General features: G+C 41.8%; 1 protein-coding gene across 3 annotated transcripts; it reads left to right on the forward strand.

Annotated features, from left to right (window-relative positions):
* The first annotated feature begins 19,907 nt into the window (after positions 1-19,907).
* optc (opticin) lies at positions 19,908-47,066 on the forward strand. Of its 3 annotated transcripts, none has more exons than XM_035779431.2 (8): positions 19,908-20,045; positions 25,843-26,025; positions 27,273-27,485; positions 27,717-27,888; positions 28,580-28,738; positions 42,768-42,970; positions 43,237-43,332; positions 46,335-47,066. In XM_035779431.2, the coding sequence occupies exons 3-8, from the start codon at positions 27,288-27,290 to the stop codon at positions 46,500-46,502; spliced, it is 996 nt and encodes a 331-aa protein (XP_035635324.2). In that variant the 5' UTR covers positions 19,908-20,045; positions 25,843-26,025; positions 27,273-27,287; the 3' UTR covers positions 46,503-47,066. The 3 variants fall into 3 exon arrangements, with proteins under 3 accessions (XP_035635324.2, XP_035635321.2, XP_035635323.2); XM_035779428.2 differs by lacking the exon at positions 19,908-20,045 and adding an exon at positions 21,828-22,548; XM_035779430.2 differs by lacking the exon at positions 19,908-20,045 and adding an exon at positions 22,668-22,780.
* The last annotated feature ends 25,023 nt before the right edge of the window (positions 47,067-72,089 follow it).

Raw genomic sequence — 72,089 nt, forward strand, 5'->3', positions numbered from 1 at the left:
ACTGGTCACCATAGCAGCACCCACCCATAGAACGCGCTCCAGCAGGTATATCTCACTGGTCACCCCCAAAGCCAATTATTCATTAGGCTGCCTCTCCTTCCAGTTCTCTGCTGCCAATGACTGGAATGAACTACAAAGATCTCTGAAGCTGGAGACTCTTACCTCCCTCACTAGCTTTAAGCACTAGCTGTCAGAGCAGCTGACAGATCACTGCACCTGTGCATAGTTCATCTGTAAATAGCCCATCCAATCTACCTCATCACCATATTGTATTGATTTATCTTGTACCTTTGCACCCCAGTATCTCAACTTGCACATTCATCTTCTGTACATCCTACCTTTCCAGTGTTTAATTGCTATATTATAATTACTTTGCCACCATGGGCTAATTATTGCCTTACCTCTCTTATCCTACGTCTTTTGCACATGCTGTATATAGATTTTCTATCTATAGATATATGTATATAGATTTTTCTGTATTATTGATTGTATGTTTGTTAATTCCATGTGTAACTCTGTGTTGTTGTATGTGTCAAACTGCTATGCTTTATCTTGGCCAGGTCGCAGTTGCAAATGAGAACTTGTTCTCAACTAGCCTACTTGGTTGACATAAAAAATAAAAAAGAGAGTGAGGTTAAATGATACAATTACAAGCCAGGAATGATTTGCTGGCCATGGTAGCCCGACTCGATCACTTACTGTACACTTCAGGATGCAAATTACTAACAAATTGTCCCTGTGAGTGCCAGTGGAGCAATGGACAATGGGCTGGGCAGTGAATAATCTCAGTCTGGTGTGTGTGGAAGCAGATCTCCAAACAGAGGCCTGGTGACTGGGAAGGCAGCCGCCAGGTCAGGAAAAGAGCATGGTCCAATAGAAAAGAGAATGCACTTGTAGAAACGTTTTTTTTAAAGACAAATTTACAAAGGTTCTTAGTTGAAGTACTCTGTTGCTATTGCAAAACAGAAACACTAACTTGTAATGTCCCTTTGTTCTTGTGTAAAATTTTATAAGAAGCCCATTTTTTTTCTTGACTAAATAGTTTATCAGCTGAGAAAAACCTTGGTATTTCATTGTATTATTGGTGCTGGACTAGATTACTTTTACTAGAGTGAAATAAAAATTTGATGCAAAAGTAACATTGAGATTTAATAGCTACACTTAAAACTTATTCGGGATCGGTGTCCCGTGAGTTATTGCAGAATCCTTATAATGTATAAATCAAAGAGCAACAACACCCTCATTATGACCACCAAACACCAACTGGAAGGCATTGCTACATCTTGTAAATAAAAGAGGTACAAGCATATACCTGCCTCCTCAAATCAAAGGCATTTTTGTCGAGGTATGAACGACTGATATTTTGTAAGCTCTGAAACTCTGCAGGGTGTATATGCATGAATGCAAACAAAATGTGTTAAGTATTCAGAGTTGCCTTTAAAACCACTGGGAAATATTCCATTAATTTGAATTGCCGTGGAAAAATACATGCAGTCAGTATATACATGCCAATAAATCGATTTCTTTCTATTATTTGGATTACCTTGAATTCAACATAATGATTTGTGAATGACTATCTTTGTGTTGTATAACTATGGTAACAATGTTACGTCAAGAAATGTGCTTAACAATTTGTAAACATGTGTATAAAACACTATATAAAATACACTGCTCAAAAAAATAAAGGGAACACTAAAATAACACATCCTAGATCTGAATGAATGAAATATTCTTATTAAATACTTTTTTCTTTACATAGTTGAATGTGCTGACAACAAAATCACACAAAAATTATGAATGGAAATCAAATGTATCAACCCATGGAGGTCTGGATTTGGAGTCACACTCAAAATGAAAGTGGAAAACCACACTACAGGCTGATCCAACTTTGATGTAATGTCCTTAAAACAAGTCAAAATGAGGCTCAGTAGTGTGTGTGGCCTCCATGTGCCTGTATGACCTCCCTACAACGCCTGGGCATGCTCCTGATGAGGTGGCGGATGGTCTCCTGAGGGATCTCCTCCCAGACCTGGACTAAAGCATCCACCAACTCCTGGACAGTCTGTGGTGCAACGTGGCGTTGTTGGATGGAGCGAGACGTGATGTCCCAGATGTGCTCAATTGGATTCAGGTCTGGGGAACGGGCGGGCCAGTCCATAGCATCAACGCCTTCCTCTTGCAGGAACTGCTGACACACTCCAGCCACATGAGGTCTAGCATTGTCTTGCATTAGGAGGAACCCAGGGCCAACCGCACCAGCATATGGTCTCACAAGGGGTCTGAGGATCTCATCTCGGTACCTAATGGCAGTCAGGCTACCTCTGGCGAGCACATGGCTTCAGCAGACACATGCACATTTGTGGCCTGCTGGAGGTCATTTTGCAGGGCTCTGGCAGTGCTCCTCCTGCTCCTCCTTGCACAAAGGCGGAGGTAGCGGTCCTGCTGCTGGGTTGTTGCCTCCTCCACGTCTCCTGATGTACTGGCATGTCTCCTGGTAGCGCCTCCATGCCCTGGACACTACGCTGACAGACACAGCAAACCTTCTTGCCACATCTCGCATTGATGTGCCATCCTGGATGAGCTGCACTACCTGAGCCACTTGTGTGGTTTGTAGACTCCGTCTCATGCTACCACTAGAATGAAAGCACCGCCAGCATTCAAAAGTGACCAAAACATCAGCCAGGAAGCATAGGAACTGAGAAGTGGTCTGTGGTCCCCACCTGCAGAACCACTCCTTTATTGGGGGTGTCTTGCTAAATGCCTATAATTTTCACCTGTTGTCTCTTCCATTTGCACAACAGCATGTGAAATGTATTGTCAATCAGTGTTGCTTCCTAAGTGGACAGTTTGATTTCACAGAAATGTGATTGACTTGGAGATACATTGTGTTGTTTAAGTGTTCCCTTGTTTTTTTGAGCAGTGTGTATGAATATATTGCAAAGGAAATCTGTAAACTCTTTGCCAGTGGCACTGGAACTAATTAGAAATTGTGGCTATGTATTATATATAATAATAATATATGCCATTTAGCAGACGCTTTTATCCAAAGCGACTTACAGTCATGTGTGCATACATTCTACGTATGGGTGGTCCCGGGAATCGAACCCACTACCCTGGCGTTACAAGCGCCATGCTCTACCAACTGAGCTACAGGGACCACCACGAGTAAGATGAGTGAGCCTGTCTAAGCTATGTGAAAACAAACTCTCTCACACCATAACACATTAAATCTGCTCTGACCTTGACTGCTCTGGCAAACGTATAAGAAGGCAGTAGTCAAAATGTTGACAATGCTGTAAACATACTACAAATACTTTCGTTTATTCAGGATCTGCTCCTTTTTTCCAATTTTTTGCCTAATATGACATATCTAACTGCCTAACTCAGGTCCTGAAGCAAGGATATACATATTATTGGTACCATTGGAAAGGAAATACTATGAAAATTGTGTAAATGTGAAAGGAATGTAGGAGAATACAACACAATAGATCGTAAAAGATAATACAGAGAAAAAACTAACTAGATGGCAGCAGTGTATGTGCAACGTTTTAGACTGATCCAAAGAACCATTGAATTTCTGTTCAAATTGTTCTATCAAGACTGCCCAAATGTGCCTGATTTGTTTATTATTAACTATCATGTTCAAAACTGTGCACTCTCCTCAAATAATAGCATGGTATGTTTTCACTGTAAATTGGACAGTGCAGTTAGATGAGAGTAAATGTAATTCCGGCTCATGTTAAGTTTACCTACTGAAAACTCTAACTTTCATTGTGTGTTATTGCATTTCAACATTCTTCTATAATATTAAGATTATTTATTACATATTGTTATGGTATACCAATGTCAATATTTGACCTAAACAACAGAACATTCACAGGAATAACATTTACTCGTATGGGTAGCTAAAAATAACTATCTGAAATCCACTACTAGACTATGCATCCAGTCTTCTGATCTGACCCGGTGGGTCATATCTCAATAACCCAGCACCAATGACCCAGTACCCAGCAGCAATAATCCAGCAACCCAACTAAGTGACCCAGCACCTGCAACCCAGCATGTTTTTGTTTACTCTCCTTACTTCAGCCTAATTACCACCCCTCCTCCTCCTCATCCACACCAGCCCAAGACCTCCACATCTGGCTTCTTCACCTGTGGGATTGTCTGAGACCAGCCTCCAGACAGCTTATGAAACTGAGGAGTATTTCTGTCTCTAATAAAGCCATTTTGTTGGGAAAAACTCATTCTGATTGGCTGGGGCAGGCTCCCCAGTGGGTTGGCCTGGCTCCCAAGTGGGTGGGCCTATGCCCTCCCAGGCCCATCAATTCCTGCCCCCTGCCCAGTCATGTGAAAAAGTTAGTTGAATTAGTCTAAATATATTATCATAATCACAAGGAGTGCTATTAGATATTCATGTTATAGCCGATAGCAAAGAATCAAATACATGAGGGACATGGAATCACCCCAACATTAAAGTAGAACACTTTTGCAGTTTCAAAATGACAAAAAAAAAAAATGTTTCCATGAGTGGAGGCTTGTGACTTGAAAAATTGAGGAGGATGGGACACTACCTGCAGCTACCTTATATAGGCACGTAGCACACAGAAACGACAAAGTGTGTTTCAAAAATCGTCAAAGACGAATTATTTTAACCTAAAGCATTTAATAAAGACATTTATAGTATCATATTATGGAGAATTGGAATGAGAGGGATACTTACACCGTGTTGGAAAGGGATCACAGCAGTGATTGAATGATGGTATGAGGCATGAGTTGAGGTGTTCAGAGGCTTGACCAGTACAGGACAGGATTTGACTGGGGAGACACAAAACAATAACACAACACAGTTAGACAAAAGACCTAAGAATGAGTTAGTCCAAGCAAGGAGTAAAGGCATTGATGTGTAATAACGCGATTGACTTTACATACAGGAATGAGAGAAAATACGTATATAGGGGAACTCACAGTGCTTGGAGGGGAAAATTCAATGTGCCAGTGAATGAGCGGGCACATGAGACATGGCTTCAGTTCATCTCAGGAGAGAGTTGACAAAGGTAGTGGAGTGGAGTGGTCATCACCTCTTAATTAGGGAACAGGAGGGGACTTAGCTGTAAATACAAATAGCAGATACATTCTTTTACAGCTTCGCCATCGTAGGTTTGGACAAAGAGTTTCTCTATGAACTTAAACTCAGACATCTCAAAATTCAGAAAGTTAAACACAGACTGTACATCTCGCCCACTTGACACATCAAAGTAAAAGTTCCTGAATAAAGCCCTGATCTGTCAAATACCTGACGATAACTGACCACCGTAGGTCCCAGAGCGGTGGGGCAATTTTTACCCCCTGGGGCCTGGAGTTTTTCCTTATATGTTAACCTAACTAGGACAACTCTGGACCCTATAAGGTATGACAGTGATTATTCAGTTGTAGAAAGGTTTTATATGTGCAAAAAACTCCTGTTCCTGGGGAGGATTAAAACCCTGTCAAACTGCAGCTACCTTATATTTGTTCATATAAACTAGATTAGGAGGGGGATTTCCTCTACCCAGACACATAGACAACAACTGATAGACAATAGAACTCACAGGGCTGAGTTTGCTTTATGCATGTTTGCATCATGCAGGCCTATGCAACTGTAGGCCTTACAAAACATTTACTCACATCGTCATCACTATTATGTTGATTAATTCATTAGACTTAATCATAATGGATTAAAAACATATATGCAGTTTAGCAAGCCCACGTTTTTAATTAAACTAAATTTGATCACATTCACATTTTCTCCGGACACACAAATGGACTTTAAATACCTAACGTTACCTATTAGTTTACCCTGACCAGGTGGACAGGGTGCATAGGCTGTATGTAATTGCTCTTATTAGTAGCGTACAATTGATCAGACTGAAAAATAGTATACAGCATGTCAGATTTATAATGTTTATGTGTAGCCTAGGCTGCTGCAACATTTATATAATGAGTTTTTGTTTGTCCAGAGTGATTAAGTGTTATCATCTTTGCTAAGTAAATACTGGAGGAAAGTGGAAAAAAATGTGCTGCGTCAAACTCTCTTTAATCTTGTAATGGACGATGGGATGGAAGTTATCAAATCATTCGGAATTGTTTTCGACATCCCAGAAAAGACAGTCGAAAGTTCGATGCAAGTTTGTTGTAGTTGCCCTTGTCTGCGGAACTTTCCATCTCGCTGTGTCCTCTAAAAGCAAATTCTTGCACGCACAAAAACACAGACAAGCCAGCAATACAGGCGGGTTGATGAAAGGCTCCCTGTTAATAACCAGCTATATATTTGATACCAGGTGATATTGAATGCCCTCACATTTTCATCCTACTTCATGAAACTGATCTCAGGCAGAGGTCAACCCTCGCTTTTAATTCACACCTTTCCGTGGACCCCAGAGAATGAAAGGGGTTTTTCAACAAGAACCCCCATTAATGCTCTGTGGTACAATCCCAAAACAACTCAATAGGATCGTTCTCTTATCCTAATTGAATGATTGGATGGACAACATGTCAGTTCATACTGCAAAAGCTTTGATTGGTTGGAGGACGTCCTCTGGAAGTGGTCATAATTACCATGTATGTCTATGGAAGGGGGTGAGGCCTACGAGCCTCCTAGGTTTTGTATTGAAGTCAATGTAGCCAGAATAGGACGGAAGCAAGCTGTCCTCCGGCTGCACCATGGTGGTCCCCCAGACAATTCTGTTGAAGTTACTGTATTTGGTGACATATGAACATATTTAATTTAGTTTTATCTAAAAATGATACATTTTTTAATGTTTCACTATTTTTATTTTTTATTAAATTTCACTGAGAAGGATGATCCTCCTCTTCCTCCTCTGAGGAGCCTCCACTGATTTCCATAATGAGTGAAACATAAGGTAATAGGGTAAAACTTGGCATTAGGTTTTTATACATGTTTAGTAACTTTGTGATTGTCACAATAGTAACATTGTTGCTACATAAGACTTTGGGTATTGCTTTCTTTGTGGGCTATACTCAGCCTTGGCTCAGGATGTTAAGTTGGTGGTTGAAGATATCCCTCTAGTCCTGTGCTTTGGGGGCTGTGCTTTGGCAAAGTGGGTGGGGTTATATCCTGCCTGTTTGGCACTTTCCGGGGGTATCGTCGGACGGGGCCACGGTGTCTCCTGACCCCTCCTGTCTCAGCCTCCAGTATTTATGCTGCAGTAGTTTGTGTCGGGGGGCTATGGTCAGTCTGTTATATCTGGACTATTTCTCCTATCTTGTCCGGTGTCTTGTGTGAATTTATGTATGCTCTCTCTAATTCTTTCTTTCTCTCTCTCGGAGGACTTGAGCCCTAGGACCATGCCTCAGGACTACCTGGCCTGATGACTCCTTGCTGTCCCCAGTCCACCTGGCCATGCTGCTGCTCCAGTTTCAATTGTTCCACCTGCGGCTATGGAACCCTGACCTGTTCACCGGACGTGCTACCTGTCTCAGACCTTCTGTTTTCAACTCTCTAGAGACAGCAGGAGCGGTGGAGATACATTGAATGATTGGCTATGAAAAGCCAACTGACATTTACTCCTGAGGTGCTGACCTGTTATTTGACCCTGCTGGTCATCTATGAACAATTGAACATGGTGGCCATGTTCTGTTATAATCAACACCCGGCACAGCCAGAAGAGGACTGGCCACCCCTCGTAGCCTGGTTCCTCTCTAGGTTTCTTCCTATGTTCTGGCCTTTCTAGGGAGTTTTCCCTAGCCACCGTACTTCTACACCTGTATTGCTTGCTGTTTGGGGTTTTAGGCTGGGTTTCTGTACAGCACTTTGAGATATCAGCTGATGTAAGAAGTGCTTTGTAAATAAATTTGACTTGATTTATAATTCCATAACAATTAAGTTATTACATAAGTGAAATAAGGATCACTACCTATTTAGTTGAAACTCTATATAAACCTCAAGTATTTGAAAAGATGGTATTTTCAAATAAACTGCAAAATGCAACTATTTTCTGCCCAGGTCTGTACAGTAGTGAGAGGACAATTTTAAGTCCTTAGTGATTTCGACCTTTTCAAGGGCATGTTGACAGAGTCATACAATAGTTGAGCGTCACAACATATTTATACTTATCTGTACAAAATATCATTGGTTAACTGGTTTCACTTGATCATGTACAATCGGGTTCAAGGGACATTCAGGAGAAAGGCCACTTATAGAATGTTCAGATAGAAATGCATTATGTAGATCAAATATGACTGCCAGCTGGAATGGACTCCTGAGTGGCGCAGCGGTCCAAGGCACTGCATCTCAGTGCAAGAGGCGTCAATACAGACCCTGGATCGTTTCCAGGCTGTATCACATCTGGCCATGATTGGAATTCCCATTGGGCTGTGCACAATTGGGCCAGCGTTGGGTTCGGCCGGGGTTGGCCGTCATTGATCCAATTAGAAGCCGGGAATGATTTGCTGGCCATGGTAGCCCGACTAGAAACAATAACTTACACTTCAGCATGCAAATCACTGACAAATTGTCCCTGTGAATGCCAGTGGAGCAACAGACAAGCGGTTGGGTAGGGAATAACTGTCGGTCTGATATGTGTTAAAGCAAATCTCCAAACAGAGGCCTGGTGATTGAGAAAGCGAGGTCAGGTAAAGAGCATGGTCCAATAGAAAAGAGAATGCATTTGTGGAAACATTTTTTTCATATATATATATATATACAGCATGGAATACTTCACAGTAAATTATTTGTTTGTTCATCTTTATTGTATGCTATCTTTGACAGGTTTTTATAAAGGATTTCTCCGGAAATGTAACCTTCATGAATTTCCATTCTGTATCAAATGGCAGTTTATATATATATTATTATTTTTACAGATGTTCTCAGTTGAAGTACTCTGTTGCTACCGCAAAATAGAAACACTTTCTTGTAATGTCCCTTCGTTCTTTAGAAACATATATAGTTTATCTAAATAGTTTATCACCTGAGAAAAACCTTGGTATTTCAATGTATTATTGGTGCTGGACTGGATGACTTTTACAAGAGTGAAATAAAAATGTGATACAAAGTAACATTGTGATTTAATAGCTTTACTTACTAAACAATCATGCTTGTAGTATGTTTACTTCATGTTCATTGTCAACATTTTGACTAATGCCTTCTTACACATGTTTGCCAGAGCAGCCAAAGTCAGAGTAGCTTTAATGTGTTATGGTGTGAGAGAGTTAGTTTTCACATAGCTTAGACACACTCACTCAATTTACTCATAAATACAGTGGGGCAAAAAAAGTATTTAGTCAGCCACCAATTGTGCAAGTTCATCCACTTAAAAAGATGAGAGAGGCCTGTAATTTTCATCATAGGTACACTTCAACTATGACAGACAAAATGAGGGAAAAATATCCTGAAAATCACATTGTAGGGATCTTTAATGAATTTATTTGCAAATTATGGTGGAAAATTACAGGCCTCTCTCATTTTTTTAAGTGTGAGAACTTGCACAATTGGTGGCTGACTAAATATATTTTTTTGCCCCACTGTACATAGCCACAAATTGCATTATAATGCCACTGGCAAAGATTTCATACATTTACATTGCAATATATTTATATATTTAGTGTTGTGTTTTATACACATATTTACAACATTTTTTTGCACAGTAAGTAAATACATTGTTGCCATGATTATTCTAGACAAATAGAGGCATCCATGAACCATATTGTTGTATTCAAGTGCATCCAATTAATAGGAAAAGATAGATTTATTGGCATTTATATACTGACTGCATGCATTTTTTCATGGCAATTAAAAGTAATGGTATATTTCCCAGTGGTTTTAAAGGCAAGTGGGGATATTTAACATCTGTTGATTGCACTCATGCATACAGACCCTGCAGCGCTTCAGAGCTTATATAATATAAACAAAAATGCCTTTGATTTTAAGGAACACATTCACACTATTATGGGTGGCTAAAAAGTACTATCTGGAAACCACAACCCTACTAAACTACTCCTCCAGTCTTCTGATCTGACCCGGTGGGTCATATCTCAATAACCCAGCACCAATAACCCAGTACCCAGCAGCAAACCCCAACTGTTTTTAAAGAAAGTAACCCAACTAAGGGATCCAACACCTGCAACCCAGCTGTTGGGTCAACCAAACAACCCAGCATATTATTGTGTTTACTCTCCTTTCTTCAGTCTAATTAATGTCCTCCTACTCCTCCTCCTCCGCCTCCTCCTCCATGACTTTAGTCCCTCGCTCCTTTTCTTGACCTCTCTCTACTTTCCCTTAACTCCTCTCTTTCTTTATCTTGGCCTGTGCCCGCCTGTAAAAAAAACACTTAGCAGGGGAATGTGTGAAGGAAGATAACAGAGCTTAATTGGTACATGGAGTGAAAAGAGAGAGCAAGAAAGAGAGAGCTTGCGTGTGTGTGTGTGTGTGTGTGTGTGTGTGTGTGTGTGTGTGTGTGTGTGTGTGTGTGTGTGTGTGTGTGTGTGTGTGTGTGTGTGTGTGTGTGTGTGTGTGTGTGTGTGTGTGTGTGTGTGTGTGTGTGTGTGTGTGTGTGTGTGTGTGTGTATTTATGACACCTCATGAGCTGTCCTAACCAGTTAAGAGTTACCAGCAGGTGTCTTGATAATAAGACGAGTCAGTTGTTCCTGCTCCAATAATTATGTTTTCATCCAATTGGTGACAGAATTTCATGTGAATATTCTAAAATCCTCATTAAGAAAATGTGCACATTTTTCCACCAGTGGTGTTTCCACCACACAGACTTGTTGTGGATAAAATTCAGTGCGCGATGACATAGTGGACACAACATTTAGTTTTCATGTACAGAATAAAAATCTTAAATTCATTGTGTTTCATTTTCAACTCCACAAGTAGTTTTGTGACAAACTGTTGCGTTAGATAGCAAATGTTCCTACTCTGGTATTGGCACCTGCTCTCTAGCCAACAGCTAGCAAATACAGAATGGGTAGGCTGTAAAGGGTAGGCTGCTCTACATGATGAGATTATTATTTGTCAAAATGGCAGTCAAGCATTAATCATCAAATCAGCAGAATAATACCCTCAATATTTATTGGACAGGAGCATCAGATCACTGTGCAGAACACCCCCCTGTGAAGTTCATCAAAAAATGTATTTAATCTATAGCCTAATAAACTACAGGGTTTTCTGAGTTGTAGTGTGAGGAGCACACCTTATAATCGCGTGACCATTTTACTCCGATATGATGGTTATTATATCGATATTTGAGCTTAAAGGACTTTCCACCACTGTTTCGGACACAAAAAGATTCCACCATGTCGAACAAACACAGTTTCTGTTTCCTTCACGGCTGATTTGATATGGTATACGGTTTGTACGGTACGACTTTACTCACAGAAAATCTGTGAAATGGAAACATTTCTATATGATCAACTCATAGATAATGTAGACCTACCTGTAACAGTAGACTATATCTTGTGTTTTTGGCAAGGATTTCATGAGGCCAAATTCATATTTTATGCCTAAATATTACTAAATAATGAAAAACATTTTATTTTATTATTTTATTAAACTCAGATCGGCTGATCCATTTTGAGCATAGTGGGCCTGTCTAACTTGAGTCAAACTTTAAAAAAAGGGTCGTTGTGCGGATCTCAATAAAACTTAATCAAACTTTAAATTGAAAAAAAAACATGGTCTGGTGTGTTAGAAATGGCAGGGACTATTTTTGGTCCCAGTCCGCTCCTGATTAACCAACATCATGTTATTTCAAGTTATCCCTTTGGAGCACAATATCACATTGTTAAAAATGATGCCTAAATTGGTTTGAGTTTGAGTTTATTTTTATTTTTACAGGGACAGTGCACATGAATCAACATTTCAGTAAAAGTGCCGGGTTAAGCCAATTTTCAATCGCAGTCCCTGGGCAGGTGATTAAAAACAATTACAATACAGACAATCATTGAGCAGTGAGCACACACAGAGCAACATAGGACAAGCAAGACATAGCATGCAGACAGAGAAACATAGCACAAAAAGTAATGGTTATAGGTTATGCCTATACTGAAGAAAAAAATAATTTAATAGTCAAGGTAAATTACTGTTCAAGAAACCGTGACATACTGTATAAACGGAATACAGTAGAGTACCGTAAATTACATTGCACTGTTGGGGGAACAAATCTAAGTCCAGGAAATCTTTGACGTATTATGGACATTACTGTAAAAATGACCGTAAAAAAATATGGAAAACACAGTAGCAGTTCACTCACTTTATTTGTGAATATTCACAATAGAATGCCATAACAAACAAAAAAGCACACGGGCAACAAAATCAAAGCACATCTTTTGAAACAAGAGAGAAAACCCTATTAGCTTATTATTTTTATGTTATATTTTATTCTTAGTTAATTGGTACCTGTTTTGTTATTTGATATGCATTACTTTGTTTGTGGCAGTACTGTTTTATGTTTTAGAAAAAAGACACAATCAGAAAGTCACCTCATACAAATAAATCATTTTCCACTATAAACCAAGCACACAAAATACTTGTAGAAATTACTCAAATTGCAACATCACATCCTGAATTCAAACAAGGGTCCCTCATCCCTTACAATAAATTACAGTACCAGTAAGGGTACTGTCAATGGATTACAGTAACAGCATTGGTACTGTAAAACGGTTTTATTTGCGGTAACTTACTGGCAGCAAGTTACCTGTAAGTTACTGTAAAACAATAGTAATAAATATAATATTTCCCAGCATGCTGTTTGCAGGTAGATTTTTTTAAATGTTTTGTAATATCTGTGTTTTGCATGTACATTGATAGACGGATTAATCTTATGATACACAAAGATATTTAACATGCATATTTCTAAACTAATCAAATCAAAAAATGTTCAATCATTACTGATATAGTTGTTACAGTTTAAATGGTTAGGTAGTCACCTCACAATGTTCCTAACCCTGACAGTCTTTCTGAATGCAGCTTGTGGTTTATAAATTGGTGCCAACAGATATGGCAGCTCTGCTTCTAGCTCTTGATGCATATTTGCAGTATTTTGTTTTTTTGTGTGTTATTTCTTACATAATTAGCCCATATTTTTTTTGTGTCATTATCTACAGCCGGAAACAACTTTATGTTATCAGAGTAGTGGTAACGAGCATTACTACCAGGAATACGACTTTCCCCAATTGTTCGTAGCCCCCAGGGCAATTGAATTTATTCCTTATTCTGTAATGTCGTTTTAGAGAATTTGGTAGTACATCCAACTGGCATCACAACCTTAGACCATGTGTGTGGCGTCATGTGGGCGAGCAATTTACTGATGTCAACGTTTTGAACAGAGTGCCCCATGGTGGCGGTGGGGTTATGGCATAGGCAGAAATAAGCTACAGACAACAAACACAATTACATTTCATCGATGGAAATTTGAATGCACAGAAATACCATGAGATCCTGAGGCCCAATGTTGTGCTATTCATCCCCTTACCATGTTTCAGCATGATAATGCACTGCCCTATGTCGCAAGAATCTGTACACAATTCCTGGAAGCTGAAAATGCCCCAGTTCTTCCATGGCCTGCATACTCATCAGACATGTCAGCCGTTGAGCATGTTTGGGATGCTTTGGATCGACGTATACGACAGAGTATATTGCCGGTGACACTGTCTGTGATCTATTTAGAATTCAAGGCACACTTAACCATTATAGCTTCTGCAGCGATTCAACATCCAATCTGGTTTGCTCATAGTAGGATTATCATTGGTTTTTCAACAGGACAATGACCCAACCCACCTCCAGGCTGTGTAAATGTCTATTTGACCAAGAAGGGGATTGATGGAGTGATGCATCAGATGACCTGGCCTCAACAATACCCAACCTCAACCCAATTGAGATTATTTGGAATGAGTTGGACAGCAGAGTGATGGAAAAGTAGCCAACAAGTGCTCAGCATATGTGGGAACTCCTTCAAGAACGTTGGAAAACCATTCCAGGTGAAGCTGGTTGAGAGAATGACAAGAGTGTGCAAAGCTGTCATCAAGGCTACTTTGAAGAATCTGAAATATAAAATATATTTTGATCTGTTTAACAATTTTTTGGTTACATGATTCCATATGTGTTATTTCATACTGTTGAAATAACACATACATTATTCTTCAATGTAGAAAATAGTACAAATAAAGAAAACTCCTTGAATGAGTAGTTGTGTCCAAACTTTTGACTGGTACTGTATATATTTAGAAAAAATATATCTTGGGGATGGTAAATGATTCAGACAATTGGAAGCTACAATCTATCTGCAATATTAAAGCTGATTTACCCCCTAAATAAATACAAATACACTGACATCATGGATAGTCAGTCTTTGCATCCATAGCTCATAATGTGAATTTGAGTGGTTACATTTTCCAGGCCCATCCCTCTGCTTGTAACCGAAACAGGGGTGGGAAAATCCTGTAGAGGTTAAAGAAGTTGGCAATATCTGTTGGTTTTGTGATGAGCCATCTGATTCAATGAATGATAGAGCTGAGTTTGCCTTTTTTGCCAAAATTTTATTGAATGTGATCAAAAGCTTTTTTACTATCATTATTTACGTAATTTATCTTTGTTTCATATTTTAGTTTCTTCTTTTAATTCAGTTTAGTCACATGATTTCTCAATTTGCAATATGTTTGCCAATCGGTTGTGCAGCCAGACTGTTTTGCCATTTCTTTTGCCTCATCCCTCTCAACCATACAATTGTTCAATTCCTCATTTATCCACGGGGATGTAACAGTTTTTACAGTCATTTTCTTAATGGGTGCATTCTTATTAGTAACTGGAATGAGCCATTTCATAAATGTTTCAAGTGCAGTGTCTGTTTGATCCTCATTACACACTACGGGCCAACAAATATTAAACAAAATAGAAATTACTACAAAATGCATTGTATGACCTCTTATGCACTATATTAGGCCCAGCCACTGGAACTTTGGTTTTCCTAGATGTGGCTACTATATTGTGATCACTACATCCGATGGATCTGGATACTGCTTTCAAGCTAATTTCTGCAGCATTAGTAAAGATGTGATCAATAAATGTTGATGATTTCATTCCTGTGCTGTTTATAACTACCATGGTAGGTTCACTGATAACCTGAACCAGGTTGCAGGCACTGGTTACAGTTTGAAGCTTTTTCTTGAGTGGGCAGCTTGATGAAAGCCAGTCAATATTTAAATCCCCCAGAAAATATACCACTGTTGGTATCACATACATTATCAAGCATTTCACACGTTATCCAGATACTGACTGTTAGCACTTGATGGTCTATAGCAGCTTCCCACAAGAATGGGCTTTAGGTGAGGAAGATGAACCTTTGACCATGTTACTTCAAGACTATTTAACATGAGATCCTCTCTAATCTTTACAGGAATGTGGTTTAAGCATCAACACCTCCACCTTTGGCATTTCTATATTTTCTGTAAATGCTGTAACCTTGTATTTCTACCACTGTATCATCAAAGGTTTTATCTAAGTGAGTTTCAGAGATGGTCGGAATATGAATGTCATCTGTTACTAGCAAATTATTGATTTCATTAACCTTGTTTCTTAAGCTACATATGTTAACGTAGGCTATCTTAAGCACTTTTCTTCCAGGACGGTAACTTGTTTTCAATCCTTTACTTGGAAGCTTAGCAGAAGTAGATATGCTCATGTTATTTATGAAAGTGCAGGGTGAGCTGCACATGGTGGACTTCCTCCGGGGGCACACCGCCTCAGTGATAACAGTATAAATCTGGTTCATAGGCACATGATTACTACTGTAGGATCAGCAGAGGCTTTCAGGGCAGTTCGGGGGAAATAAATGAGGTTACTTACATTGTGTCTACCAAGGCCCCTTGTGTAATTTGTTGAAGCATTATGACAACTCTGCATCACAATGGTAGGGATTAGCTGAGCTGGGCTGATAAATCATTGTCTCAACACAGCCTTATAATGCTGTGAAAGGATCCAGGAACCCAAATGATTTGGGTGGATCCCATCCTCCTTATAAAACGTGTTTTGTTTCCAAAAGAGATTGGCACTCAGCGCTGGAAGGCCCTCAACAACAATAGCTCAATTGGAACAACTTCTCTCAAAGAAGCCATAATCCCCAGTAGGCATAGGCACTGGCGAAAAAATACTGTGACGCAGACGAAATTTGGCTAAGCAGAGCCGGAACCCAGACACCCTCCGTGGGGACAGAAAAATCGCAATACGCGTCACAATCTAGCTTGAGACCCAGAAATGGAATGCCCTGAGATGGAGTCAGACAGCTCTTTTTCTGGTTTCCTATGAAGCCTCGAAACATAATACGGGACACTAGCATGGATGTGTGAAACACTATCACCAGTCAATCACTGTAATAGCCCGGCAGTTTGTGAGCATTCAGAGTTTGTAAACTCTGAGGTGCTTGTTGGGGGTACGTAGGTCTAATCACTTTTCATAACCAGGAATACCGGCTATATCAGCCGTCCTGGATCTTCGACATAGGAATAACTTTGCGAACTGTCAACACGATGATGCTGCAGAAGCATGGGGCGCAGACAACAAATTGTATCCTGTTCCCTGACATCACTGTTCACATGATCCAGGGTGACACTGCGCATGCAAGACATTGGTCGGAATAGGCATCGCAACTCCTGTGAGGTGCGAGCTGAAGGGTCGGGATGCCACGTTGCGGACTGGGTGAGATTGCTTCTTCTTCCATTTCCACCACAACCGTGTGTCCGAAAATGGAAGAGGGACACTTTTAATCGAACTCTCATGCGGGAGACAACACTTTTAACGCTTGTGAACACTGTGGAACCCGGGGTTCCAAGGTTTGCCTAAAGCCAGACCAACTCTGTGTACACAGGCTCTGGCTATTTGCCGTACCCTGATTGGCCATGCTTCTTGAATTAATGTTGTCACAAGAGTCTAGCTAGCCTAGCTTAGCCTAAAAAGCATCCTGGCTAACGTCGGCCCTATGAAGTGTCTAGTGATACAGGTTATGTGTTCTATAGGCAATTAGTTGTTGATAGCGGAGTCAAGAGAATGAGCAGGGTTGGACAATACCACGCTGTCATCCCACAAAGATTAAAAATAGACACAGGGAAAAAACTTTACCATGCAAGTTTCCCTATCGACCAGTCATAGGCACTGGCGACAAAGTACCTTGTAACCTAGCTGGGAATGTACCCCTTCTGTGGTAACAGACAGGGAAGAATTTAATCTAATTCCCTCGAGTGAAGTGTTGAGCTGGAAACAGACAGCTCATTTGGCTTCTCATATGAACCACAGAGACTGCGTGTAGGATAATTCTCATATAAAACAACATACGCTGCGTGTGGGATAATAGCGTGGTCGTGTCCAACCCTGCTTGTTCCCTCGACTCCGCTACCAACAACTAATCACCTATAACCTGTAACCTGTATCACTAGACACCTCATAGGGACTAGTGAGCTACAGACAGGAATCCGCAATGAGTCCCAGTAATGAGCCACCTACAGGGTAGGGGCACCTTTGTGGACAGTGCCCCAATTTATCACTCTCACCCTGGGGAGATTTATATAACCCAGAGGGGGCAGTATTAAGCATGGAAAATTTTCCAACATACTTTGTGCTTCCATGAGATTTTATACGGGCACAGGGCGCTCTGTATACAGACACAGGGTGCTCTGACAATGGCTGACATAGTAACCCGTTTGCCATGCGTGGAGGCACTGTTGTGCACAGTAATATATTTTGTGCAGAGACGCACTTGTCACTAAGACCTGTGCCAAGGCCCTTTGCTAAGTGCTTGGGGGGCTGCTTCTTCATTGGAGGTGCACGCTAACACCGCTTCATCACTCCCTCCACTCAAGGAATTGAAAATAGGAACGGGGTTGCCATAACGCCGGGGGAAAGCTAGTAAGTTTCACTCACAGGAAGTTAGCCAGGAGGCTTTTTAGCCTAACCTAGCTAGACTCTTTGACCACAGTTTGTAATAAACAAGGGACTTAACGCTACATATATTAACAAGTTTGGTAAGAGAGGCACACGGTGTGTGACCTAGCAGACACAGGCGGCAGGGGGTACAAACTGAATATGGCCACCCTCTCTCCTCAAGTAGCCTCCCGTAGAGCACACAGGAACTAGGTTGGGCATGAGAGGGCACACAAGAGCCGGGTTGGGCACGAGCATGTGATCAATTGAAGCTTCGGACGTCATCGATGACGTACTTCTGATAAATTGATACAAATTGATACACATATTCTATTGTCATTTCTTGAGTAAAAGTACAAAGTTAAAGTTAAAGCTATACATCAAATTCCGTATATTTAAACCTCTTTGGGCTGCAATCCCGTTAATGGGATGATATGACAACAGCCAGTAAAAGTGATGGACCCCAATTTCAAAACAACAGAAATCTCATAATTCAAATTCCTCAAATATACTTGTATCTTATACTGTTTTAAAGGTAGTCTTGTTGTTAATCCAGCCACAGTGTCCAATTTCAAATAGGCTTTACGGCAAAAGCACCACAAACGTTTATGTTACCAAGCCACAGAAAAACACAGCCATTTTCCCAGCCAAAGAGAGGAGTCACAAAAAGCACAAATAGAGATAAAATGAATCACTAACCTTTGATGATCTTCATCAGATGACACTCATAGGACTTCATGTTACACAATACATGTATGTTTTGTTTGATAAAGTTCATATTTATATTTAAAAAATCTGAGTTTACATTGGCGCGTTACATTCACTAGTTCCAAAAACATCCAGTCATTTTGCATAGACACATCAATTCAACAGAAATACTCACCATAAATGTAGATGATAATACAAGTTATACACATGGAATTATAGATATACCTGTCCTTAATGCAACCGCTGTGTCAGATTTCAAAATACTTTACGGAAAAAGCAAACCATTTAATAATCTGAGATGGCACTCAAAACAATCAAGTCAAATTAGCCGCCATGTTGTAGTCAACATAAACGATAAATTACATGCTTAAAATTCCCTTACCTTTGATGATCTTCATCAGAATTCACTCCCAGGAATCCCAGGTCCACAATACATGCTTGATTTGTTCAATAATGTCCGTTATTTATGTCCAGTTAGCTACTTTTGTTAGCGCGTTTGATATACATATCCAAACGCTCGCTCAGTTTTACGTCGGACAAAAACTTTATAAAAAAGTTATATTACAGGTCGACGAAACATTTCAAACTAAGTACAGAATCAATCATTAGGATGCATACCAACCTCAGATTTCTCACTTCCTGTTTTGATTTCTCCTCAGGTTTTTGCCTGACATATGAGTTCTGTTATACTCACAGACATCATTCAAACAGCTTTAGAAACTTCAGAGTGTTTTCTATCCAATACTACTAATAATATGCATATATTAGCAACTGCGACTGAGGAGCAGGTCGTTTACTTTGGGTACCTTATTCATCCAAGCTACTCAATACTGCCCCCCAGCCATAAGACGTTTTAATTAAGCAAACCAGAGGGCAATATTTTCTTGTTTTAAAATTTACGGACAGAAACAGACTCAGTGTTTACTGAGTCTGCCAGATCAGAGGCAGTAGGTATGACAACGTGTGTGAATTGGACCACATTGCTGTCCTGTCTGAGTATTCAAAACATAACGAGTACTTTTGGGTGTCATGGAAAATGTATGGGAGTAAAAAGTAAAAGTACAGATACCCCCAAAAACGATTTAAGTAGTACTTTACACCACTAGTAATCGTAATGTATTAGATACCCTCTTGAAATAGTTGATCAGTAACAGTCACATTTACTGAATCAGTATAGCCCTTGACATAGTCTCTCTCAATCTCCCTCTAATCATAATGCCATATTGGCCCATTTATATTCTACTTTGTTCCCAGCTTTCTTTGCTGTCAGGGGGCTGAGTTCATTCTTTGGCTAATCCAGCCAAACACACACACGTACGCACTCACACATGCACGCATGCATGCACCACACAAAATTTCTCTATTAGAACTCGGGTCTGACAGAACTATCATGAGGAATAACTGGAATATTTTCAAGTAATCAATGTGACAGGTGAGTACTGGATTCATAAGTAATTCCAATTTTATGGTAATCCTAATGGGATTTTGTGGGAATGCAGAGGTATTGTATTGCGAGTTACGGCAGCCAAAACATGGAAATCAAAGAGCAATTGAAAAGTGTTGTGAAGCAGAAACTGAGACAGAAAGCTAAATGAAGTGAGTTGAAAACAACATGAAGTTGATAGAATATAACATATCACACATCATAGTGTCTGTCATACTTTAGTTGAATGGATTTGGAACTTAATCCTTGGGTGGTGTTCGGGTCTGTGGCACCCATTTTCAATGTTTCCTAAAAGAAAAATGATACAATGAATTATTTTTTCAACTTGAGACTCATTGACCTTGGCCTGATTTTCTGTAAAGAAACATTTGCATTGTGCACCCCCCTACACATTTATACTACATATGTGATGTTCGGGTCCACTATTACCCGAGGGTAATCAAATTGTGTGTGTGTGTGTGTGTGTGTGTGTGTGTGTGTGTGTGTGTGTGTGTGTGTGTGTGTGTGTGTGTGTGTGTGTGTGTGTGTGTGTGTGTGTGTGTGTGTGTGTGTGTGTGTGTGTGTGTGTGTGTGTGTGTGTGTGTGTGTGTGTGAAGACAAGTAAAAATGAAACAAAAAGGTTTGCTGTGTGCCTTCACTCTGTCTTCCTCCTCCCCGGGCCTGCTGTTTCAACATAGCACGAATAACCTGTCTGTCTCACTGCCTGTCTCCTGCTTTTCTCGCACTCTTGACCCTTTGTAGTGTGTGAAACTATACACAATGTCTTGTGGGAACCTACACAATGTTATTACAATATATTATTTTCAACCATTGTAAAAACAAATCTGTATTTTCCCACACTGTACCCCAGCCAGGTGCCAATTGGGGGAGGGACACAACAAATAAATAGTGTTGCATGTGTGGCTCCTTACCACAATCAGTGGCAAAAAAAATATCTCTGCTCATAGGGCCTTTTTTTGCAGAGAGAAAAGTTAGTGTGGAAGGAACGTCTTCCACTTTGGAAGATATGAGGATAATGTCACTGTCAATTTGGAGTCCGACAGTGAGTTGGTTGAAGAGGGTGAGGTTGACCCTCAGCCAGCCCCAGGACCAGCCCATCAGCAACCAGCTCATCGGCAGCCTGCAGGAGAAATTTAGATGTAAAAAAATTGTGAAATTGAATAGTCTTCTTGCCCAAGGAATGAACCACCCCACATGGCTGCCAATGTGATAAGGATGCAACCAGGGCCAACAAGGGTGGCGGTTACTCATGTGCAGGACATAAAGTCTTCTTTTAAACTATTCAACCCAGAAACCATCCAGAAAATCAATCTGGACTGCAATCATTTGGAGGGAAGGCGTGTTTTTGGAGAGAGATGGAAAGGGATGGACCAAACTCATTTACATGCATACTTTGCGGTTCTTATCCTTGCTGGTGTTTTCAGATCCAATGGGGAATCCACAGAATCCCTGTGGGATGCAGAAACTGACATAGAACTTTTCTGTGCATCAATGTCTCTGAAAAACTTCCACATTATTTCCAGGATTATCCGCCTCGATAACCGAGACACCAGACCAGCTCGGCGGCAGAGAGACAAGCTAGCTGCAATCAGGTCAGTGTGGGACAAGTAGGTGGACCAGCTTCCCCTGTTTTACAACCCTGGGCCCAATGTTACTGTTGATGAGTAGCTTATGCCATTTAGGGGCCGCTGCCCCCTCAGGCAGTACATTCCGTCTAAACCCACAAAATATGGAATCAAGATCTGGGCTGCCTGTGATGCTGTTTCATCATATGCGTCGAACTTGCAAGTGTATACGAGGAAGCAAGATGGAGGAGCCCCTGAGATGAACCAAGTGATGCGGGTTGTCCTGGACTTGAAGCAGGGATGCCGTGGCCACGACATAACAAGCAATAACTTTTGTACTTCGCACAAGCTGGGACAGGAGCTCCTCAAGAGGAAGCTAATGATGGTAGGAACAGTACGATATAACAAGCCAGAGCTCCCAACTCAACTGTTGATTACACGGAACAGGCCTATCGATTCCACTAAGTTCCGTGTTCATGGCCGACACGTCCCTAGTGTACTATGTGCCAAAGAAAGGCAAAAATGTGGTACTCATGAGTAAGCTGCATATGGATGGGAGAATCTGTGGCCAGGAACATCAAAAACCAGAAATTATAATGGACCTCAAAAAGGAGGATTGGACAATTTAGGCTAGTGACTGGCTACAGCTGCAAAAGAAGGACCCTACACTGGACACTTGGGATATTCTTCAGCATCCTGGACATCTCGGCGTACAACGCGTTTATAATCTGGATGGCGTTGAACCCAGATTGGAAAAGAGGGAAAGCTCCAGAGGTAACGGCTCTTTCTTGAGGAGCTGGGCAAAACCTCAAATTTAACATATCCCAATGACCCCAGCTTCTGCAGCCATCGTGAGGAGGATTCAGGAAGAGGATGCTGGTGTCCCATCTGCCCGACCCACAGAACCAGCAACTCCAATACCAGAAGTAAGTGTGAGTGATGTTGTTGCATGTGTGTGTGTCTGACTCTCCTACCTGCAGTGACTATATGAGTGAGTGAGTGAGTGAGTGAGTGAGTGAGTGAGTGAGTGAGTGAGTGAGTGAGTGAGTGAGTGAGTGAGATGTTTGTAAAATTCCTAAGCGAAGTGTTTTCATTCGGTATCAAAAAGAAGAAGCACCGCAATGTGTGTGGACCCAAGAAGGACAAGAAGACTTGCAAGTACATTTGCAACACACACCCAGTAAAACTCTGTGGTTTATAAACTGACCTTAATTTGTTTTCAACGGTTCTCATTTATCATAAAATACTGTATGTAAAATTTGTTCAGTTCAAAGCAAAACATCAATAGCGATGGAAACCTTGCTTCATTTAAGTTTGTTCAAGACAAACATGATTTATTCCACCCATGTCTTCATTATAATTTAATTTATTGTGCTTTTAAAAAAATGTGATCTAGCAGGTAAATGGAAAATATTAACAGTTAATGGTGTCTATATGGCTTGTAATTGATGTACGTCAACATCTATGTATTAAGAATGAAGTATTTTTACATAAATTATTATGGCTGTATTGTTTTGAAAACCCAATAATGTTGTAGGTTCATCAGACCCGCAAACATTGGGTGAATAACAAAAACTTGAACACCACACAAGGGTTAATGTCAAACCCTTTGACTAGTGACCACAGGAGAGTCTGCGGATAAGAGAACAGGTTTAGAGTTTAGCTTGAGAGTTCAGCTTTCATAGCTCCATTAGGTAAAATACATAAAGCACCTGTTTTTCCTAAGAGCTCAAAGTGTGTTATATTGAGAGAGGGGGAAATCACCTCATGCACTGCCATCCACTAAACTTCCAATGCCATTAATTTGTTTTCTGAAAGAGAATGAGAGAAGGGTTCTGTTTGGCTAGAGTTCCTTGTGCTGGTGACCTGGGTCATGTTCACGGGGGGAGATGTGTTGAAACAGATTTAGGTCATTCAGTGCAACCTTAACCCTCATTCTTACCCTAGTCCTTGGGGGGGATGCCTACGGTCACAAATAAAACATTTGGAAGGATGGGACATTTAGAAAAACCTAATGTTGAATAGTACATTTGAAACCTCTTCTAACCCATTGCAACACATTTGGGGTAGATAGGACGCTTAGAATAAGTGGGCAAAAATAAAAATAAATATTCATATTCATCCAAATATTCATCCAAAAATTGCATCCATGTCCAAGAATGTTATCATCCACAGGACAATATCTATACAGTGCCTTCAGAAAGTACTCATACCCTTTGACATACTCCATATTACAGCCTAAATAAAAAGTGTATGAAATAGATTATTTTTCTCACCCATCTACACACAATATCCCTTAATGACTATGTGAAAACATATTTTTTGAAATGTTAGCAAATGTATTGAAAATTAAATACATATATATCTAATTTACATAAGTATTTACACCCCTGAGTCAATACTTTAGAATTACATTTTTCCGCAATTACAAAAGTGAGGCTTTCTCTATGAGCTTTGCACAACTGGATTGTACACATTGTTATTTTTTAAATTCTTCAAACTCAAGTTGGTAGACAACCATTATCTAGTCTTGCCATCAATTTTCAATTCGATTTGACTCAAAACTGTAAATAGGCTACTCAGGAGCATTCAATGTCGTCTTTGTAAGCAACATCCGTGCATATTTGCCATTTTATTTTATGTCCTGCTGAAAGGTGAATTTGTTTGCCAGTGTCTGTTGGAAAGCAGACTGAACCAAGTTTTCCTCTAGGAGTTTGCCTGTGCTTAGCTCTATTCCATTTGAAAAACTCCCTCGTCCTTGCAGATGACACATATACCCATAACATGATGCAGCCACAACCATGCTTGGAAATATGAAGACTGGTACTCACTGATGTGTTGTGTTGGATTTTCCCCAAACCTAACGCTTTGTATTCTGCACATAAAGATAATTTCCTTGCCAATTTGTTTGCAGTTTTACTTTATTGCCTAATTGCAAACAGGATTCATGTTTTGGAATATTTTTATTCTGTAAGTGCTTCCTTCTTTTCACTCTCTCATTTATATTAGTATTGTGGAGTAACTACAATGTTGTTGATCCATCCTCAGTTTTCTCCTATCACAGCCATTAAACTCTGTAACAGTTTTAAAGTCACCATTGGCCTCGTGGTGAAATCACTGAGCGGTTTCCTTCCTCTCCGGCAACGGAGTTAGGAAGGACGCCTGTGTCTTTGTGGTGACTTGGTGTATTGATACACCATCCAAAGTGTAATTAATAACTTTACCATGCTCAAATGGATATTCAATGTCTGCTTTTTACATTTTTACCCATTTAGGTGCCCTTTGCGAGGCCTTGGAAAACCTCCCTGGTCTTGAATCTGTGTTTGAAATTCACTGTTCGACTGAGGGACCTTACAGATAATTGTATGTGTGGGGTACAAAGAGGTAGTCGTTCAAAAATCATGTTTAACACTATTGTTGCACACAGAGTTTGTCCATGCAACTTATTATGACTTGTTAAGGTCATTTGTACTCCTGAAATTATTTAGGCTTGTCATAACAAAGGGGTTCGATACTTATTGACTCAAGACATTTCAGCTTTTCATTTTAATTCATTTGTAAAATTTTATAAAAACATAATTACACTTTGACATTATGGGTTATTGTGTGTAAGGCAGTTGCACAAAATATGAATTGAATCAATTTTAAATTCAGGCTGTAACACAACCAAATGTTGAAAAAGTCAAGGGTTGTGAATACTTTCTGAAGGTACTATAACTGGTGAAAAGGCTTGGATGTGGAGTTCCAGGTTAGAACCCGGCCGATTCCAGCCAAGGTAGAGCATCTCCTATTGCAAAGTTAGTCCAAGAATCCTAGCAAAACTCTAACCCTAACCTTAACTCCCATATGGTGCCTTCTTTGTTGACGCAAATTGGACGAAGCTGTATAGAACCATTTCGGGAAGGTGAATGTTTCTGATTGTTCTGGAATTTTTCATATAAACCACATAATCCTTGTGTTATTCAAACATTACATTGGTCTTTCGGCTAGAGTAATCAGGCCTTCAAAAAGACTAGAGGGGGGGTCTGGGAGAAGTAGGAATGTGTGCATGTGTGAGAATGTGTACGTGTGTGTGTGTGTGTGGTGGTGGGGGGGATTAGTAACAGCTGAGTACATGTTGACCTAAATGACCTTGCCTTCCCTCAAATGCACCCTTTTCTCCCCCCTCCCATGTACCTCTCCTAATAATGACCCATTATTTTGGCCACGTCCCTCACCAGCCAACTGAACAACAGGGGTCCATTCCTCCACTGGCTAACCCTGCTAGACCAGCACTCTAAAGGAGAAGACAACATAGGAGAGACGAGGAGAGGGTATTATTGAACCCTGCTGGACCAGCACTCTAAAGGAGAAAACAGGAGAAGAGAGAGGATAAAAAGGAGATTAGTTAACTCCTGACACTGGTAAGTTATATTTCATGACTACTACACAGTGTTTTTGGTTTTCTCTCTAAGCATACTCTTGTGCTGCTAAACCCCACTGTCACTAGAGAATGACTCAAGGGCCAATGGGGTTTGGTTTTAGTAAGGGACTAATACAATAAACTGGTAATGTCAATCGGTACACATCATCATAAAGTGGTGTAATTCCACTTTTGTTAGTGTCATGTCCCAGAGTGTGATTTGGATATTTGTCTGATTGGCAACAACGTTACTGTTATTTTGCTGACTCATTACGTACAGTATAATTTCTATTTATGCACATGTTTAAGTCATTCAATTGACATCCCTTGAAACTCATCCCTGCTGTTTCTGTAGCTGTAGCTTGACTAGTACAATATCAACACTCAGTTTGTTGATAATATCAGTCATCTCAATATTCCATTCAATAGACCATCAAATAATATAACTTCTGGTGCATAATCCTCTTTTGTGTATGACTTGTGTTAAGTTCTGTTGGCACCAGACAAACCCAATGCCAGACTCACACACTCATGGCTGCTTTCAGAGCAAACATTCCATCTGCATTCTTACCAACAACTCAACAATACTCCCTTGGTTCCAAAGCAACAGGGATCCTAGATGTGACCTCTTGGCAACCTTAGGTCTGATCTGAGGTCAGATCTGAGGTGCAGAAACAAACACCGAAACATACAGGGTCACATTCGGAGAACAGGGAAATGTGGAGATCTAAACCTAAAAAGACTGTACATCGTTTGAAATATCCAGTTGCATTTGATTTGCCCTTGGAGGTGGTTGTGTCTGAGACAGTGGACATCTGGAGTTGTGTGTGTGTGTATCTGTGTCTGTGTGCGCGTGAAGACGAACCAAGACATCTCCAGCTATACTTAGGCTAGACAGGCCGGAGGCAGTAGGGAGAGGTGGACCCTAGAGGTCATGCAAACATTGGACTAATGCCCTTGTTAAAAACAAAATAGAAGAGCCTGTAAAATATAGATCAATTACCATGCAGATGGGGTTTACTAACCAAAAAATCTACCAGGTTACTATCGCTGATTGCGATCATACAGAATTCATTTACAACATTCGCTTTATCACAACTGTTTATCCTAAGGGGTGATATGGTTGTGATATGAATTGAAACCAAGTGCTGTATTTTTAAGATGATTTGGTAAATTTTTAGATGCTAGCATTAGCACTAACCAAAGCCTACTGAATTTAACGCTTTGACTGACAATCTCTTATCCCAGGTGTGTAGCCTGAGAATGGCCCTGCTGTGTGTGGTTGTGGCTTTTGCCCTGACTCTGCTAGGCCCCTGCCCCAGTGTGTGTGCCCCTCAGGGGGGGGCAGAGCCAGACGAACAGCCCTATGACCTGGATGACTTTGATATGAATGGAGAGACAGACTGGGAAAACTTGGACCTCAATGGAGAAAACTACGACTATGAAGACCTAGACCAAGAGGTGAGAAGGAGAGGAGGAGAGAGGAGAGACTAGCAGAGGGTGAGAAAGAAGGAACAAGAGAGGAGAGGCAAGATAAAGAGAGAAGAAAAGTAAGAGTGGACAATATGGGCGATAGGAATAGGTGTGAGAGGGAAGGGAGGAATGATGGGAGTGAAAGAAGGGAAACTAGAGAGAGTGGTTGAGAGAGGTGAATTGGTCAATCTACTAATGTACTCTTCTCTGTGAGAGCAGATCGAGGTGGGGACGGTGGCCCCCCCTGCTCCTGAGACCCCTCCCCCAGCCAACATGCCCCCTCCTGAGTATGAGGAGGAGATGACCCTGTTCCCCAGGCCGACCCCTCCCCTGGCTCCAGTAACTCTGGACTTCAAAGGACCAGGCCTGTTTGGACCCGACACTGGCCTGGGTGAGCCACGTGTGTGTGTGTGTGTGTGTGTGTGTGTGTGTGTGTGTGTGTGTGTGTGTGTGTGTGTGTGTGTGTGTGTGTGTGTGTGTGTGTGTGTGTGTGTGTGTGTGTGTGTGTGTGTGTGTGTGTGTGCGTGCGCAAAATGTAATCTCTCTCTGTGCAGGTATGCCTATGTGTCTGCTGTGCGTATAATAATAATAATAATAATATATCATTTAGCAGACACGTACATTTTTCTACATGTTTTATTTCACCTTTATTTAACCAGGTAGGCCAGCTGAGAACAAGTCAAGTTCTCAGTTACATCTGTGACCTGGCCAAGATAAAGCAGAGCAGTGCGGCAAAAACAACAACACAGAGTTACACATAAACAAATGTACAAAAGGAAAGAAAAAAAAATCAAATTACAGTTTGTGCAAATGTAGAAGAGTAGGGAGGTAAGCAATAAATAGTCCCTAGAGGTGAACATAATTTCAATTTAGCATTAATACTGGAGTGATAGATGTGTAGATTATTATGTGCATGTAGAGATACTGGGGTGCAAAAGAGCAAGAGGGTAATAATATGGGTAATAATAGTATTAATAATATTTATAAATAATATTCATCCAAAGTGACTTACAGTCATGCATGCACACCAGTAGGAGTGTGTGTGTGTGTATGTGTGTAATGTTCTCTCTGTCTCTGTGCAGGTATGCCTACATGTTTGCTGTGTGTGTGCATCAGTGGAAGTGTGTATTGTGATGATGCTAACCTGGAGCAGATTCCTCCTCTGCCTAAAGATACCACACACTTCTACGGACGCTTCAACAGTATCAGACACGTCAAGAACACTGACTTCATCAACCTCAGTAAGATATATGCAGGCACGCGCACACACAGGCACAGAGGCACACACACACACACACACACACACACACACACACACACACACACACACACACACACACACACACACACACACACACACACACACACACACACACACACACACACACACACACACACACACAAATCACCCTGCAAGTAGTTAGGGTGATTACACGGGCTGCTGCGGCTATTTGATCATAATGTAGACCTACCAGAGTGGCCGACAATGGATAAAATGGAAAACAATGGATAAAAATGCATCTCATAACATTTGAACATAGAAATAGCTGTTCTATCATTCAGCCTACAGCAGCAGAAAAGGTGTGGTGTTCAATGTAGGCCTAAAATCCCTGATACTTTTGAAAATAAACGTACACAGCTTGACAATAACCTGTTTATCCACTTGTCCTTCAGACGAGGCAGTGTCTGAAAATGTTGTGTTGTTTGATACAAGAAACCACTTTACAAAGTAAAACTCATTATTATTCCCATACCATTATTACAGAGAATCAGACAAATTATGCTCCCCTCTGCCTATTGGCTGCTTAGCTTATTAAAGACAGTCTCAAAATACAACACTGCCCCTTTAAGATATAAAAAAGCTCTTTACCTGACTTGCTTTTCAAAGATCTTGTGCTCTCATAGGAAGCAACCACTCACCCATTGTTGACTCCAAATTAGCTATAACTGGGCTACTAACTCACTAACTAGCAAAGAATATGAACAAATGTGCACAGGTGACTACATGTAGCTCTCGCTTTGATCTCAAAACAAGCGCAACCGCTCATGCTTTTAACTTGTTATGGCTGCAATCCCGTTAACGGGATAATTGTCATCAACAACCGCTGAATTGCATAGCGCCACATTCAATGAATATTACTAAAAATATTTATATTCATGAAATCACAAGTGCAATATAGGAAAACACAGCTTAGCCTTTTGTTAACTTCTTAAGCATTTTCACTTTTGGATAAATAGCATGCCCAGTGAGTATAACAGAACTTAGCAGGCAAATCCCATAGGACTAACCATTCAGAATAAAAAAGAGGTTTACTGTTGTAAACAAAGATAATAGCTTCTAATGCTTACGCCGAAAAGCCTTTTTAAAATCTGACATGTCGGATGGATTCACAACGAGTGTAGCTTTAATTTAGTATCTTACATGTGTGATTTAATGAAAGTTTGATTTTTATATCATTTTATTTGAATTTGCTGCGCTGCATTTTCCCTGGCTTTTGGCCAAGTGGGACGCTAGCATCCCCTATCCTAGAGAGGTTAATCCATCTGCCTTGTCAGATTTTGAAAATATGCTTTACAGCGAAAGCAATCCAAGCGTTTGTGTAAGTTTATCGATCGCTCGACAAAACATTATAGTGGTTCTGTAGCTCAGTTGGTAGAGCATGGCGCTTGTAATGCCAGGGTAGTTGGTTCGATTCCCGGGACCACCCATACGTAGAATGTATGCACACATGACTGTAAGTCGCTTTGGATAAAAGCGTCTGCTAAATGGCATATATTTATTTATTTATTTATATTATGTACACTTAGCATCAAGTAGCTTGGTCACGAAAATCAGAAAAGCAATCAAATTAATCGTTTACCTTTGATGATCTTCGGATGTTTTCTCTCACGAGACTCCCAGTTACACAATAAATGTTCCTTTTGTTCCATAAAGTTTATTTTTATATCCAAAATACCTCAGTTTGTTTGTCGCGTTATGTTCAGAAATCCACAGGAAAGAGCGGTCACGACAACGCAGACAAATTCCAAATAGTTTCCGTTATGTCCACAGAAACATGTCAAACATTTTTTATAATCAATCCTCAGGTTGTTTTTAAAATATATAATCAATAATATATCAACCGCACATGTCTGAAGACTGTTGACACCTTGAGGAAGCAATAGGAAAAGGAATCTGGTTGATATCCCTTTAAATGGAGCAAAGGGAGGCTATGGAACATGGAGTTTTCAAAATAGAAGCCACTTCCTGGTTTGATTTTCCTCAGGGTTTCGCCTGCAATATCAGTCCTGTTATACTCACAGACAATATTTTGAAAGTTTTGGAAACTTTAGAGTGTTTTCTATCCAATACTGATAATAATATGCATATATTAGCAACTGAGACTGAGGAGCTGGCCGTTTACAATGGGTACCTTTTCATCCAAGCTACTCAATACTGATGAGTAATTCACGTAACTTTACTCAAAACGACAACAAATATCACCTATGCCTGAGGTGAAACAAGCATTCCCCTGCCGCTCTACCCTCATGCGGATGGTCGAAAACTGCCCCGAAACGGCGGGTGAAATCCTCATAGTGGTCCAACACGATCCATGGCTGTGCCGAGACTATGCAACATGGTCGAGTGCTGCTGGACACGCTCCTCTACTAACAAAGGAGGGCTTTGTGCACCTGCTGACTCCATTTTAAGGTGCGTGTTTCTGTAAGGCGTCTAGGTGTAGCAGGTAAGGCGGAGTCAGGCGCAGGACACAGAGATGATTAATTCACGTAACTTTACTCGAATAATAGTAAGGCAGAACAGTTGAAACTGGAGCAGCAGCATGGCCAGGTGGACTGGGGACAGCAAGGAGTCATCATGTCAGGTAGTCCTGGGACATGGTCCTAGGGCTCAAATATTCCAAGAAGGAAAACAATAATAAATAATAATAAGGTCAGAAATACAGACCAATTTACAACGAACAAACATGCACAAAACCATGGGGGAACAAGAGGGTTAAATAAGGAACATATAATTATGGGAATGGAAACCAGGTGTGTACAATGACGACAAAATGAATGGAAAATGAAAAGTGGCGGTGGCGGCTAGAAAACCGGTGACGTCGACCGCTGATCGCCGCCCGAACAAGGAGAGGGGCCAACTTCGGCGGAAGTCGTGACAGCAGGACTATTTTGCTAGCACAGACTTGAATATGTTCCTGGATTCTTCCGATGGCATTGAGTACACGTATGTACATATGTACCCCAAACAGAAGCCATGGATTACGGGCAGCATTTGCACTGAGCTAAAGGCTAGAGCTGCCACTGTCAAGGAAGGGGACTCTAACCCGGAATCTTATAAGAAATCCCGCTATGCCCTCCGACGAACCATCAAACAGGCAATGCGTCAATACAGGACTAAGATCCAATTGTACTACACCTGCTCCGACGCTTGTCGGATGTGACAGGGCTTACAAACAATTACAAATAACAAAGGGAAACACAACCGCGAGCTGCCCAGTAACACGAGCCTACCAGACAAGCTAAATTACTTCAATGCTCGCTTCGAGGCAAGTAACACTGAACCATGCATGAAAGCATCAGCTGTTCTGGGAAGACTATGTGATCACATCTCCGTAGCCAATGTGAGTAAGACCTTTAAACACGTCAACATTCACAAGGCCGCAGGGCCAGACGGATTTCCAGGAAGTATACTCTGAGAGTGTGCTGACCAACAAGCAAGTGACAGACAAGGCAAGTGACATCACCTTGTCTGTCCGTAATTCCATCATGTTTCAAGCAAACCACCATTGTCCCTGTACCTAAGAACACTAAAGGTAACCTGCCGAAAAGTCTACCGACCCGTAGCACTCACATCTGTAGCCATGAAGTACTTTGAAAGGCTGGCTATGGCCCAAATCAACACCATTATCCCAGAAACCCTAGACCCACACTAATTTGCATTCCGCCCCATTAGATCCACATATGATGCAATCTCTATTGCACTCCACACTGACCTGGCAAATGGACAAAAGGAACACCTATGTGAGAATTATAGTAATTGACTACAGCTCAGTGTTCAGCACCATAATGCCCTTGTAGCTCATCACTAAGCTATGGACCCTGGGACAAAACATCTCCCTCTGCAACTGGATCTTTTCGACTTCCTGACGGGCCTATAGGGAAGAGATCAGAGACCTGGTTGTGTGATGCCAGTAAAACAACTTCTCCCTCAACATGATCAAGACAAAGGAGATGATTGTGGACTACAGGAAAAGCAGGACCGAGCACGCACCCATTCTCATCGACGGGACTGTAGTGGAGCAGGTTGAGATCTTCAAGTCCTTTGGTGTCCACATCAATACCAAACTATCATAGGCCAAACACACTAAGACAGTCGTGAAGAGGGCACCACAAAACCTATTCCCCCTCAGGAGACTGAAAAATATTTGGCATGGGTCCTCATATCCTCAAAAAGTTCTACAGCTGCACCATCGCAGTATGGCAACTGCTCTGCCTCTGCCCGCAAGACACTACAGATGGTAGTGCGTATGGCCCAGTACATCACTGGTGCCAAGCTTCCTGCCATGCTCGATACCAGGCGGCTTCAGAGGAAGGTTCTAAAAATTGTCAAAGACTTCTTCCACCCTAGTCATAGACTTTTCTCTCTGCTACTGCAATGTAAAGCGGTTACTTTTATTTCTTATTTTATACTTATCTATTTTTTACTTAACACGTATTTTTCTTAAAACTGCATTGTTGGTTAAGGGCTTGTAAAGTAAGTATTTCACTGTTCTGTAATACCTGTTGTATTCAGCTCATGTGACAAATACATTTTGATTTGATTTGAAATTGACTCCATGTGGTATTTAAACTCAACGAATTCGCTTCTAATGAATTTAAGAATGATTCGCTGCTGAATTCAAAGTAATGCTGAACATATTACACAAATATTAACAGAAAGCATTAGTCAAATTGACCCCAGAATTGGAATATAAACTCAATACATTAAGTATTGACTTTAAGAATGATTACCTGCTGCATTCAAAGATAACCAACCTAAAGCACTAGACTAAACTTCACTTGCATCATCCTTGTGGTATAGACGGGTACACATAGTAATGCTTTCACTGATTGTACATATTTGAAGATAGTTCATACACGATAAAGTGCTCGTTTTGTTATCCTACACTTCCTGTGTCCTTTCTGTCATCCTGTGAACCCCAGGTCCTACTGCTCACAGCTATATTTTGTTGAACTTTTTCCCAAAATAACTGCCAGGTGTGTGTTTGAAGAGACTAGTGGGTTGTCTGTGTTTACATGTCTATACCACTGGCTTGTATGATCTGACTGTCTGTATTTTAGCCAATGAGGCACAATGTGTCCAGCTAAACGAATGCACTGCCAGGGATAATTGTTACTTCGGCCTGTGGGGAGGTGGAGACACAGCAGCAGTTGTAGTATGGACGGTGGGGGAAGTCAGGATTTTGCAATTGAGTTGTATTTGTCTATATAAGGGCCATGTAAGTTTGGTGCTGACCAGTTGACCAATGGCATTATGCTGGAGATAAGCAACCGCGCTCAGGTGACTGTCCCACAGTCAGAGTCATGCAATAACTTGATTTTAGATGTGCTGCAGCAAAACTTTGATCTTGGGGCTTACATTGCTGATGACAGTAACTCTCCGCAATCTATCAGTGGATTGATGTCTACATTGAATGAAAGCAAACAGGAAACGTTTAGCTGGACTGAAACAGGGGGGTTTTGATAAGAGAGTGTTTCATCTTCCTAAAAGATGCTAGAGTCAGGATAGACTTTTTTTGTAGGAGATTGTGATGAAGATGACAGTGTCGTTGTGTTGGAATGTGCTCGGGAGACAGACTCTGTTGTAGAGGAGTTAGATAGGGAACTTGGTGGAAGGAGGAACCTGGGAAAGGAGTGTGAGCGTCTCAGGGAGGAGAGATGCTGTACAAGGAAAGGATAGATGAGGCTGAAGCTGTTGCACAGATGCTGTTAGAGAGGTTTGTATGGATTTTATCACTACCATGTGTGTTGTTTCAGTAAAAGCATCACAGGTTGTCAAGGTTGTTTTGGAAAAACTTGGTGGGTCACAGGTTGACAGGTGACCAGGTCCAATATTCTGCATGGTTTCGGAGGCATGACAGGTTTCAATGTGACATCTGGAGGATGCTTTGAATAAGCTCACCCTTTGCACTGATGCTACTAGTAAGTTTGGACACAAGTATGGCACTACAGCCATACTTCTAAAGGATGGCACTAAGTTTGATTTAGATTTGAAAGAGCAGGAATCCGTCTCTACCAAGTGCACCTTTGACACAGTGCGTGCTATGGTTTACGATGGGGTCAGTAGTGGTGGTGGAGACATTGATGCTCTTTGTATGATTAACCCATTACAGTCTGGGGGGTTCTACTAAGCTATATGGAATTGTTTTAGGTAGGTCATAGCAAGGATAATTTTGGTACTGAATTTAGATCTTTGTTTTTATATACATTGCATTCTGAAAGTATTCGGACCCCTTTCCTTTTTCCAAATTGTGTTACATTACAGCCTAATACCAAAACAAATTAAATGAATTGTTTATCTCATTAATCTACACACAATACTCCAAAATGACAAAGAGGAAACAGATGTATTACAAATAAAATTAGAAATAATGTATCTACATAAGTATTCAGACCCCTTGACATGAAACACAACATAAATTGAGCTCAGGTGAATCCTGTTTCCATTGATCATCCATTAAATGTTTCTACGACTTCTGGTAAATTTAATTAATTGGACATGATTTGGAAAGGCACACAGCTGTCTATATAAAATCCCACAGTTGACAGTGCAAACCAAGCCCTGAGGCGGAAGGAAATGTTATTAGAGATCCAAGACAGGATTCTGTAGAGGCACAAATCTGGGGAAGGGTACAACAACAATTCTTCAGCATTGAAGGTCCCCAAGAACACAGTGGCATCCATCATTCTTAAATGGAAGATGTTTGGAACCACCAAGACTCTACCCAGAGCTACCCACTAGGCCAAACTGAGAAATCGGGGAGAAGGGCCTTGGTCAGGGAGGTGACCAAGAACCCGATGGTCACTCTGGCAGAGCTTCAGAGTCCCTCTGTGGAGATGGGAGAACCTTCCAGAAGGACAACCTCCTCTGCAGCACACCACCAATCAGGCCTTTATGGTAGTGGCCAGATGGAAGCCACTCCTCAGTAAAAGGTACATGACAGCCCTCTTGGAGTTTGCCAAAGGGAATCTTAAGGACTCTCCGACGATGAGAAACAAGATTCTCTGGTCTGATGAAACCAAGATTGAACTCCTTCTGTATGCCAAGCGTGTGGAGGAAAACTGGCACCATCCTTATGGTGAAGCATGGTGGTAGAAGCATCGTGCTGTGGGGATGTTTTTCAATGGCAGGTTCTGGGAGACTAGTCAGGACCGAGGGAAAGATGAACAGAGCAGATCAGAAAGTACAGAGAGATCCTTGATGAAAACCTTCTCCAGAGTGCTCAGGACCTCAGACTGGGACGAAGGTTCACCTTCCAACAGGATAACAGCCCTAAGCACACAGCCAAGACAACACAAGAGTGGTATTGGGACAAGTGTCTGAATGTCCTTGAGTGGCCCAACCAGAGCCCGGACTTGAACCCGATCGAACAGCTCTGGAGGTACCTGAAAATAGCTGTGCAGCGAAACTCCCCATCCAACCTGACAGAGCTTGAGAGGATCTGCAGAGAAGAATGGAAGAAACTCCCCAAATACAGGTGTGCCAAGCTTGTAGCGTCATACCCAAGAAGACTGGCTGTAATCACTATCAAAGGTGCTTCCGAAAAGTACTGAGTAAATGGTCTGAATACTTATGTAAATGTAATTTTTTTCAGGGGGGTTTGCTAACATTAATAACATTTCAGGTTTATATTTGCTAACATTAATAACATAAAATACCTGTTTTTTTCTTTGTCATTATGGGGTGTTGTGTGTAGATTGATGACGGGAAAAAACAGTTTAATATATTTTAAAATAAGGCAGTAACATAACAAAATGTGGAAAAAGTCAAGGGGTCTAAATACTTTCCAAATGCACTGTATAAAAAATATTTGATGAACATTTTTATTGGCCTTACTGCTATTAGTCCTTACAAACATAGCACAACAGATAGTCCCAAAGAAAATCAAAAGGAAGTTTGCCCTGAAGTGTCTGTCCTATATCTGAGTGATACCATGAATGGGATCATTTACAAAGTGTGAGATCTATCACTATGAACGTTTGCTTGAGCATGTGCATAAATTACTCACAGCCATGATCGTGACGCACAGTGCCAAGTGGTGGAATAGGGGGACTGCTTGTCAAGCATAGCCTAGTGAATGGGGAAAATGTATGTTGAACATGTGTGAAATTGTGAGAGTAAATCATTTTACATTTTTAAATAATAATCCATGTAAAGTACAGCAACTAGAGGCACGTGTGAAAGTACATGTATTGTTGAAATATTATAACAGACTGAGATAATGGGGCATTGAATGAGAGATGGCTGATCTTTCTCTGTTGGATGATTTTGCACATATTGCATTTCGCAGAGAGCCTGTTTTTAGAGAAAGGTGGGATTGGCTCATCAGATATCGTTTCCCAAAACCAATATTTTTGCGAGGATTTAAAACCTACTTTAGAAAGACAAACATGCATGCCATTCCGGTGCACATCCAAGTGCTTATATCCACCCTCAGGTTTTTGTCAACGGGCACTTTTCAGCTGGAACTTGAAGATGGGTATTTCACAGCCCTCGATGAGCCGATGTTTTGGATGCAATCATCAGCAAAATGAACAGTTACATACAATTTCCATAGACCATCGCAAAACAGGTTGAACTGAAGAGAGGTTTCCTGGCCATTAATCAGCCTGGTCTCATAGACTAGACATGACATAGTAAATGTAAATTTATGACACTCATGTTTGTATGATGTTACCTTTGGTTTAGTTACATAAGACAGAAGGTTACTTAAAGCGCAAACTAAAGTAGGGTGGTTAGTCAGGGTGGATGGTTAGGTGTACAGTCGTGGTCAAAAGTTTTGAGAATGACACATATTAATTTCCACAAAGTTTGCTGCCTGTGTCTTTAGATATTTTTGTCAGATGTTACTATGGAATACTGAAGTATAATTACCAGCATTTCATGAGTTTCAAAGTCTTTTATTGACAATTACATGAAGTTGATGGAAAGAGTCAATATTTGCAGTGTTGACCCTTCTTTTTTAAGACCTCTGCAATCCGCCCTGGCATGCTGTCAATTAACTTCTGGGCCACATCCTGACTGATGCCAGCCCATTCTTGCATAATCAATGCTTGGAGTTTGTCAGAATTTGTGGGGTTTTGTTTGTCCAGCCGCCTCTTGAGGATTGACCACAAGTTCTCAATGGGATTAAGGTCTGGGGAGTTTCCTGGCCATGGACCCAAAATATCAATGTTTTGTTCCCCGAGCCACTTAGTTATCACTTTTTCCTTATGGCAAGGTGCTCCATCATGCTAGAAAAGGCATTGTTCATCACCAAACTGTTACTGGATGGTCGGGAGAAGTTGCTCTCAGAAGATGTGTTGGTACCATTCTTTATTCATGGCTGTGTTCTTAGGCAAAATTGTGAGTGAGCCCACTCCCTTGGCTGAGACGCAACCCCACACATGAATGGTCTCGGGATGCTTTACTGTTGGCATGACACAGGACTGAACCTTTGGCCACGACTGTATAAGGCAAACGTCTAGCAACTCAAAAGGTTTGCTTGTTTGAATCTCATCATGGACCATTTTAGCTAAAAACAACTTGCAACGATGTACTACTTTTTAGCTACTTTTCAACAACTTAGCATGTTAGCTAACCCTTCCCTAAACCTTAACCATTTAACCTAACTCCTGACCCAAATCTTAACCTTAAGCCCTAATGCTAACCCCTAGCTTAGCTACCATTATAACCTAGCTAAGGTTAGCATTAGCCACCAAGCTAACGTTAGCCACAACAAATGGGAATTCATTACATATGTTTTGCTAATTCGAAACATATTGTACAAATTTGTAATATCCACAAATTAATACTTACCAATACGAAACATAACTTCTAATTGGCGTGTCTTGGATTTATATTTACTATGATAGGTCTACCCCTGAGTCCAGGTTGCGTCAATCAATTCCCATATATAAATGGATCAACAGATGGCACCCACATCTCCATAAAAGCAGCATCCCAAAACAAGTTCAAATATGTGAACAGAAAACGCTTCCCCTCACTTAATATGCAGGTGAAAGGTTATGTGATGTGCAAAATACACTGCTGAATGTGGTGGCCAGGTGGAACGCATGACTCGTTTATTCTGCAGAACAGCAATTTGGCCTAAGAACGGAAATGTTTGCCTATACGACTACAGGAGGGAGCTGTTTACAATGGATGTCTTAGTTGCCTACTCATTTGCCTACTCATTTGAAGTATATTTGCCAAATGTAAAGCAACTTGTCTTAATGGTCCTCTCTTTATAGCTATGTTTTATATTTGTACTTGTCAAGTCACAACTGAGCGTGCCAAATAAAATACTATATCTTGGTTGTTCTCGACCTCTGACCATAGCACCTATATTTCAGTCTAGAAAAAGCTTTCTTTGGTTGTGCCATTGCATTTCATGGTGCGGCGTTTTAGATTCCCCACAGGCTTTAAAAGGGATGACTTGATGACGTCATGTTCATTTGGCCCATGTTGACTCCAATACTTCCCACAGTTCAGTCAAGTCGGCTGGATGTCCTTTGGGTGGTAGACAATTACTCGATACACACGGGAAACAGTTGAGTGTACAAAAAAACAGCAGCATTGAAGTTCTTGACACAAGCCGGTGCACCTGGCACCTACTACCATACCCTGTTCAAAGGCACTTAAATATTGTATCTTGCCCATTCACCCTCCATTAGCACACATACACAACCCATGTCTCAAGGCTTAAAACTCTTTCTTTAACCTGTCTCCTCTACTTCATATATACTGATCTAAAGTGGATTTAACAAGTGACATCAATATGGGATCATAGCCTTCACCTGCAATCCCCTAGTCAGTCTGTGTCATCGAAAGCAGGTTTTCTTACTGTTTTGTACAATCAGTGAAGGTTCACACTTATGTTGAGAATATTGGGCTGTAGAGAGAGAAATGTTCCGCCTGTCTCAGCTAAAGTGGGGTGGAAAATACTCAGTAGGGTCTCTACTGACCAAATATGTGTCGTTTTGGAGAGGGACTGTGTCGTATATATCCAGTAGAAGTTAATTCTCCACCCTCTCCATAGCCACCAATGGACTGTACATGGGATACAAATTGGCTTGTAGTGTTAATAATTCTATTTTCCAATATTTATTCCCTATTGGAATTTGGTCTCTAGGTACCCTCTCTCAGGCCAGAGGTCACCGTAAAGCAGGCCTCAGTAACTGGTATATGGGCCCCTGAGCCATAAAATCAGCCATAGGTGTCCTTAAGCAATTATGTTTAAAATGTATAGTCTATTCAGCCCCAAGATCTCAGCCTTGATTTAATGCTTTGGCACCAGGCACAAAAGGGTGAAACAGCAAACAGCGAAGGCAAGAGTGTATTTAGGTCAGCCCTGCCAGCTGGAGGGGGAGAGATTTGCTGTGAACAAATCTCTTTGAGGAATGTGTCTGTCTTCCAATACATCTGTCTATGTCTGTATTTGTCTTTCTACGTCTGTCCAAATTGTTGTGGTAAACCGTGGGGTTTGGGGTGTGCGCGCAGAGATTAACACAGAGAAAGGGAGGTTCTAGGCAGAAAACACGACTTTACAAGGCAACAAAATAAACATCACAAAATAACGTGGGTTTGGCTCGGTCCTTCTTCTCAGGTGCTGCTCTGTCTGTCTCTCTGTCCCTCCTCGCGGTGTGCCACGGTGCTCCCTTTATGTGGCCTGCACGGCTGGTTGGCACTCTCCCCTAATTACCTCTACATGGAGCCATCCGCGTTGGGGTGCCCAGCCCGTGTACTCCCAACAGAAGGAGTCATTGTCGTGGCATGTACCTTCCCTCTATCACCAACCCCCAGGGTAGACTTCCCAGGATACTATACTGTCTATGTCTGTCTGTATTTGTCTGTCTCTGTCTGTATTTGTCAATTAAATATTTAAATATAGAAGTTGTTTTCCTTATATTTCGCATTTCTCCACACCTAGACCAGGTTTTCAATTCCAAACAGTAGAGTGTAAACTTTTCTACCTCTCTGAGCTAAAGTGGGGTGGAAAATACTCAGTAGGGTCTCTAACTAACCAAATATGTGTTGTTTTGGAGAGGGACTGTGTCGCATATATCCAACAGATATGAACGATACACATATCCCCATGTGCAGTTGCAAAAAAGGCTTTTTTTTATGGCAGTTTTTGAGCAGTGGCTTCTTCCTTGCTGAACGGCCTTTCAGGATATGTCGATGTAGGACTCGTTTTACTGTGGATATAGATACTTTTGTACTTCCTTCAGCATCTTCACAAGGTCCTTTGCTGTTGGTCTGGGAATGATTTGCACTTTTTGCACCAAAGTACATTCATCTCTAGGAGACAGAACGCGTCTCCTTCGTGAGCGGTATGACGGCTGCGTGGTCCCATGGTGTTTATACTTGCGTACCCTTGTTTGTACAGATGAATGTGGTACCTTCAGTCATTTGGAAATTGCACCCAAGGATGAACCAGACTTGTGGATGTCTACAATTTGTTTTCTGAGGTCTTGGCTGATTTCTTTTGATTTTCCAATGATGTCAAGCAAAGAGGCACTGAGTTTGAAGGTAGGCCTTGAAATACATCCACAGGTATGCCTCCAATTAAATTTGCCTATCAGAAGCTTCTAAAGCCATGACATAATTTCTGGAATTTTCCAAGCTGTTTAAAGGCACAGTCAACTTACTGTATATAAACCTCTGACCCACTGGAATTGTGATATAGTGAATTATAAGTGAAATAATCTGTCTGTAAACAATTGTTGGAAAAATTACTTGTGTCATGCACAAAGTAGATGTCCTAATCGACTTGCCAAAACTAGAGTTTGTTTGTGGAGTGGTTGAAAAACGAGTATTAATTGCTCCAACAAAAGTGGATTTAAACTTCCGACTTCAACTGTACATGCATACGGTATGCGCTTACAGTAGAAACGAGAACACAATGTACAGAAAATAAGGAAAACAACATGGAAGGGAAAGCGAGGACCAGCAAGAACATTTTCAAATTCTTGCAAAACTGCGCTATTATTTGCATACTTGATCTGTGCAAACGTGTGAAGTTTGGTGTGTTCTCCTGGAAGAGAGAATTGTATCTGGCTCAGTAAAGCCTCCAACATAAATTACCCGCGACGCTGAAATGGGCTACTTCTATGTGAATTAATGAGACGGCGGAACACACCTCAATTCAAACTGTTGTTAGAAAATAATTAGAAATTGACAAGTTGAAACATAGCCTATAGATAATTAGCAGGCAGCGCATGTTAACTGTCCTGTTGCGAAATAATCATATTTTGGAACAGTGTGTGCATTCTGACATGTGAATAAAACAACTCAAGCTGGGGGAGACCATTAGAGATATTTGGAACTCACACGTGAAAAGGTAAATTTGACAGATTCTTATGGAGATTTTTGTATTATGCTAATTAGGCTCCGAACCTCGTTGGGTAAGAGCTGAGTACCCCTGCTGTAGCCTGTCTTTTGACATGTGTGGAGTGGGAACAGTAGTTATTCTTGGAAGCAGTGATATTTTGAAATAGAGCTCATCTCTTCACTTTTGAGAGTTATTTGACAATGGCAAGTCTTTTGGAAACCTTATCCTCTGATCTTTCGGATACTATATGTACAAATCAAATATACAGAAATCAAAACTTCTTACCTGCATGTAGAAAGATTTGAAAAAGTAATTTTTTTGGCACTCAGGGAAAATAATGTCCTCTTAAGACTGCTTATACCACAGATTCTGTTTGTGATGTTGAAATTCTAACATACATTTCTTAAACAGACTTAGGAAAAGTCAAAGAAGGAGGTGAGCATGTGTGTGGGGGGCATAATACCAGTAATCCAAAAGTAACTGAAAGTAATCTGATTATGTTACAGAGTATGGGTAATCCAAAAATGACATTACTGATTACAATTTTGAACAGGTAACTAACTAGTAACTGTATACTAGTAACTGTATCGGATTACATTCAGAACGTAACCTACCCAACACTGTGTGTGATACAGTATATGTTCACCTCAACCCCCTGGTCTGTGCGTTCCAGACAAGCTGAAGAGCATCGACTTAACAGGGAACCAGATCTCTGGTGTGGATGAAGATGCGTTCCGCCCCCTATCACAGCTCCAGGACATCCTATTGGCTGATAACAACCTGCAGGCGTTGCCAGAACTCCCACCCACCCTCAGATACATTGATGTGCGCAACAACAGACTGATCAGCAATGGACTACATACAGATGGGTTTAAGGTGCGCACACACACACACACATTTGCACACACACACATAAATACATTCACATGCGCACACACACACTCTAACTATAATGTGGATGAATTATTTGATGTAAATGCCAGAAGGAATTCCTTTTGACAACATCATCGAACATTAAATACCAAAGTAGCTGAAGCAGTATTGTAGGATACAGTTCCTCTTGACTGAATAGAGATGGAGCTCCCTCTGGTGGCTTTTATTGATGTTTTACATTGTTGATTTACTCCATCTGGCCTAAACAGGAGATGAGCCTGCTCGAGTTCCTGTATCTGTCTGATAACAAGCTGGACTACATTCCTGTCCCACTACCTGAGAGCCTCCGAGTACTACACCTGCAGGTATCAACATGCATGTACACACACCCCTGATACACCTCACATACCGCACACACCTCTCATACACTCCTCATGCATCCCACACACACCGCTCATACACCTCACACGCCCCACATAAAAATACTACAGGTTACTATAGAATATTATTGTACTTACTATATCATTCTATTGCATTTTGTAGTAAACTCTAGTATACTTTAAAATCCTCAACAACAAAAAAAGACCCCTCGATCACGTGTAGTACTTGCTGTAGCATTTTGAAGAATATTGTAGAATACTCCACACTGTCTTATACTGTAGTATCCCTCGATTGTGTAGTGCTTACTATAGAAAGTTGTAGTATATTGTAGAATACTATATGTGACTAATACAATCAAATTGTATTAGTCACATTTAAAAAAAAAATATATATTTCAGGTTTTTAACCAGGTACAGTAAAAAGTAATTTGCACTTACAAGATAAAGCCCAGACAACCAGAGTTACAATGTAGTTTCCAAACAATAACACAGGACAAAATAAGAGATAAAAGTAAAAGGCAAGTCATTAAAGAGCAGATTAACAGTAAAACAACAATAGGATATTGGTGTGCAAAAGACAGAAAAGTAAATAAATAAAAACTGGGGGATGAGGTAGGTGAAAAGAGTCAATTTGATTATGACAGCTGCAGCCGGTTATTTACCAATAGCTGCTCAGTTTTGAAGTTGGTGAGGGAGATAAAAGTATGTACATGTAGATAGAGTTATTGAAGTGACTATGATCAGAGATGACCTGCTGGAGCGGTGTAAATGGGTGTTGCCATGGGGGAACTGAAATGCAAATAATCTGGGTAAACTAGGTTTGATTAGAAAATGTTCAAGCCCCCAACCAGTCTTAGTTTCCAAACAATATGGGGAATAAGAAAAAAGTAACAAGTCATTAAAAGCAGCTAAAACAACAATGGAGACTATATACAGGGGGTACGTGGCAATTTGTGGCGGCACCTCTTGCTGTATGTACATGTAGATAGAGTTATTGAAGTGACTATCTAGATGACTAGGGTGGCTGGGGGGAGTCTTCTGGGTAACTATTTGATTATGTTCAGGAGTCTTATGCCTGTTTAGAAGCCCTGGACCTGACACCGCCTCTTGCTGATATAGAGAGAATAGTCATAGATGGCTGGAAGTCTTTGATTTTTATAGCCTCAAGTGATGTACTGGGCCGTTCACACTCCCCTCTGTAGTGCCTTGCGGTCGGAAGCCGAGCAGTTCCCATTCCAGGCAGTGATGCAACCTGTCAGGATGCTCTCAATGGTGCAGCTGTAGAACCTTTTGAGGATCTGAGGACCCATGCCAAATCTTCTCAGTTTCCTGGGGGGAATAGGCTTTGTTGTGCCCTCTTCACGACTGTCTTGGTGTATTTGGACCATTACTTTGTTGGTGACATAACCACCAAGGAATTTGAAGCTCTCAACCTGCCCCACTACATCCCCGTCGATGAGAATGGGGGCGTGCTTGCTCCTCTTTTTCCTCTAGTCCACAATCATCTCCTTTGTCTTGATCATGTTAAGGGAGAGGTTGTTGTGCTGGCACCACGTGGCCAGGTCTCTGACCTCCTCCCTATAGGCTGTCTCATCGTTGTTGTGATCAGGCCTACCACTGTTGAGTCATCGGCAAATGTAATGATGGTGTTGGAGTCGTGCCTGGCCGTGCAGTCATGAGTAAACAGGAATTAAAGGAGGGTACTGAACACGCACCCCTGACTGAACACACACCCCTGAGGGCCCCTGTTTTGAGTGCAAATTAGATTCCATCATCTGTGGATCTGTTGGGGCGGTATGCAAATTTTTGTGGGTCTAGGGTTTCTGTGATAATAGTGTTGATATGAGCCATGACCAGCCGTTCAAAGCACTTCATGGCTACAGATATGCTAATATTTAATTAGCATATACCCTGCCCATTCCCCTGCCCATATCCCAATTTTTGCTGTATCAGCTGGTGGAGAGGCTGGGGAATGTCCTTATCCAGGTATGGGAGGCTACGATCTCTCTAACTACCATCAGGCTACCAAAACAACAAATCCCACCTTACCTTGTCCAAATATAATTAAGGAGAACATACATCAAGACCAGACCCCCCCCCACCAAATCATAAATAAACCAGCTTCAGAAACATATCAAATAACAATTTACCCTGCAGAGCCAGAATACCTGGACCTCATTCTGGAAACAGTTTGGCAAAGACTCCAACCCATGCATCTCTGGCAGACAATAAAGAATCTTAATGGAAATTCAAAGGACAACACAATCCCGACATTGAGGTCACAGGGTCAACGCATAGAGAGTTACTAAGAAAAGGCCGTACTGTTAAAAAAAGAATCTGCAAACTCCTGCGACCCCCGCACCTAATAGTACTGTCCTACAGTATTCTGTAATAATATCTGCAAAAATACTACTGTAAATACTACAGCAATGTCTGCAAAAAAACACAGTCAACACTACAATATACTAGTCATATCTGTAAAAACACTAAATTAAATATTACAGTATTCACTTTAATGTTTTTGTACAAAAACACTGCGCAAAAACACTAGAGTGAATAGTATAATATATAAATCTAGTAATTCCAGTACTGTATACTTTTTAAAAAAATCCTGTGGATCTCCCCACACCCAGCACAACCAGACTAGCGTACACATTTCTGCAGACTCTGTCTCAAACCTAGTATTCTCTGAGGGCTGAAAATAGAGGAGACATTGCAACTTGGTCAGATAGTGACGACCTGGTTTCTCTCTCCTCTCCTCTCCTCTGTAGTCATGGATTCTCAACGGGCACAGAGTCAAATTGGAGCAGCTCTCCAGATTAAATTAATTACTCTAATGACGTCTGCCATCATGTCTCTGCTTCTTCCAGTTTAATTTCCTCCTCAAAGTAACACATAACCCCCCCCACACCCCCGTCTCTCTGTTTGTCCGTCTGTCTCTCTCTGTCTCTCTGTCTCACTCTCTCCTCCTCTCCTCTCCCCACCAGAACAACAACATCCAGAATCTTCATGTGGACACATTCTGTAACAGCCACGACCGTAACTACATACGACGCTCCCTGGAGGACATCAGGCTGGATGGAAACCCTGTCAACATCAACCTGTTTGCCTCGTCCTACATCTGCCTGCCTCGCCTGCCTATCGGGAGTCACTGAGGGGAGCATTGAGGGGGCCAGCGAGGGGCTCTGCAGAGAGGGAGGCAGGGATGGGTCTACAAAGGCAGTGGAAGGGAGGGTGAGGGAGGAAAAGGAAAGAGAAAATATTCATTTTAAAAAAGCAAATCAAAGACAGAGATGAGTGTGAGGTGTGGGGAAAGGAAGGATGGAAAGGGGGAGTTGTTAATTCTATTCCGGTTCGCTATCTCTTTAATGTTAGCTGCTAACTCAATCCTGAGACACCTGTGATGTCACGCCAGTAAGAGGCTGAATGATTGATTGGCAGATGGCCAGATAAATGAGGGGCCGTTTGCTTGCACCTGACAGATATCAATCACGCTGAAATCCAACCTGGGCAGAGGAGAACAGCTGCCACTGCATCGACTGTCTGTATGTCTGCCTGTCTGACTGCTACTTTAGACCAACGGAAACATGTGTGTCGCCTCACAATGAGATCGTCATTCTTTACTATAGGTTGACCGTAATAAAAACAACTGTGATTCACTTAGTTTGGCTGTTAATCGACAATGTAAATGAATCAATTAAAGTATAAACACTGCTCCATTATTGTGATTTGCCGTGTGTTAATGTCATTTAAAGGTAGAGTAGCCAGATCAACATGATATTGTATTTGGTTTATTTTCAATTTCATTTATTATCTCATCACTGGGTTGTGTTCAGTAAAACAGCAGTGAAGTCAGAGAGAAGCATCTACCAATCGCAAATTGAACCCTATAGCCCCTGTCCCTTATGGATTTGTGTAGATCTGTGGGGAGCGATTACAATTTAGTGTTGGTCCACTTTCCCTACTGATTGGCTAGGTGTAATTTCCGCCAAAGTGCTTTAACCTGTGCATAGTGTGTAGAGGGCTAGCTATGCAAAGAGACTGATGACATAGATATGAATTGAATGCAAACTATGTGGTGATCAAGATCTTTACAGCGGTGGATCTCTATGGATTTCCGTATGAACTATCTGTGGTGAAAAGGCCTCGATTAACATTTGATAGTGCGGTGCCAAGCCTTGTATAAGGTACACAGAAGCCTTCACAGTCACCTACTAATTTTTTCCATGTAGTCAACAAAATAATAATTAACATTTAACATTTAAGTCATTTAGCAGACACTCTTATCCAGAGCGACTTACAAATTGGTGCATTCACCTTATGACATCCAGTGGAACAGCCACTTTACAATAGTGCATCTAAATCTTTCAAGGGGGGTGAGAAGGATTACTTTATCCTATCCTAGGTATTCCTTAAAGAGGTGGGGTTTCAGGTGTCTCCGGAAGGTGGTGATTGACTCCGCTGTCCTGGCGTCGTGAGGGAGTTTGTTCCACCATTGGGGGCCAGAGCAGCGAACAGTTTTGACTGGGCTGAGCGGGAACTGTACTTCCTCAGTGGTAGGGAGGCGAGCAGGCCAGAGGTGGATGAACGCAGTGCCCTTGTTTGGGTGTAGGGCCTGATCAGAGCCTGGAGGTACTGAGGTGCCGTTCCCCTCACAGCTCCGTAGGCAAGCACCATGGTCTTGTAGCGGATGCGAGCTTCAACTGGAAGCCAGTGGAGAGAGCGGAGGAGCGGGGTGACGTGAGAGAACTTGGGAAGGTTGAACACCAGACGGGCTGCGGCGTTCTGGATGAGTTGTAGGGGTTTAATGGCACAGGCAGGGAGCCCAGCCAGCAGCGAGTTGCAGTAATCCAGATGGGAGATGACAAGTGCCTGGATTAGGACCTGTGCTGCTTCCTGTGTGAGGCAGGGTCGTACTCTGCGGATGTTGTAGAGCATGAACCTACAGGAACGGGCCACCGCCTTGATGTTAGTTGAGAACGACAGGTTGTTGTCCAGGATCACGCCAAGGTTCTTAGCGCTCTGGGAGGAGGACACAATGGAGTTGTCAACCGTGATGGCGAGATCATGGAACAGGGCAGTCCTTCCCGAGGTTCAGCTTGAGGTGGTGATCCGTCATCCACACTGATATGTCTGCCAGACATGCAGAGATGCGATTCGCCACCAGAAGGGGGAAAAGAGAAGATTAATTGTGTGTCGTCTGCATAGCAATGATAGGAGAGACCATGTGAGGTTATGACAGAGCCAAGTGACTTGGTGTATACCGAGAATAGGAGAGGGCCTAGAACAGAGCCCTGGGGGACACCAGTGGTGAGAGCGCGTGGTGAGGAGACAGATTCTCGCCACGCCACCTGGTAGGAGCGACCTGTCAGGTAGGACGCAATCCAAGCGTGGGCCGCGCCGGAGATGCCCAACTCGGAGAGGGTGGAGAGGAGGATCTGATGGTTCACAGTATCGAAGGCAGCCGATAGGTCTAGAAGGATGAGAGCAGAGGAGAGAGAGTTAGCTTTAGCAGTGCGGAGCGCCTCCGTGATACAGAGAAGAGCAGTCTCAGTTGAATGACTAGTCTTGAAACCTGACTGATTTGGATCAAGAAGGTCATTCTGAGAGAGATAGCGGAGAGCTGGCCAAGGACGGCACGTTCAAGAGTTTTGGCTGGTCTGTAGTTGACATCGGAGGGATCGAGTGTAGGTTTTTTCAGAAGGGGTGCAACTCTCGCTCTCTTGAAGACGGAAGGGACGTAGCCAGCGGTCAGGGATGAGTTGATGAGAGAGGTGAGGTAAGGGAGAAGGTCTCCGGAAATGGTCTGGAGAAGAGAGGAGGGGATAGGGTCAAGCGGGCAGGTTGTTGGGCGGCCGGCCGTCACAAGACGCAAGATTTCATCTGGAGAGAGAGGGGAGAAAGAGGTCAGAGCACAGGGTAGGGCAGTGGGAGCAGAACCAGCGGTGTCGTTTGACTTAGCAAACGAGGATCGGATGTCGTCGACCTTCTTTTCAAAATGGTTGACGAAGTCATCTGCAGAGAGGGAGGAGGGGGGAGGGGGAGGAGGATTCAGGAGGGAGGAGAAGGTGGCAAAGAGCTTCCTAGGGTTAGAGGCAGATGCTTGGAATTTAGAGTGGTAGAAAGTGGCTTTAGCAGCAGAGACAGAGGAGGAAAATGTAGAGAGGAGGGAGTGAAAGGATGCCAGGTCCGCAGGGAGGCGAGTTTTCCTCCATTTCCGCTCGGCTGCCCGGAGCCCTGTTCTGTGAGCTCGCAATGAGTCGTCGAGCCACGGAGCGGGAGGGGAGGACCGAGCCGGCCTGGAGGATAGGGGACATAGAGAGTCAAAGGATGCAGAAAGGGAGGAGAGGAGGGTTGAGGAGGCCGAATCAGGAGATAGGTTGGAGAAGGTTTGAGCAGAGGGAAGAGATGATAGGATGGAAGAGGAGAGAGCGAAGATTGGGACGGTGCGATACCATCATAATTCTCAGTCAGTTTACATACTTCCATTTTCTTTTCCTCACAGTCTTTCAATACAGTGCCTTCAGAAAGTATTCAGACTTATTCCACGTTTTATTGTGTTAGAGCCTCAATTCAAAATTGATTAAATATATGTCTTCTCACCCATCTACACACAATACGCCATAATGACAAAATGAAAACATGTTTTATGAAATGTTGTCAAATGTATTGAAAATTAAATACATAAATATAAGTATTTGCACACCCCTTGGACAATACATGTTACAATCACCTTTGGCAGCGATTACAATATCAAGTCCTTTTGGGAAAGTCTATTTTTAAAACTCTTCAAGTATTGTCAAGTTGGTTGTTGATCATTGCTGAAAAGCCATTTTCAAGTCTTGCCATAGACTAGGCCACTGAGGAACATTCTTGATAAGCAACTCCAGTGTATATTTGGCCCGGTGTTGTACGTTTTTTTCCTGATGAAAGCTGAATGTGTCTGTTGGAAAGCAGACTGAACTAGGTCTTCCTCTAGGATTTTGCCTGTGCTTAGCTCTATTCCATTTATTTTTATCCTAAAAGCCTCCCTAGCCCTTGCCAATGACAAGCATACCCATAACATGATGAAGCCATAGCACCATGCTTGAAAATATGAAGAGTTGTACTCAGTGACGTGTTGTGTTGGATTTGCCCCAAACATAATGCTTTGCATTCAGGCTATAACGTTACTTTCTTTGCCACATGTTTTGTATTATTACTTTAGTGCCTAATTGCAAACAGAACACAAGTTTTGGAATATTTTTATTCTGTACAGACTTCCTTCTTTTCACTCTGTCATTTAGGTTAGTATTGTGGAGCAACTACAATGTTGTTGATCCATCCTCAGTTTTCTCCTATCACAGCGATTCAACTTTGTAACTGTTTTAAAGTCACCATTGGCGTCATGGTGAAATCCCTGAGCATTTTCCTTCCTCTCCAGAAACTGAGTTAGGAAGGACACCTGTAAACATATCTAAAGAATATAATTCCACGTTGACATGATGGGGTATTGTGTAGGCTATTGACGCAAAATCTCAATGTATTTTATATTCAATCTGTAGCGCAACAAAATGTGGAAAAACAAAGGTGTGTGAATACTTTCTGAATGCACTGTACATTTGCAGCTTCACTCAAAATGCATGCATCTAGTGTACAGTGTGACTGAAGTGGCTTCTTAAATTACTCTTTACATATTGATCAACGGAGATAATTTGTTGTGCCACCAAGTTAAAACTTTGGCAGCGATATAATTTAAATTGTGATGGTGAGACAAAAACTCACATTTTAACATTCCATCATAAAGAGAAAATGTTAAACTAAATTTCATGTTTTTATATGTTTCCCCATCTCAAGAGGTAAAAAAAAGTTTATAGTAAGTGCCTTTCTTCAGCTTAGTTAAATAAGGAGAGATCGGGCACTAGGATGTTCTTCTTATTATTCATCATTTTTTAAATACATTTAAACAAAAACTATACATTCTACAATGCTCCACAATATGTCAAAGTGAAGCTCTATGTCTTATGCTTCCAATGAGTTGTAATTATAAGGCTCTACAGTGGATGGTTAGCGGTGTTATGGTGCGTTCGTAACAAAGATTTAAATATTTTGCATGTATCCTAAAAAATGTATTGAAAAATATATTGTGAATGTTGTTCTCTTTTCAAATGAGTAAGTGCAGACAAAAGATAGCAAGGATCTGGAAGGTTTCTGTATGGAGGAATGCTCTGAGATCCCTCCAACTCATGAAACATTTAAAAGAAAGGCTCAGTGCTGTTATCCTCGCAAGGTGAGGTAATGAAAGGTACTGAAAAAAAGAGTGTCAATGATTTTGACTCCTACCTTTTTTAGAATAAACAAATATTGTTAAACAAAATCTCTTTCTGGGCAATAGTCTACACAGTGGACATTTCATAATGCCCATAATACCTAGTGACAAAACCCGATAATGATTCCAATCGTTTTTTCAAGGATGAGCATAAGAGCATTAAAAGGGGAGCAGACCAATATAAGTCTGGCCATGTGGAGCAGTGCAGCTATAGTGAGGGGCAACTTGCCGGTTTGGTCAGGGCCAGCATGAGGAATAAAGTTTATCCTGTGTCTGTAGTTATTAAGTTAAGTTTGAGCATCATGGCAATACATATACAATACATGTTCTATACAGCTATCAACTTTCTACAAAGAAAGAGCCACTTAATAATTTACATAATAATTAAACAGATTTCCCCGTATACCAGACGTGGATGAGAGATAACTCAGTTCTAGAATGTTGTCAATGAGGAGAATTATTTTTTTTAAATCCATTGGCATTCATAATTGACTTTGACGAGACATCCATCCTGTATTGTAGGTTCATGACCAGAGACAAATCTTCAAAGGCAGTATTGTTTATTCGTGGTGGTACATGCATTCACACAGCCTTCACACTATGTCAAGTGATAAAATCCCAAATTATCAATTAAAAGTTCATGGAAAAACTGCACTTGTCCTCATATGAAAATTACAGTTGATTACACATTCTACAGCTGTAATGTCATCAATTAAATCAAACTTTATTCATGTAGCACATTTCTTACAACAAATGCATTTCAAGGTGTTCAAAGTCATGCATTGAAAGGAATGTATCTATAGGTGACCAGGCGATTCTCTCTACCACATGTGAATGCCTCCGTGGACTTCATAAGTGTAGCCATGCAGCTGCATTGGCTATTTGTTTGCAGTTCACAATATCGACTGTACTTAAGTGGAATGCTATAGTGGAGGAAGCCAGCCGTGCCAAACCAGGTGCAGTCAGTGGAGGACCTGTACCCGGCCAAAGACTACAACCTTCTGGAATGTTTTATATTTTATTTCTGCGTTTTGTGTAGCGCCGGCTATGCTAATTATTTTGTTTACGTGCTCTTCAGGTATTTCGGGGTGTTGTATGCTATCAGATAATAGCTTCTCATGCTTTCGCCGAAAAGCATTTAAAAAATCTGACTTGTTGGCTAGATTCACAACGAGTGTAGCTTTATTTCAGTACCCTGCATGTGTGTTTTAATGAACGTTTGAGTTTAGCATTTAGCGTAGCGCATTTGCATTTCCAGATGGCTAGATGGGACGCCTGGGCTTAAGAGGTTAACAAAAGGCTAAGCTTGTGAGCCAATATATTCATTTCATGTCATTTGCGATTTTCATGAATATTTAACGTTGCGTTATGGTAATGAGCTTGAGGCTATGATTACGCTCCCTGATACGGGATTGCTCGACGCTAGAGTTTAATGTGGAGACAAACGATTGTGCATATTTTTTGGTCATAAAGTTCATTTACGAAAATCGCTATTTAGCAAGTTAGCTGACTAGCTAACATTAGCCAGCTGGTGTTATGACGTGAGTATGAATTTGTAATTTGTGTTGTTTTATGTTTAAGGGACTCGTTGAGAAAACCAGCAAACCAGGCTTTTGTCTTGCGAAACAGTGGATGTAAATAATCTAGCTAGCTAAAGCATTTACTGCCAATTGAATGTACAGTTGCGTAAGCTTGCCTTGCAATGCAGCTGAAGTAACGTAGCTAGCTAACTATTTACTTTCTTATTGTGTAGTGGAGGATAAAAATAACTTTATGCCTATGGATGTGTAGCTAGCTACAGTATTTAGGTTCTAAACTAATATTCATACCAATCTATGAACCTCAGCTATCATAGTTGTATCAACTTCAAGTCTGAATGGCATTAATGAAGCCTGTCATTAGAGTAGAATATAATAACTTTGTTGTGCCAAGGATGCAAGTCCTTTAATACATGTACTGTAGTTATTACCACCAATGATATCCCCACATTGTAGCCTGTATATTGAATATATTCACTGATCATGTACTCTTCTTTGGCAAATAAAGTTGCAGGTATGAATCTCTGTGAAACATTACTTTTATCCAATACCGGGTGTATCAAACTCCATTCTTTGAATGATGCTTTGTCTGCATGTACAGTGGGGAGAACAAGTATTTGATACACTGCCGATTTTGCAGGTTTTCCTACTTACAAAGCATGTAGAGGTCTGTAATTTTTATCAGAGGTCTGTAATTTTATCAAGGAATCTAAAACAAAAATCCAGAAAATCACATTGTATGATTTTAAAGTAATTAGTTTGCATTTTATTGCATGACATAAGTATTTGATCACCTACCAACCAGTAAGAATTCCGACTCTCACAGACTTGTTAGATTTTCTTTAAGAAGCCCTCCAAACGATGTTTAGAATCAATCCTCAAGGTGTTTTTCACATATCTATCGATGATAAATCCTTCGTGGCAGTTGACTTTCTCTTCTGAAGAAATGGAACGCGCATGGACCTAGAGATTACGCAATAATTTCGACACAGGGCACCGGGCGGACACCTGGTAAATGTAGTCTCTTATGGTCAATCTTCCAATGATATGCCTACAAATGTGTCACAATGCTGCAGACACCTTGGAGAAACGACAGAAAGGGCAGGCCCCATTCCTGGCGCATTCACAGCCATATAAGGAGACATTGGAACACAGCGCCTTCAGAATCTGGGGCATTTCCTGTATGAAACTTCATCTTGGTTTCGCCTGTAGCATTAGTTCTGGGGCACTCACAGATAATATCTTTGAAGTTTTGGAAACGTCAGAGTTTTTTCTTTCCAAAGCTGTCAATTACATGCATAGTCGAGCATCTTTTCGTGACACAATATCTTGTTTAAAATATATATTTAATATGTATATAACTGAGATATGACCGTTACAATTTAAAGCAGCAGATGTCATTGTCAGGATACGTCAATAGAGCACAGAAAGCTTAACCCCAGGCTGGTATTGTGATTGCAAGAAGAAGTTAACTGCACCTGTTTGAACTCGTTACCTGTATAAAAGACACCAGTCCACACACTCAATCAAACAGACTCCAACCTCTCCACAATGGCCAAGACCAGAGAGCTGTGTAAGGACATCAGGGATAAAATTGTAGACCTGCACAAGGCTGGGATGGAACACAGGACAATAGGCAAGCAGCTTGGTGAGAAGGCAACAACTGTTGCCGCAATTATTAGAAAATGGAAGTTCAAGATGACGGTCAATCACCCTGGGTCTGGGGCTCCATGCAAGATCTCACCACGTGGGGAATCAATGATCATGAATGAAGGTGAGGGATCAGCCCAGAACTACACGGCAGGACCTGGTCAATGACCTGAAGAGAGCTGGGACCACAGTCTCAAAGAAAATCATTAGTAACACACTACGCCGTCATGGATTAAAATCCTGCAGCACATGCAAGGTCCCCCTGCTCAAGCCAGCGCATGTCCAGGCCCATCTGAAGTTTGCAAATGACCATCTGGATGATCCAGAGGAGGAATGGGAGAAGGTCACGTGGTCTGGTTCGCCTCTGTACTTAATAAAGGGTGAATATTCCAACTCTGTGAAATGCTGCAGATCTACCCGCAGACGAGGTAGGAACACATATCCCAAACAGAAGGAGGTGGATAGAATTTGACAGGTCAATGTATCCTTCTTCCTACAAACTGTGCATGTGAGACAGGTTCCATGTACAACAAGACAGGCAGAGAGGAAGAGAGAAAAAAATACAGAACAGTTTAATTACCTCTGATTATGTTCCTCAGACATTGAACATCTGGCAATATCTACATTTTGACCCCTTGATCAGCTCTCACTCTGAAAGTAAAGAAAATAGCTTATTTTTTGTAGATATGAAAACAATAACTGATATATGACCGTTACAATTTAAAGCAGCAGATGTCATTGTCAGGATACGTCAATAGAGCACAGAAAGCTTTTACCCCCTGACTGGTATTGTGATTGCATATTTCCCATCGCCTAATGAACAATATGTATACAAAATAATATACTTACCTTCCTTGAAAATCCATCTATACCACCAAAGATGACAATGTTGTATCTTGGAAAAAAGCACTGGATTTAAAGTGAAATGTTTAATTTCTTGGTGACAAGGGGCAGTATTTTCACATCTGGATGAAATGCATGCCCAAATTCAAATGCCTGCTACTCATCCCCAGAAGACAATATATGCATATTATTAGTAGATTTGGATGGAAAACACTCTGAAGTTTCTAAAACTTTTTGAATCATGTATGTGAGTTTAAAATAACTTATTTAGCAGGCGAAAACCAGAGGACAAACCATTCAGATTTCCAGATTTCTAAGGGACCTTCTTGCAGTTCCTACTGCTTCCACTGGATGTCACCAGTCTTTAGAAATTGGTTGAGGTTTTTCCTTTGTGTAATGAAGAAGTAGCCCTGTTCAAAACGAGGGTCACTTCAAGTGTACTGTTAGATAGAGGCGCGTGACCAGAAAGCTAGCTAAAGTTTGTTTTCCTCCGGTATTGAACACAGATCATCCCATCTTCAATTTTATAGATTATTTACGTTAAAATAAGAAGCTTGTCAAAGGCATGATTTATAGTTTTATTTCTGCGTTTTGTGTCACGTCTGCAGGGTTGAAATATGCTTTCTCTTTTTGTTTAAGGAGGTGCTACCCTCAGATAATAGCATCGTTTGCTTTCGCCAAAAAGCCTTTTTAAAATCTGACATGTTGGCTGGATTCAAAACAAGTGTAGCTTTAATTTGGTATCTTACACGTGTGATTTCAAGAAAGTTTGATTTTTATAGTAATTTATTTGAATTTGGCACTCTGCATTTTCACTGGCTTTTGGCGAGGTGTCCCACATATCCCAGAGAGGTTAACCTATTAAGTTGCTTCATTATTTATGTATTACCAGTTGTTGAAGGACTCCAATTTCATACATCACTGAAAATTTGTCTATGAATAAGTAAGAATAAACATTTTTAAATAATTTCTTAGATTTTATGGAGACATTATACATCTTAGTAGAAACTATCGGCCTATGGATAAAGCACTAAAAGTAAGTGCTAAACACGGCTGCTAGAATCTTGACTAGAATCCCAAAATTGGATCATATTACTCCAGTTCTGGCCACTCTACACTGGCTCCCTGTTAAGGCAAGGGCTGATTTCAAGGTTTTACTGCTCACCTACAAAGCATTACACGGGCTTGCTCCTACATATATCTTTTCGATTTGGTCCTGCCGTAAATACCTACACATACGCTATGGTCACAAGACGCAGGCCTCCTAACTGTCCCTAGAATTTCTAAGCAAACAGCTAGAACTCAATTTTTATGGAATGGTCTGCCTACCCATGTGATAGATACAGACTCGGTCTCAACCTTTAAGTCTTTATTGAAGACTCATCTTTTCAGTAGGTCCTATGATTGAGTGTAGTCTGGCCCAGGAGTGTGAAGGTGAACGGAAAGGCACAGGAGCAACGAACCGCCCTTGCTGTCTCTGCCCGGTCGGTTCCCCTCTCTCCACCGGGATTCTCTGCCTCTAACCCTATTACAGGGGCTGAGTCACTGGCTTACTGGTTCTCTTCCATGCTGTCCCTTGGAGGGGTGTGTCACTTGAGTGGATTGAGTCACTGACGTGATCTTCCTGTCTGGGTTGTCCTCCCCCCGTTGGGTTGTGCCATGGCGGAGATCTTTGTGGGCTATACTCAGCCTTGTCTCAGGATGGTAAGTTGGTGGTTGAAGATATCCCTCTAGTCCTGTGGGGGCTGTGCTTTGGCAAAGTGGGTGGGGTTATATCCTGCCTGACTGGCCCTGTCTGGGAGTATCGTTGGATGGAGCCACAGTGTCTCCCGACCCCTCTTGTCTCAGGCTCCAGTATTTATGTTGCAGTAGTTTGTGTTGGGGGGGGGGTCGGTTATTTCTCCTATCTGGTCCGGTTGTCCTGTGTGAATTCAAGTATGCTCTCTCTAATTCGCTTTTTCTTTCTCCCTCTCTCTCTCAGAGGACCTGAGCCCTAGGACCATGCCTCACGTCTACCTGGCCTGATGACTCCTTGCTGTCCTCAGTCCACCTGGCCGTGCTGCTGCTCCAGTTTCAACAATTGAATTGCAGCACAGTTAGTCACCAACGCTCTGGTTAACCAGCTCTGCAAGGGCGAGTAAAATGGTCAGAGTGGTCTCATTTGTGTCTGGAAGTAGCTGTCAAGCTGGCCAGCATTAGCTTGGGCGCGTGTCTGCCGTTGTAAGGCCAGAACGCTCAAAATCAACCCTAATCCTTGGGCCAAACGTCCAGTGTGCGCTCCGAGAGTGAAACGGTTTGAATATACCCTGAGTTTTTTTTTTCATGGAATAGAAACACCATAATAATTCCAGGATTTTTCTATATTTTTACTATTTTCTACATTGTAGAGAAGACATCACAACTCTGAAATAACACATCAGTTAAGAACAAATTCTTATTTACAAGGACAGCCTACTCCTTCCTCCCCGTCGGGGAATTGAACCCCGGTCTCCCGCGTGCCCTCCCCTTCTCTGGTAATGCCAATACGGAAGACTATCAAATGCTTCTCAAAGATGCCCTCTGGTGGTCAAACTAGCAGTAACAGAAAAAATGGTTGACAAATAGATAATGTGCCACAGAAGGCTGCAGCAGCCCGCAAGGTGTGCCGCAGTATGACGCAACATTTAAAGGAGGAAGCACTGTACATCTAGTGTCTGAGTCATTGAGTTACGACTCCATTTTGTCTCTATGCTGATGTGTTAACTGTTTGATTGCCTTAGTCACCTTTCCATGGTTAAATGCAGTGGCTTGCACTTTCAGTTTTGCACGAACGCTGCTATCCAGCCACGGTTTCTGGTTAGGGTAGGTTTTAATAGTCACAGCGGATACAACATCTCCTATACACTTCCTGATAAACTCTGTCACCATATCCGTGTTTTTGTCGATGTTATTCTTAGAGGCTACCCAGAACTTATCCCAGTCCATATGATCAAAACAATCTTGAAGCGTGGATTCCGATTGGTCAGACCAGCGTTAAATAGTCTTTAGCACAGGTACTTCCGGTTTGAGTTACTGCCTATAGGAAGATAAGAGTAAAATGGAATCATGATCAAATTGGCTGAACAGAGGGCAGGGTAGGGCCTTGTAGGCATTTTGAAAAGCTAAGTAGCAGTGGTCTAACGAATGCTACAGTCAATGTGTTGGTAAAACTTCGGTTGCGTTTTCCTCAAGGTTGCTTTGTTAAAATCCCCAGATGCAATAAATGCGGCCACAGGATGTGGTTTCCAGTTTGCATAAAGTCCAGTGAAGTTCTTTGAGGGCCGTCATGGTATTGGCTTGAGGGGGAATATACATGTTGGCATTTGATTGTGAGCTATTCAAGGTCAGGTTAACAAAAAGACTTGAGTTTCTGTATATTATCACAATGTCACCATGAGTGGTTTATCATGAACCATACACGCCCACCTTTCTTCTTCCCAGAGTGTTCTTAATTAATACATTATTTATTTAATATTTTATAATAAATCATTTATTTTTACTTTTACCCCTTTTTCATGATATCCAAGTGGCAGTTACAGTCTTGTCTCATTGCTGAAACTCCCGCACAGAGAGCCATGCGTCCTTCGAAACACGACCCAACCAAGCCGCATTGCTTCTTGACACAATGTCTGCTCAACCAGGAAACCAGCCACACCAATGTGTTGAAGTAAACACCGTACACCTGGCGACCATGTCAGCGTGCATGCACCCAGACCACCACAGGAGTCGGTAGAGCTCTATGGGACAAAGACGACCCTCCCCTAGCTCCGGCCCTCCCCTAGCTCCGACAGCGGTGGACCAATTGTGCGCCGCCCCATGGATCTCCCGGTCACGGCCGGCCTCAACAGAGGCTGGACTCAAACCAGGATTTCTAGTGGTAAAGCTAACAACTAATAGTGCCTTAGACCACTGTGCCACTCACAAGGCCAGAGATATTTTTTTTGCGATGTACTGAGAACCCAGGTCTGTATGGACAAAGACTGTATCCCAAGAGTATATCCCGAGAGAGCCATGTTTATTAACAGAGCATGTTACAATCCCTGATGTCTCTGAATGGGGATTCTCGCCCTGAGCTCGTCTACCTTATTATCCAGTGACTGAACATTAGCGAGAAATATACTTGGAAGTAATGGATGGGGTGCATGCCTCCTGAGTTGGACTAGAAGTCCACTCCAAATATCTCTCCTCTGCCGGCAGTGTTTTGGATCAGCCTCCGGAATCAGTAAAATTGCCCTGGTGGGTACGAACAAAGGATCCAATTCGGGAAAGCCGTATTCCCAGTTGTAATGCTGGTGAGTTACCGCCGTTCTGATATCCAAAAGTTATTTCCGGCTTTATGTAATAACAAGTCCTTTGTGAGCTAGCTAGCCAACTTTAGCTAATATAGCTAGCAAAGGTGCCTAGCCCGCTAGCCCGCCAGGCAATATTTAGGTAGCTAGCTGGTGAACATTAACTCACGGTATGTTTAATCAGACTTTTTTAAGTGGTGACATGTTAGCTAACCAACTATCCTTGCCATGGTGTCGGCCTAACGTTCGCTAGCAAGTCTGACTACACGAATAGTGAGTTAACGTAAACTAGCTAACGTTAGCTAAATATGCCTTCCCTTGTGGGCTAATGCTAGCTAGCATGTCACCACATTAAAAATAATTGCTACCTAATCGTGCGCTAACATTAACTAGCTGGCTCGCTCACTAAATACTTGTTAATAAAACAGTCATCATTATGCTAGCTTTTGTTGGTTCTTTTTACTTGTAAGGAAGGTAAAGTGAGTATTACACGTAACTACAGTTAGTGGATATCTAGCTAATTTTCATAAGCACCTAGCTAACCACAGATCATTGGGTCTACCTTGTCATGCGGCTCCAGCGACGCCTCTTGAATTAAAGAGGTCGGAAAACAATAAAATGCACATGTGCTTATGGGAGTAACTTATGGATATCAGAGTGGCGGTAACTCTCCAATCAGCATATTGATAAAAGTTACCTTTGCTATCTATTCTTTACTATCTATTGCATCTTAGACACTCTGTCACTGATCATTCATATATATTCTCATCCTATTCCTTTACTAGATTGTGTGTATTAGGTTTTGTTGTGGAATTTGTTAGATACTGCTGCACTGTCGGATCTAGAGGCGTAAGCATTTCGCGACACTCACAATAGAATCTGCTAACCATGTGTATGTGACCAATACAATTTGATATGATTTAGTGGTTACAATCCGATACATTGCACAGAACCATCCTGGCAGCTGGCCTCAGATCAACAGAGAGAACTTAGCTTGTTCATTACAAAGGCCATAGGGTAATTCATTCTAGGTTACAAGCTAGGTCATTTGAAAAATGCTAAACAACAACACACATGAGAAATACACAATATCAAAGTAAAAAAGCTATCTGCATACTTTCTAGCTTACTGCATGGAGAAATGGGCATTGAGGGATGATGTTTTGGCTTATGACAGGATGTGTAGTTCTGTGTGATTGGCACATTAGCATTTCATTATTTATTTTTATTTTTGGGGGGGGGTGGTTAATTACAGGCGAATATATTGATAAACGTTACCTTATCCGAGAGAGATTTGCACGGTTATCAAAATGTCACATGAGGGTAAGCCTACGCAAAACACAGACCTTATAGGAAGTAGGTCAAAAATCCCAGACATAAAAATGAATGGTGAAAAAACGATAGGAACCACTTCCAGGTTTTACCACTAGGTTTAACTCATACTGTGGTACTCAATTGTAGTTGCATAAAATTATCTAATTTCAACTAAAAATTGCATACAATATATCTCAGTATTTTAAATATTCATTTAGATGCCAGACCCCATCCCTGTTAGGCAAAGAGACTAATAATATGTAAATTAGTAAATGAGGGAACAAGCTGCTTAGTAACATCTCTCAAGTCTAACACCAACTAAGGTATTTGCAATTCATCCATTATTTGGACAGTAGGTATATTTTATCGTCTTGGCACGAGTCAAATTAAAGCATTGTTTTAAGATATGAGGATGTTCAAATAATCTCCAAATTGATAAGGTTTCACAGCTCTTATTGCCTCTACACTTGGGTGTGGATGCATTAACTCACCACCTGAGGGCGATCTCTCCTTAAGTTTTCTGAATGGGGGCTGCTGGCCAGGGACCCAACTGAACAGAAAGACTGTGTGAAAAGACATTTCCATTCAAAGCAATGTTCTGAGATGTGGGGTACCCACCATATTGACTAGCCTGGCTGCTGTCTCTGTTCAGCTATTACATTCCACATCTTGCCACTCCTGTAATTTGCCAAAGAGACTGGCCTTTTGGCAATCTTCAAATATGAACATTCTATCAATAATGATTTTGAGAAGATAAAAGTGTTTGATCCTGAACCCTCACAGCTATCATCCAATCACAATGTTATGCAAATTAGATTGATAGGAAAATGTTCTAACTTCAAGGCCCAGTGCAGGCAAAAATGTGATTTTCCTGTGTTTAATATATACTGAACCAAAATATAAATGAAACATGCAACAATGTCTACAATTTTAATGAATTACAGTTCATATAAGGAAATCTATAAAAGGAAAAAAAAGGCCTTTAATGTATCGATTTCACATGACTGGGCAGGAGTGCAGCCATGTTTGGGCCTGGGAGGGCATAGGTACACCCACTTGGGAGCCAGGACCAGCCATTCACAATGTTTTCACCCTACAAAAGGGCTTTATTACAGGCAGAAATACTCTTCAGTTTAATCAGCTGTCCAGGTGGCTGGTCTCAGACAATCCCGCAGGTGAAGAAGCCAGATGTGGAGGTCCTGGGCTGGCTACACATGGTCTGTGGTTAGGAGGCTGGTTGGACATACTGTCAAATTCTCTAAAAATGGAGCTGGAAGTGGCTTGTTGGTAGAGAAATAAACATTACATTTTAGGTCATCATGCCAACTCCACACACCCTCAAAACTTGAGACATCTGTGGCAATGTGTTGTTTGACAAAACTAGACATTTAGAGTTATTTTATTGTCCCTAGCACAAGGTGCAACTGTGTAATGATCATTCTGTTTAATTAGCTTTTTAATATGCCACACCTGTTAGGTGGATGGATCTTGGCAAAGGAGGAATGCTCACTAACAAAGGAGGAATGCCCCATGTTCGGCTGGTCGATCTCCAAGGCATTCCTAGATGATCACCAAACATTTCTGTAAAAAACCCAACAATAAAGTTTTGCGTTACATTTTTATTTATCTTGACTCAGAAAAGGTTGGTGACCACTGATTTAGGCCATCCAAGCAGTGCAAAAGACTAAGGAATGAAGTACATTTTCTTCAAAATATAACTTTGCTCTGTGCTTCTCTAAGCGTGCACTTCATAGCCTATGACCTATAGGCTATGGATCATTTGATTGTGACCACACTAAATAGCCTATAGACACACTGAATATTACGCGCACAGCAGAAAATCAGCGATAAGGGGTGGCAACGGGCATACATCGATATATAGCCTAAGCAACTAATTCTAAAATGCTGAGAAATATTGACATTTCAATTACAAATTACATAAAAATCCACTGGTCTAGATTTTTAAAAATTGAAATTAAAAAAGCATGACCCTCCCACATTTTCCTGCAGGTACCCATTCTGTAAATTTCAATCCATCCCTAAGCTAGAGATGCGTCTCTATATCTACCACATCTGCCAATGTCAGCCTTTTGCATCTGCGGTGGAAGGTGGTCGAGCTACAGCGGTGTTTGTCAGACCATGAGACATTCCGAAAATCAGTCTTCCTATGAAAATGTCTGAAGCATCTGAATGGTTTGATCTACAAACTAATATGACCACTGTATGGAAAGATGAGACTCTCACGAACACGTGCATGTTCTCACGAACACGTGCATCTTCTCACGAACACATGCAAGACTTGCCTAAAGGTAGCCGGGTTCCAGTTTAACCCACTTCTAGCAAGGTAACATATGGAATTGTTTTAAGATGGTCATACCAAAACTCATTTAGCTATTTGATTTAGAATTTTAGGAACCCTTTAAGTATCAAAAAATACATTTAAATTAGCAGGTGTGCCTTGTAAAAAGGTAATTTCTGGAATTTCTTTCCTTCTTAATCCGTTTGAGCCAATAAGTTGTGTTGTGGCAAGGTAAGTGTGGTATACAGAAGATAGCCCTATTTGGTAAGTCCAAATTACGGCAAGAACAGCTCAAAAAAGCAAAGACAAATGACAGTTCATCATTACTTTATGACACGAAGGTCAGTCAGTCTGGAACATTTTAAGAACTTTTAAAGAAACCAACAAGAGCTATGGTGAACTGGCGAGAGAGGACCGCCACAGGAAAGAAAGACCCAGAGTTACATCTGCAGCAGATGATAAATTCATTAGAGTTACCAACCTCAGAAATCAACAATTAACTGCACCTCAGATTGTAGCCAAATAAAAGCTTAACAGAGTTCAAGTAACAGACATCTCAATATCAACTGTTCAGAGGAGACTGCGTGAATCAGGTCTTCATGGTTGAATTGTTGCAAAGAAACCACTACTATAGGACACCAAAAATAAGAAGAAGCTTGGTGCCGGAACAGAAGGCAGACGTTTTACGTGCCCCCAACCAATTTTTTTTTGTTTATCTGCGTTTGTAACTTTCTTTACAATTATTTTTGTATATAATGTTGCCGCTACCGTCTCTTATTGCTGAAAATAACATCAGGACAGTGATTAATCACCACGGACTAGCAGAATCCTTTTTCTTCTTTCACGACTCTGACAAGCCTGAGGCGGAGGACATATGGCTCCCTCGGGAACAGCCCCCGACCCCAGTGATCTGCGTGAAGAGGAGGCAGAGAAAGAGAGGCCGGAGAGCAGGCTTCCCTCTGAGAAGTAGGAGGCGATCGGATAAACCCCTAATCCTTTAAATTCTGCTCACAAACATGCAATTCTTGGACAATAAAATGGATGAGTTATTGGGAGGATTAAACTTCCAACGGGAGAGTAAAAACTGTAACATCTTATACACTGCTCCAAAAACTAAAGGGAACACTTAAACAACACAATGTAACTCCAAGTCAATCACACTTCTGTGAAATCAAACTGTCCACTTAGGAAGCAACACTGATTGACAATAAATTTCACATGCTGTTGTGCAAATGGAATAGACAACAGGTGGAAATTATTAAATTGCAGGTGGGGACCACAGACCACTTCTCAGTTTCTATGCTTCCTGGCTGATGTTTTGGTCACTTTTGAATGCTGGCGGTGCTTTCACTCTAGTGGTAGCATGAGACGGAGTCTACAACCCACACAAGTGGCTCAGGTAGTGCAGCTCATCCAGGATGGCACATCAATGCGAGATGTGGCAAGAAGGTTTGCTGTGTCTGTCAGCGTAGTGTCCAGAGCATGGAGGCGCTACCAGGGGACAGGCCAGTACATCAGGAGACGAGGAGGAGGATGTAGGAGGGCAACAACCCAGCAGCAGGACCACTACCTCCGCCTTTGTGCAAGGAGGAGCACTGCCAGAGCCCTGCAAAATAACCTCCAGCAGGCCACAAATGTGCATGTGTCTGCTCAAACGGTCAGAAACAGACTCCATGAGGGTGGTAATGAGGGTCCGATGTCCACAGGTGGGGGTTAGGCTTACAGCCCAACACCGTGCAGGATGTTTGGCATTTGCCAGAGAACACCAAGATTGGCAAATTCGCCACTGGCGCCCTGTGATCTTCACAGATGAAAGCAGGTTCACACTGAGCACATGTGACAGTCTGGAGACGCCATGGAGAACGTTCTGCTGCCTGCAACATCCTCCAGCATGACCGGTTAGGCGGTGGGTCAGTCATGGTGTAGGGTGGCATTTCTTTGGGGGGCCGCACAGCCCTCCATGTGCTCGCCAGAGGTTGCCTGACCTCCATTAGGTACCGAGATGAGATCCTCAGACCCCTTGTGAGACTATATGCTGGTGTGGTGGCCCTGGGTTCCTCTTACTGCAAGACAATGCTCGACCTCATGTGGCTGTAGTGTGTCAGCAGTTCCTGCAAGTGGAAGGTATTGATGCTATGGACTGGCCTGCCCGTTCCCCAGACCTGAATCAAATTGAGCACATCTGGGACATCACGTCTCGCTCCATCCACCACAGACTGTCCAGGAGTTGGCGGATGCTTTAGTTCAGGTCTGGGAGGAGATCCCTCCTGGAGACCATCTGCCACCTCATCAGGAGCATGCCCAGGCGTTGTAGGAAGGTCATACAGGCACGTGGAGGCCACACACACTACTGAGCCTCATTTTGACTTGTTTTAAGGACATTACATCAAAGTTGGATCAGCCTGTAGTGTGGTTTTCCACTTTGATTTTGAGTGTGACTCCAAATACAGACCTCCATGGGTTGATAAATTTGATTTCCATTGATAATTTTAGTATGATTTTGTTGTCAGCACATTCAACTATGTAAAGAAAAAAGTATTTAATAAGAATATTTCCTTCATTCAGATCTAGAATGTGTTATTTTAGTGTTTATTTTTTGAGCAGTGGAGTGTAGTAAGACAAGGGGCATCGGTCTATGTTTTTTTGTAAACAACAACTGGTGCACGATATCTAAGGAAGTCTCGAGCCATTGCTCACCTGAGGTAGAGTTTCTCATAAGCTGCAGACCACATTACTTACCGAGATATTTTGTCTATATTCTTTGTAGCTGTTTACATACCACCACAGTCAGAGGGTGGCACCAATATAGCATTGAATGAGCTGTATTCTGCCATAAGCAAACAAGAAAACGCTCACACAGAGGTGGCGCGCCTAGTAGCTGGGGACTTTAATGAAGGGAAACTGAAATCAGTTTTACCTAATTTCTATCAACATTTTAAATGTGCAACCAGAGGGAAAAGAACTCTGGACCAGCTATACTCCACACACAGAGAGTCATTAACCTCTTGCAGCAAGGGGCACTCTTTTTATGTTTGGAAAAATAACGTTCCTAAAGTAAACAGAACTTGACAGCTTAGGATAGAAAACACTCTAACGTTTCCAGAACTGTCAAAATATTCTCTGTGAGTATAACAGAACTGATATTGCAGGCGAAACCCTGAAGAAAATCCAATCAGGAAGTGCCTCTTATTTTGAAACCCTTCTGTTCCTATGCATGCCTATCCTCCATTTAAAGCGATATCAACCAGATTCCTTTTTCTCTGGCTTCCCTAAGGTGTCAACAGTCTTTAGACATAGTTTTAGGCTTTTATTTTGAAAAATGAGTGTGAAAGATCACATTGCGTAAGTGGACAGGTGGGGGCTCTCAGAGTGAGTTTTTGCGCTACAGAGTAAAGCCACCATTGGTCCTCCCGCTGTTATTGAAAAACCTACAAACTCGGTTGATATATTATCGAATTTATATTTTAAAAACTACCTGAGGAATGATTATAAAAAACATTTGACATGTTTCTGTGGACATTAGGAAGACTATTTGGAATTTTCGACTGCGTTGTCATGACCGCTCTTTCTTGTGGATTTCTGAACATAACGCGACAAACAAACTGAGGTAGTTTGGGTATAAAAGTCATCTTTATGGAACAAATGGAACATTTGTTGTATAACTGGGATTCTCGTGAGTGAAAACATCCGAAGATCATCAAAGGTAAACAGTTAATTTCGTGACCAAGTTTCCTGATGCTAAGTGTACATAATTATGCTAGGCTATCGATAAACTTACACAAATGCTTGGATTGCTTTCGCTGTAAATCATAATTTCAAAATCTGAGATGACAGGTGGATTAACAAAAGGCTAAGCTGTGTTTTGCAATATTGCACTTGTGATTTCATGAATATGAATATTTTTTTGTAATATTATTTGACTGTTGCGCTATGCTATTCAGCGGTTGTTGACGAAAATGATCCCGCGACAGGGATGGGTAGGTAGCGTCAAGAAGTTAAAAGATCTCCCTCACCCTCCATTAGGCAAATCTGACCATAATTATATCCTCCTGATTCCTGCTTACAAGCAGGAAGCACCAGTGACTACATCAATAAAGTCAGATCAATAAAGTCAGATGAAGCAGATGCTAAACTACAGGACAGTTTTGCAAGCACAGACTGGAATATGTTCCGGAATTCCTCCAATGGCATTGAGGAGTACACTACATCAGTCAATGGCTTCATCAATAAGTGCATCGATGACATCATCCCCACAGTGACTGTGCGTACATACCACAACCAGAAACCATGGATTACAGGCAACATCCTCACTGAGCTAATGGCTAGAACTGCCACTGTCAATGAGCGGGACTCTAACCCGGAAGCTTATAAGAAATCCCGCTATGCTCTCCGACGAACCATCAAACAAGCAAAGCATCAATACAGGGCTAAAAGCGAGTCGTACTACAAAAGACTCTGACGCACGTCGGATGTGGCAAGGCCTGCTAACTATTACAGACTACAAAGGGAAGCACAGTCGAGAGCTGCCCAGTGACATGAGCCTACCGGACGAGCTAAACAACTTCTATGCTCGCTTCTAGGCAAATAACACTGAAACATGCATGAGAGCACCAGCTGAACTGAAGACTGATCACGCTCTCCGCAGCCGATGTGAGTAAGACCTTTAGACAGGTCAACATTCACAAGGCCGCAGGGCCAGACAGATTCCAGGACATGTACTGCGAGCATGCGCTGACCATCTAGCAAGTGTCTTCACTGACATTTTCAACCTATCCCTGTCCGAGTATGCAATAAACAACATGTTTTAAGCAGACCATCATAGTACTAGTGCCCAAGAACACCAAGGTAACCTGTCTAACTGACTACCGACCCGTAGCACTCATGTCTGTAGCCATGAAGTGCTTTGAAAGGATGGTCATGGCTCACATCAACACCATCATCCCAGAAACCCTAGACCCACACCAATGTGCATTCCGCATCAACAGATCCACAGCTGATGCAGTCTCTATTGCACTCCACATTGCCCTTTCCGACCTGGACAAAAGGAACACCTATGTGGGAGTGCTATTCATTGACTACTGCTCAGTGTTCAACACCTTACTGCCCTCAAAGCTCATCAGTGAGCTAAGGACCCTGGGACTAAACACCACCCTCTGCAACTGGATCCTGGACTTCCGGACTGGTCGTCCCCAGGTGGTAAGGGTAGGAAACAGCACATCCCCATGCTGATCCTCATTGTCCTGTTGGAAGGTGAACCGTCGCCCCAGTCCGAGGTCCTGAGCTCTCTGGAGCAGGTTTTCATCAAGGAACTCACCCCACAGTGACAGTGTGTACATACCACAACCAGAAACCATGGATTACAGGCAGCATCCGCACTGAGCTAAAGGGTGGAGCGGCCGCTTTCAAGGTGTGGGACTCTAACCCGGAAGCTTACAAGAAATCATTCTATGCCCTGCAACAAACCATCAAACAGGAAAATTGTCAATACAGGGCTAAGATTGAATCATACTACACCGGCTCCAGCGCTCGTCGGATGTGGCAGGACTTGCAAACTATTACAGACTACAAAGGGAAGAACAGCCGCGAGATGAACAGTGACACGAGCCTACCAGACGAGCTAAATCACTTCTATGCTCGCGTCGAGGCAAGTATAACACTGAGGCATGCATGAGAGCATCAGCTGTTCCGGACAACTGTGTGATCACGTTCTCCATAGCCGACGTGAGTAAGACCTTTAAATATGTCAACATACATAATGCTGCGGGGCCAGACGGATTACAAGGACGTGTGCTCCGAGCATGTGATGACCAACTGTCAGGTGTCTTCACTGACATTTTCAACATGTTCCTGATTGAGTCTGTAATACCAACATGTTTCAAGCAGACCACCATACTCCCTGTGCCCAAGAACACAAAGGCAACCTGCCTAAATGACTATAGACCCGTAGCACTCACGTCCGTAGCCATGAAGTGCTTTTAAAGGTTGGTAATGGCAAACATCAACACCATTATCCCAGGAACCCTAGACTCATTCCCCCCCAAACAGATCCACAGATGATGCAATCTCTATTGCACTCAACACTTTTGGAAAGGAACACTTGTGAGAATGCTATTCATTGACAACAGCTCAACGTTCAACACCATGGTACCCTCAAAGCTCATCACTAAGCTAAGGACCCTGGGACTAAACACCAACCTCTGCAACTGGATCCTGGACTTCCTGACGGACTGCCCCCAGGTGGTGAGGGTAGATATCAACACATCTGACACGCTGATCCTCAACACTGGAGCTCCCCAGGGGTGCATGGTCAGTCCCCTCCTGTAATCCCTGTTCACTCATGACTGCATGGCCAGGCACGACTCCACCACCATCATTAAGTTTGCAGACGACACAACAGTGGTAGGCCTAATCACCAATGACAAGAGAGCCCATAGGTAGGAGGTCAGAGACCTGGCCGGGTGGTGCCAGAATAACAACGTAACCAAGACTAAGGAGATTATTGTGGACTACAGGAAAAGGAGGACTGCGCACGCCCACATTCTCATCGACGGGGCTGTAGTGGAGCAGGTTGAGAGCTTCCAGTTTGTCAGTGTCCACATCAACAACAAACTAGAATGGTCCAAACACATCAAGACAGTCGTGAAGAGGGCACAACAAAGCTTATTCCCCCTCAGGAAACTAAAAAGATTTGGCATGGGTCCTGAGATCCTCAAAAGGTTCTACAGCTGCAACTTCGAGAGCATCCTGACTGATTGCATCACTGCCTGGTACGGCAATTGCTCGGCCTCTGACCGCAAGGCACTACAGAGGGTAGTGTGTATGGCCCAGTACATCACTGGGGCTAAACTGCCTACCATCCAGGACCTCTACACCAGGCGGTGTCAGAGGAAGGCCCTAAAAATGTTCAAAGACCGCAGCCACCCCAGTCAGACTTCTCTCTACTACCACATGGCAAGTGGTACCAGAGTGCCAAGTCTAGGAAAAAAAGGCTTCTCAACTGTTTTTACCCTCAAGCCATGCGACTCCTGAACAGGTAATTAAATGGCTACCCGGACTATTTGGATTGTGTGCCCCCCCAACCCCCTTTACTATGCTGCTGCTACTGTTTATCATATATGCATAGTCACTTTAACTATACATTTGTGTACATACTACCTCAATTGGGCCAACCAACCAGTGCTCCCGCACACTGTCTAACCGGGCTATCTGCATTGTCCCACCCACCACCAACCCCTCTTTTACACTACTGCTACTCTGTTCATCATATATGCATAGTCACTATAACCTTATTTACATGTACATACCACCTCATGTCATGACGTTGCCCTCTTTGGGTACAGCAAGCCCCAGGTCGTAATTCCTGAGGAGAGGATCTCCTCATGGCCACACAGTATAGAGATAGTGTGAAGTTTCATAGAGAACCAAGGAATTTCTTCCACCTCACAGAACTTGAGGTCCGAACAACGTTTACGTTCCGGAGAAGGTATAAAAGATCGGTGAAGAATTGGTCCGTTTGTTACAACTTGGGGAAGCTCATGGGAGACGGTGAGGCTACATTAACATAACACTGTTTATATAATAGCCTCAGATATGAGGTTTACCTCTAATTGTTGTATAAGATGAATGAGTGAGTATGATACGGTTTGTAAAATTGTGTAATGTGATTTTGGACTGTTCAATGAAGGAAACTCCAATTCCCTTTTGAGTTCAACTAAATCAGAGGACCGTCAATGAGCCCAGTTAGGGTCAGGCATCCTGGGACAGCGAAGGTTGCAAACCATTGCTGAATCTTTTTACCACACCACGTGGTTAAACTCTTAGACTATCGATAATGACAGAATAAGAACAAGTATTTGATATTAATTACTAGTCTTCAGCTAGTAATTCGGTATCATTGAACGCGAAGAATGACAACCGCCGAAACATCCATTCTACAACATGAATGAATGTCACTCTGAACTATCCACTATAACCACGACAGAGAGACGGACAACTCTACAAAAGAAACAAACTTTAACAGATATCAAGATGACACACTGAGCGTAAATATATATTTTGATTGCAATTGTTCCCGAATGAGTGAGCGGTCATGTGTAAAGGATTAGCACTTCCCTTTGTCTAACAAGCCGCCATGCCGGTTTAGCCCACTAGGGCACATTCTCCTATCATTTCTTGTAATCATATTTACTTTGTTTATGTATTTCTGTGAATTACTTAATTGTCTTAAATAATTGTTTTATTAACTGAGGTATGGATGACTCATAGTGAAGACTGGGTTCGTGTAGATAACCAACAATTTACGATGTTTGGAATGAGACTAACGTGAGGTAAAGTAAATAATTAATTAATCACAAGACTATTTGATCAGATATAAAATATCTGAAAAGTTATTTTAGGAAATGATAACTTTGTAATATGAAAATATTTTCCTTGGTGCCCCGACTTCCTAGTTAATTACAGTTACATGATTAATCAATTTAATCA

This window comes from Oncorhynchus keta, chromosome 10 (genome assembly GCF_023373465.1).
Source record: "Oncorhynchus keta strain PuntledgeMale-10-30-2019 chromosome 10, Oket_V2, whole genome shotgun sequence".
Classification (NCBI taxonomy): Eukaryota; Metazoa; Chordata; class Actinopteri; order Salmoniformes; family Salmonidae; genus Oncorhynchus; species Oncorhynchus keta.

Bases quoted from the DNA above. Each gene is read 5' to 3' on its own strand.
- optc (XM_035779431.2), top strand. From the start codon at position 27,288: ATGGCCCTGCTGTGTGTGGTTGTGGCTTTTGCCCTGACTCTGCTAGGC. The intron at 27,486-27,716 runs GTGAGAAGGAGA...CTGTGAGAGCAG, and splicing joins ATGAAGACCTAGACCAAGAG to ATCGAGGTGGGGACGGTGGC. The intron at 42,971-43,236 runs GTGCGCACACAC...TGGCCTAAACAG, and splicing joins TACATACAGATGGGTTTAAG to GAGATGAGCCTGCTCGAGTT.